This window comes from Amborella trichopoda, chromosome 5 (assembly GCF_054954075.1).
Source record: "Amborella trichopoda isolate Santa Cruz 75 chromosome 5, AtrichopodaSantaCruz75HAP2 v2.0, whole genome shotgun sequence".
Lineage (NCBI taxonomy): Eukaryota > Viridiplantae > Streptophyta > Magnoliopsida > Amborellales > Amborellaceae > Amborella > Amborella trichopoda.
In genome coordinates, this window is record NC_142340.1 from 43,362,289 (window position 1) to 43,434,377 (window position 72,089).

A 72,089-nucleotide genomic window follows, 5' to 3' on the forward strand; every position below is an offset into this window, starting at 1 on the left:
AAAGTTCAACTAAAAATTAAGATTTTGGAAATTATGAAATGTATACAATAACACCATTTACCTTTTGTATAAGGGAAAGATTTATATAGAGCCGAAGCTCTAAACAATCAAATTTGAGCTTACCTCAAAAGTTTCACTAGAAGAGGTTGTTTTGATGTCCAAATATATTCAAATTGACCATCTCGATATCAAGATGCATGGAAAAAAAATAGATTTCAAGTTTTGAAAATAGTGTATTTTGTAACCCATTTTTGAACTGTCAATGTTCAAGTTTTCATAGATCAGTCGATCTACACTATTTTTGAAGCTTTAAACTTTATAAATAAATATAAAAATATATTTTAAGGCTATCACAAAGATTTCCAATATTGAAACTACATTTCTTGATACTATTTGAAGGTAGGCTCAAATTTGATTGTTTAGAGCCTAGGCTCTATACAAACCGCACCCTTTGTATAAAGAGGTAAAAATCATTTCTGACTATTAGAATCAGAAGGGTGAGAGTATGTCATTGATCAAACTCAAAGTTTTAAAAAAAAAAATTTCTCGAACTTTGTAATACACTCTAAGCTATTTGATTTGACATTTGATAGCTAATTTAGTTGTTGCCTCCTTATTAAAAGATAAATAGTCTCATAGTATGCAATCCCTTAAAATAATATTAGATCTTATAATATTATGAAATATCAGGATATTAAGATGCTATCAAACATTTCCAAACCGTGAGGCATCTTCTATATTACATGTCTTGTTATATTATGGTTAGAACCACAAAATTAGTTTATAACTTTGACATTGATGTTCACTAGTGGGAAATTCAGCTCCAAAATTTGAGCCTTGCATGTGGTTTTTGCATCCTTTATTAGATCTATTAGCCAATTTTGAGATTGACCTACTTATTTTATGCAATCAAAAGATTTCAATCTTCATATTTTTTGTTCGAAACTTTCTTAACTAGTATTGGAAGAGATTTGAAGCTAGCCCAAAAAGTCTCTTGGGTTTTGATTTTTTTAGAGTGCCAAGGTCGATCTACAATAAGTATTTTCTTTTAGGTCATTTTGATTTTTATAAATTTGATTTTTTTTGTTGCTCATATTGATTTCTTTTCACTCTAAAAGTACTTCAAACACAATCTACATTTGCAACAAATTAGGACTCATTTCAGTTAGATCTAACTGTTATCTATTGATTAATAGCTAGATCATAGATTTTTCCTTCAACTTTGAGTATTTTTTGGGAAAAATATTTAGAAATCCTATATAAAACTAAGGAAAATGTCATTTTGTTAATTTAACATGGATTAATTTTGTAATTAAAATTTTTGTATCACAGTCACTTTCATGTTGTTTATTCTTGATCTATTGTGACTTATTTGTGATTTTTTATATTTTTATTTTGATTTTTCCAATTTCCCACATTACACTTAATTTTACTATTTTTCCATTTTCTAGTCAATGAAATTTTTTTGTGGCATTCTTTATATGCATTCAGGTGTTTGATGGTTTTTAGAACACATATCCAAACCTATATACATCGAATTTGGGTTGAAACAACATTCTTTTTTTAAAATTTTGGGTTTCCCCATTCTTTTATGCATGATAATGCTTTCTAATTAAATTTTGGTTCCCAATTCTTTCAGGCATGATAATGCTTTCTAAAATATTTCTTTCATGCCTTTGGCTGTTTGGTGCTTCTGAGGTTAGGTTGGCGTTCAATTTGGTTTCAAATAATCATAATTCAAACATAATTAGTTTGGGTTCAAACGATATTTTTTTATCAATAAAGTTGGGACCAGCTTTAGGCATTAACTGACTATGCTTTTTTATACTTCCTTATATAGCAAACAATGTATTGTTACCAAAAAAAAAGAAAAGAAGAATTGCTAGTTTTTTTAGCATTGGATTACTATTGGGGGTATGGGGTTACGTTGATATTATCTACAAAGAGACCATTTATCTTTTGTACAAGGAGGTCACAACTATTCCAACTCATTAGATGTTATTGGATGGCTTAGGGTGAGTCACAAAATCCGATTTTTTTTTTTTTAGTTTGTGTTTAATGAATGACACACTTACAACCACCCATTTTGAAATCTAAAAGATAAGAATGATTGTGACAATCTCAATTATATTACACCTAAATAAGAAAGATACTGTTAGATGCGTTTTTTATGAGAAGTAGTTGGGTTGCAATATCAATCAATTTAAACACCATCTTGTGCTGGTGTAGTTGAGTAGTGCCATGTCCATTAGTGTCATAGAAGGAGAAAAATTTGGCAAAAAGAAGAGGAGTAAAGAACCTTATAGCCAATTCCACCAAGCTAGTCAAGAGAGGTGGGGGGTAGGGGGAATGAGGATGAGGAGTTTGAAGGCTTGCTCGAACTTATGATGAGAGCAAGTTTAAAGGAAATATACTTCCAGGAGAGCAATATGGGGATATATAGAGAGAGGGAAGCACCTCAAAAGTTAGCATGAGTGGTACAACTAGGTCCTTAAGGGCTACCTTTGAGCCAAGTTCCTAATGACATAAGGGGTGAGTTCCTAATTTGGTCACGACTAGTAGTTTCATATAGAAGGGTGGTGGCCAAAAGGCATAGGTTAAGGGGTGAGAAGCATACAATAGACCTCCTTGGTCTACTCAACCCACTAGCCCCATGCAAATTACCTAAGGTCAAACTATCCCTTACCTTTCCATGACTTCATTAGAGTGAGTGATGCGTTGGGTGTGTTTTTGGAGCCATAATGCAAGGGCAAATATACTTGGAAGATCTATAAAACATACTTGGAAGATCCATACACATAGATAAAGGATAATCTCAAAAGATAAGAGCTGAGCGGTCGTCAAGTCTATATATGTTTCATAGATGACGATCATTATATAAGGTTAATGAACATAATTCTAGAATATATTTGCAAGATACATTTCAAATGTGATAACTAGGCATCGATATGCCTTAAAAGTCATGACAGTCGATCATCCTATACATCTTGACGACTGACTGATCGCATAGACTATCAAGCTATCTCAAGTTGAGACCACGAGCTATCTCAAGTTGAGACCAAACTTTGGGGTTTATATTCCCATGGCCACTATATGCCTAGCTACATGATATTTGAGGAGTTTGGATACTGCTTTGATATGTCTTTAGATTCGTTGTCTGTTAAAGAGACACTTGATGGCCACACCTTGTGAAACCTCATCAAATCATATCAAAATGAAGTGAAACTTCACAGACATTCAATGCCTGGTACAAGAATCATAGAAACCGACACTATTTGGTACGTCATCCAAATTCATCGGTTGCCATGATATGCCTTGACAGGCGATCCATTCATGATATTTGGGGATTGATCCAAAACTTTTGGAAAATCATATGTGATGTATAATAACCATCTCCTCTTAAGTTTCAAATCATTCGGAAATGATTTGACCTCTTTTTTATATATATAGGCAGTCAAGACTCATATTTATTGTCTGTCAGGCACATGCTTTGCTACCACGATGACCAAGTATAATAACTATCTCCCTCAAGCTTCAAACCATTTGGAAATGATTTGACCCCTCTTCTATACTTGTCGACAATCAAGACTCATATCGATCGTCTACAAGGCACATGTTTTGCAGATATGATGACATCCAGTCACAAAAATTGAGATCTCTCCCAATCTACAAGAGTTTTATCTTGTGACTGAAATAATTAGATTCCTGACTCGAAGCTCTATCAACTAGGGGAGGGCAGTATCCTATGCATCCTCCATGGGAAAGAGGCTAGCTTTGCAATCGAAATCATAGAACTATCCAAAAGCTTGAGCTCTAATCCTAAATATATCCTAATATATGGAGAATTTGTGTACTATTTTTTGTTGAGATGTGCATCATGAGGCCCTCTACAAGACTATCAAGTCCCTAGGGTCTATAATTCCCTCAGATGAAAGTTGTTGGGTTTGCAATGCAGCAAAAATGGGTCAATTTCGATGAGCCATATATCCCTCGTTACTTATCCATTTGAGGTGAGAATTAGGCCATTGGATTTGTTTTTTAGTCCTCCATCACCATGAAAATTTCAAGTCAAATGATTTACCATTAGGAAGCGGCATTAATTGGACTCGCACATGGCAAATTTGTGTACTAGTTTAACCAAGAACAAATGCAGATAACTTTTACTTGATTCCCTCATATGGGACCCAAGCAAATCTAGTTGCTTTTGAGTTTAAATTCAAATATCAGGATATTGTGGATTCGAATCAAATTAAAGCTTATCATTGCAACGTCATGGAGATACTTTGCATCCAAATTCAAAGGGAAGCTTATCTCATTCTACCACTCGGTGAGCGAGAGTTGGTTCCACCCATCTGATTTGGATAAGCATCATGGTCCTTCACGTTTATTATCTTAAAATCTATATTTAAACCCCATTAAGGCAGTAAGGATGGGAAATGATGAGATTAAACTGACTGAAAGCATATTGTATGCATGTGATAGAGAAAGTGACACTATTATAGTCCTTACACACAAACTGAGATGCAAACCCCTGATAGCTCCCTTCTTATGCATATAGAAATACTCATACAAAGATAAAATTATTGATCCAGACTCACTTGAAGCCCCAACCTTGAGAACGTGCAAGCTTGGGCAGTACACTTGCATGTATTTAAATATACATGCATGATATGCCTCTTGATATTGATACTTCCCATTGCCTTCATATATTTCCTTTCTTAGAGGTCTATAGATGCTTCAAGACCGAATCAAAGGTGTTTAGATCCTCATAGAAGTTTGATTTAAAATTTAACAAAGAATTTAGAGTTCATGCAACTTCTCATGAATCCCAATCTATGTAAATAATACCTTTATTTCCATTATATGAAATAAGCGCAGAATTGACACCTGAGTGTATTAGTTCTCCTATTCCTTATACATAGTTTGGAGTCATGATATCATAACTTGACCCACACATTTTTGGGCAAATAGAGCATCAAGACTTGTTTTAGCAAAACAATAAGAAAGCATGTGATGAATGCAATTACTAAATAGTACTATTTGCTACCATCCCTTTCAATGTAATCAATAATAACTACTACACTCTCCACTATAACTAATGGGAGGCCTCAAGTCAAGGCCTTCAACAGATGAGCTTAGTAGGCCTTACTTAGATGAGAAGGTGGGGCAGTTCATATATGAGCATAAGGAGATGTAAAAGAGAAAACTGGTCACAATTATGTCTGATTGCTAAAAGAATATGAAATAAAGAAATTCTTTATATTTTAGATGTATTATCCATGAAGATAGTGTTCCATACCAAGAGGTTGAATGGATAATAGCTAATATGATGCTCCAAAATAAGTATGTGTATATAATGTTGGTCATAACTGCAATAGTGGTCGTAATAACAATAGTTGATGACAAATGGAATATATTACTTTGTTAAGTAGCAGGTAAATAGTTTTCATATTTGAACATTTAATAGTTTAGTCATTTGGATCTTGCAATTTTGGTTATAGGTTATGATTTGAGGGTTCATGTAATTAAGCATAAGATATTCTCTTTAAAGTTTGTGCTATCTAGGTTTCTTATTTAAACCAACAGTTTACTGTGTGGGGATCATCATGAAGATGGTCAAATGTTGCACAATTTGGAAAGATGCAATTGATTCCTGTTGGGCCACCCAAGTGAGATAAGAGGGAAAAGGTCGGTTTACATCCCATAAGTTGGATTGACGAGTTGAGTATCGAGATAAGCGACTAGCGGCAATGAGAACGCAACGTTGTCAAGGCAGACGTGGATAAATATGGTGGAATGCCTACAAATGAATATATGGCCTAGTACAACATGTTCACCCCGATTATAGAAATACTCTCATGTGCCGCCCTCGCAATCACAATCCCATGTGCCCCCCCTTGCATTCACAATCCCATGTGATCCCCTCGCAGGCCATGATTACGAGAGGAAATTAGTATATTATCTAATTTATTTATTCTATTTTTAATTGACTTAATATGCATTTAAAGTAATTTTCTATTTTTTTTTTCATTTTGGACTTGCAGTGATTAACCTGTATAGGGATGCTACAAGCTGCACTTAGGGGTGAAATATTAGCAGGGGAATCAAGACATTATGTACATGCGACACATGATTTGCTATTACAGAACACTCATATGGAGACAAATGTCGAAGAGAGGGTGGAGGGAGATGGTGGAAGCGAGAGCAAGGAGAGAGATAGTAGAGATGATGAAAGTGAGAGCGAAGAGAGAGATGGCGGAGATAACGAAAGCGATTGCGAGGAGGCAGATAGTGGAGATGAAGAAAGCGAAACTAAGGAGGAAGATGGTGGAGATAATGAAAGAGAGAGCGAGACTAATGATGAAAATGAGAGAAGAACGAATAGCAGAAATGACAAGAACAAAGCAATCAGATTCAAGTTGTGCCGACCTTGCATGAAGAATCAAGGCGAAATTTGAAATTACGAAGAGAGGGAGATGTCTAGGTGGAAAGGACTAGGGAGGAACCCAATGTAAAGGGAAAGGGTATTGCAAGCTGGCCAAAAAAATGGTTGAAGAGAAAAAAGTGATTGGCATGCATTTTTTTACATGATACTTGAATATGTAATTTGAAAAGTGACTAATGCAAGTTGCAAAGGCTGTGAACTTGATTTTGAGTTGTATTTTTCAATTGATATGTATTTTTGAGTTTCTAAGAGTGAAATGTCCATTCCTTTTGTACAATTGAAGTTAATATATCATAGCAGCCAGCTAATGAAATGTCTCATTCTAATAGATTTTTGAACTTTGAAGTGGCATGTCTTCTTCTTACTATTGGAATTGTTGAATGCTAGTTGGGTAGCTGAGACACTTTCCCAAGGTTACTTTTGTTCTTTGAATTTTTTGTATTTCTCGTGGATGATACCATTCAAGGGGCACCTTGAGACTTTAAGAATGGATGTGGATTATATTTATGTGAACATGTGATTTTTCGTTTTTGTTTTTATTTTGACATAAAATAATATTCTTGATGATGATGTTGTAGCTGTGGCTATGTATACTTAGATTAATGTCCGATACAATGTTGATACCATTTTGCAAACATCAAGTACATGTTGTGCTTTATTAACTAAAACATGAAATATGAAACATGAAACATGAAACATGAAATATGAAACATAAAACATGAAACATGTTCTAAGAAACATAGTTTTGGGGCGATCCGGTGGTTTTGGGGGGCAGTCCGGTAATTTCGAGGGGCAGTTCGATGATTTTAGGGCGGTCAGGAGATTTTGGGGGGCAGTCCAGTGATTTTGGGGGGCGGTCCAACAATTTTGGGGGGCAGTCCGGTGATTTTGGGGGGTGGTCCGGCATTTTAAAGGGGCAGTTTGGCATTTAAGGTCACTGGAACTGCTCCGGTCCAACGTTCTGAGGGGTAGTCCAGCAATTAGGTACGACAATCCGGCGTTGGGAAGGGGCAGTCCGGCTTTTGGAAGGGGCAGTCCGGCATTCAATGTCACTGTAACTGCCTGGTCCAGCGTTCTAAGGACAGTCAGGCAGTTTGGAAGGGCAGTCCGGCGTTTTCGAGGGCACTTCGACGTTTAGTGTCACGAAACTAACCCCAATTCGAGGTTATGATGGGCAGTTTGGCGTTTAGTGTCACGAAAACTACCCCCAGTCCAGGGTTATGATGGGCAGTCCGGCAAAAAGGAACGCCAGTTCGGCGTTTTCAAGGGGCAGTTTGGCGTTTAGAATCACTGGAACTGTCCCAGTATGACATTACGAGGGGCAGTCCGGCAATAACGAAAGGCGGTCCGACTTTTTCAAGGGACAGTCCAGTGATTGATGTCACTGGAACTGCCCCGGTCCGACGTTCTGAGGGGCAGTCGGGCAATTACAAGGGGCAGTCTGGCGTTTGGGAGCGACAGTCGGGCATTTAGTGTCACTGAAACTGCCCTGGTTCGGCGTTATGAGAGCAATCCGGCAATGAGGAAGGGCAGTCCCGCATTCAGTGTCACTAGAATTGCCCCGGTTCGGCGTTCAGAGGGGCAGTTCGGCAGTTTGAGAGGTCAGTCCGGTATTTTGAAGGGACAATCCATCGTTCAGTGTCACTGAAACTACCTCGATATGGCGTTCGGAGGGGCAGTCCGGCGGTTAGAGAGGCTAGTTCGGCATTTGTATATGGCAGTTCGGGGATTTTTGTTGTTGACTGACGCTCCGGCATTTTACAAATGCGATCCGGTAATTATGGAATTATAAGAGGGCGATCCGGCATTCGTAACCTCGGTGAGGCATTTCTTTTTATTGGACTTGAAATGAGTTCTTAAATTAGGGGAAGGGTATCTTCATAAAAAAAAAGTGCACTTTTTGTATTGGGGGGGTATTTATTAGGAAACACAGTTTTGGAGAAAAAGTTCTTAGGAAAGCTAAGGTGGCGGGTAAGTTGAATGAATAGGTGATTTTGGGGGGTTTATGCAATTTTCCCTTAAATTTTTACTCAATATAATATTTGAAAGAGATTGTATACAATGAGACCATTAACCTTTAATGCAAGGGGGTCACAATTACTTTTAACCAATGTGAAATCTGCTAGCTTGGGTGTGTCACAAAGTTTGAATTTTTTTGGAAAAATTACCAAAAACCCCCCAAGACTACACTTTCTATGCAACTTACCCCCAACGTAACTTTTTTCTCTCACTTTTTTCCCCAAAACAAACTTTCTATGCAAATGCCCCCCAAGGGCCCTTCCCGTACACAAAAATCAATTTGGCCAAATTTGACATTGACTTTCGGACCCTAGTAGCACATTGCCGGAGCACACTTGTTGAATCGAAACTGAGTATTGCCGGACTGCCCTTTGCAAGTGTCGGAGCCCAGCGACTCAAAAGTTCTGTTGTCGGACTGCCCTTTGCAACTGTCGAAGTTGTGACTCCAGAGAATGTAATGTCGGACGGCACTTACACAGTGCTAGAGCCCTGTGACTCTAGAGTGTTCCACTATCGGACCGCACATATACAGTGTCGGAGCACTGTGATTCCAGAGTGTTCTACTACCGGATCATATTTACACAGTGCCAGAGCCCTGTGACTCCAGAGTGTTCCACTGTCGAACCGCACTTACACAGTGTCGAAACCCTATTTTGGTGGGATAGAGGAGAGAGAGGCGTGGGTAAGGTAAAAGTAAGGGAGGGTAGTTTAGGCATTTTTTTATTTATTTTTTGGTTGGGGGGTATTTGCATAGAAATTGTATTTTGGGGAAAAAAAGTAAGAGAAAAAGTTAGGTTGGGGGCAAGTTGCATAGAAAGTGTAGTCTTGGGTTTTTTTTGTAATTTTCCCATTATTTTTTTTGAAGTTTGAGCTTGGTCAAAAGATTAAGTGCAACCATCCAATTTCACATCTAATGGTCAAGATTAATTGTCCCATCTTGTACCAAAGGTAAATGGTCTCATTATATACTTTTTCTATTTGAAAATAAAACAATTGTTTCATGCGGGCTGGACCGCATTTATACAATATGTGGTCCCAAGCATAGTTAGCAATTCGGCGATTAATCGCCGAATTTTTCAAAAAATCGGCGTATGTTTTAAAAATGTTTTAAACACCGTTTTTTTGCAAAGTTCATCCAAAAAACGTGTATTTTTCATAGTACTGTTAAAAATGCGATTTTTTGTAAAACGAACAAAACGGCTCCAAATAAACGTGTGCAAAAATTTCTATTGAGAGATGGGGGAACTGCTATCAAACCTCTATGAAAAAGCCCTGCTCAAATCTGGGCACTTCCTCTCCCCCTTTGCAAATAACTCTATCAAATCTCTATGAAAAAATGGTTTGATGGAGCTTTGAAGTGGCTTTAATGGTGGCTTTGAGTCTTGAGGTTCCAAAAAGGGGAGTGGGTGATGAAGTTACAGAGAAGCTAGATCAAGCCCGAAAAGCACCATTTCGAGCTCTAATGGACTTGAATCTTTCTTACTCTTTCTTAGTTGGAACCTTAGAATCTTCTCTGCAAAATTCAAATTCAAAGCTTAATCCAAAGATAGATGAATTTAAAGCCTAGTGTCAAGAGATTAATTGGGGATTTTGAGAAATCTAACTCAACCAAAAGAAGAAAAATAAAAGAAATTGGTTTTTCTTCTTCAAAACCCTCCATAAACCGGAATTGGGTTTCTTCTTCCAAACCCAAGATAAAGTTGGATTTCTTATTGAAGTCCCTCTCTCTCTAAAAAAATTAGTCATCCTTTGCCTCTCATATTGGATCATGAATTATGGTATCTTTCCCATAATCAATCCCAGGAAGATAAAGTTGAGGTTTCCTAGTAGTGTTAATCATCTCTCTCTCTAAAAAAATGGTTTGATTTTTCACAGAGGTTTGATCCGAAAATTAGTGAATCCGAAAATTTCTAGAGAGAGAATGGGGAACTGCTATCAAACCATGTAATAGTTCGGCTTGATCTACCTTCTCTTTATATGGTGTATTTTTTTTATATGTATTTAAGTAGGTTTGATATGGTGTATTTTTTTATATGTATTTAAGTAGGTTTGATATGATGTATTTTTTTTATATGTATTTATCCAATTTTTTGACTCTTTCTTAAGCCTAGTCCGATATATTTACGATATCTTTACATGAAGTATTTTTGTCGATCTTTTTTTTTATCTGATTTTTTCATCTGACTTTTTAAAATAAAAAAGAATTTTTTCTGATTTTAAAGTAAGCCGATTTATTGAAAGTCCTTGACTTGCTAACTATGGTCCCAAGGTATAAAGCATCCATCTTAAAGATGGATGCAAATAGGTGGTCCATCTCAAAACAATTGAAACTAATTCTTAACAGAATTATTATTTTTAATTTTTAAAATTTATTTTATTTTTCATATTCATGATCTCCATGTTAGAGATTACGTGTCCTTAAAATTTAAATCCAAAAATCCATCTCAAAAATAGATTTTTAAGAGGTGACTCATTTCTACATCGACTCGTATAAACCGTGTCCTTGAAAATATCATGTTAGTTTTTATATTTTTATTTTATTTTCTCTTTTTCCTCTTGACCATGATTTTCCTTCACCCCACTACAAAACGATAACGGATCCTATCCCTTGATGATCGATTTTCAATTTTCTTAACCTTGCATGACAACCAAAGTTAGAAAAATTGGCCGATCTAACCGAAAACTGCCCGTTTAGATCCGAACTGGCTAATAGCCGTTTCCGGTTTCAGTTGGTTTTGGTAATTAAAAAAATTTATATAAAATCTGAAAAATAAGAATTTTTGTTTGTAATATATTTTTTGATATTTTTTATTATTATGGCAAATATTAGAAATTGTTTTGGTCACTAATACTTACTTTTTATATTTTTCCATCTTATTTATAAAATTTTAAAATACCCGTAAGTACAAATCGATTATTTAAAAATCTATTTTTTAAAATTAATTTTCAATTTCATTTGGATGTATTTTGTATAATCATTATTTAAATATACTTTGTATATTTTATTAGATTTTATTTTGCATTTTTTCTAATTTTTGCAACCTATTGTTTTGACTGCTAAGGACTTGCCTGAGAATTGGCCAATTTACCTACTAAGCAGGTTGAACTGCTTAATTGTTCCGGTTAGGTTTTGCGAACACACAAGTAAAAATCAAAAGGGTATTTTAGTCATCTCTCAAAAAACAACGGAGGTTAGCTAACTCACTCCCATGGTTATATTTCACCCCTCCGGTTAACTTAAGAGCAAGAAAACCTCTCTCTCTATGTACATTTCTCTCTCTCTCTCTAAGTGCATTTATTTATCTCTCTTTCTCTAAGTTCATTTCTCTCTCTCTCTAAGTTCATTCTCTCTCTCTCTAAGTTCATTTCTCTCTCTCTCTCTCTCTAAGTTCATTTCTCTCTCTCTCTCTCTAAGTTCATTTCTCTCTCTCTCTCTCTCTCTAAGTACATTTCTCTCTCTCTCTAAGTACATTTATTTCTCTCTCTCTAAGTACATTTATTTATTTCTTTCTCTCTAAGTTCATTTCTCTCTCTCTCTCTAAGTTCATTTCTCTCTCTCTCTCTCTCTCTCTAAGTTCATTTCTCTCTCTCTCTCTCTCTCTCTCTCTCTAAGTTCATTTCTCTCTCTCTCTCTCTCTCTCTCTCTCTCTAAGTTCATTTCTCTCTCTCTCTAAGTTCATTTCTCTCTCTCTCTAAGTACATTTATTTATCTCTCTCTCTCTAAGTACATTTCTGTCTCACTAAGGTTGTCTATCTCACTAAGTTTCAACTCTCTCTCTCTCTCTCTCCAATTTTCAAGACACGAGCGCGTTCGTGCCGTCTCTCCAAAGTTTTTAGCACTCCAAGCAACAACGCCTCTCTCTCTCTCTCATTCATTTTATTTTGTGAGGGAGTGATCTGAGGCTGGTTTTTATATACCCGGCTGATTTTTCAGATACTAAAGCGCGTCCTATGCGTATATGAGCTTCACTCTGCAATTTTAGGGTTTTTTGGACCGTGATCTACTCCTCTCTCTTTCGGACTTCTCTCTAATCAATTGCAGAGGCTCAGAATCAACCATGGTAAGTGCAATCTCATATCCGATATCAGTTTAACATTTCTCTGTAAGAAAGTTGTTTTCTCTAAGATGGGACTAGATCTCGCGCAAATGCTTCTGATTTGGCGAAAGGCTTCATTTTTGGAGTTTGATTTATTGGAATCCGTGGAAATTACACTCAATTATACTGAGAATGATCTTCATTGTTAAGGAATTATATGATGTTTAGGTGTAATTTGAATTGATCAGGTCTAAAAATGGTTGGATCTTCTTAATTTGATTATTGATTTGGATCTGGTTTTGCGATGGAAGACTAACGGATTGCTCCTCTTTTGTGTCTTCTTTCTTGATTTATTATCTGCAACAGCCTCTCAGACTCGAAATCAAGGTACCTTTTTTCTTAAATTTCTCTTCAAATTTTGCATAGGTTGTTTGTGCTTGAATTATTCAATCATGGACCATTTTTGGTTGAAGTGTTCATTTTCTGTTTTTTTTATTGATTTGTTCCTTTATGTTCAATTGGTTACTTATTGGATTTTGTGGGTTGAAATTTTTCTTTCCAGAAAAAACTTGCCCAAAGGTCTGAAAGGGTAAAATCTGTTGATCTGCATCCGACAGAACCATGGTAAATTTATTTTTATGTTACTCTAAATATTTTCAAATTGCATGCTTTATGGTATGAAATTAATGTGGTGTCTGGGTATCCATGTGGTTTTCTTATTCCGTCATAACTGCAACAGATATGTTCATAACTACTAATACATTTGGCATTGCAATATTTTTGGTGACTGCTTGTAAATTGCTTAATTTCCTGTCAATTATGAGCTTGTCCTCGTCATTTGATGTTGCATTGGAAACTAGTGCCTTATAGAGTCTCTCACACCTGATAGGGAATTGGAAAGCAATATTGCTTTCTATGGTTTCAGTCTCTTAGAATAACTTTGGATCCTGCTAGAATCATAATATAGAAGTTAGTCATGGCAATTAACTCAGTGATGCAATCCATACGCTTCAGCATATAAACAAGTCCTATCCTTAGAAATTATGTACTTTGTGATAGAAGATAGGAAAGAGAGCACAACATCCTTGGAATAAATTTTCAATTTGCAAAGTACTCTTGCACATGCGCATTTGTTCAAATGGGACCCTATCATTTATATTCTGGACCCACTCATGCCCTAAAAATTAAATTAAATCTAAATGTGAAATTACTACAAAGCTTTTTCTGATTTGTAGATATCTAATTCAACCTAAATAGAAATATTCTAAAGTGGAACTCGACGTTATCAAATGTGGGATACGGCTTGAGGCGCTAGGGGGTCTGATGCGCTGTGTAGCTGGATGAGGGTGCATCAGTTATTAAGTGGGTAACAAATATATATTTTTAAAATAAAATCCTGTAAGAGTACGAAGAAGAAACTAAATATGTAACCTACATGATAGTAGCCATTTTAGTTTAGTATTTTTCTCTTAGTATATACGTTGTCTCAGGCTCTGATAGAGTAATACAGATATTTTCTTTCTCTCATATAATTAGCATGTAAATAAAATGATCCAATACTACGTACTTGGTGAAAAACTAAAAAGTTTCAAGACCAAGAACAATGACATAAAAACAAAAGCAATAAAATCTGCCAAAAGAAAAACAAAATGAATTTCAATTTCTTGGTGCAATCGCCTTCAAAATCCTCGATGAGTTGATAACTTGATATTGTGTGCCTGTTTTTTTTTGTTTTCTTTAAGTAAATATTGTGCACCTGAAATTCTTCCAAGGAGATCTCGAAATCATTTCGAAGAGTTGCTGAAAAATGGTATGAGTTTGCTCATACTATCGAAATCAAAAAATTCAATTTTAAATGGATTGGATTTAATATTGTAATCCCCTTGGAATCAAATTATTTTGGTTCTAAGTGGGTTGGCTATAAACCACCAACCACTCCCCACCAGGCCACCCCCACCCCCAAAAATAAATAAATAAATAAATTGCTCATTTCTTGGGTTGGAAAAAGGACCAACATAAATCTGCTCGTAGGCTATATTATTACCCAGAAGCAGGGCGAAAGATGCAGCTGCAGGCCCACATGGGTTTGCCTTGATGCAGCTGCCTAGGTGGGCATATGACGTGTGCCCGCCAGCTTGGTTGAAGCGGAGTGGCCATGGGCCCCTCCATCTTAGTGTGGCTGCGTAATGCTCTGCAGCTGCATTTGATAAAACTGGTGTGACTATGAGTCAAAAACACTGAAACGAGGCATATCCAAACTTACCACATTAAAAAGTTCCAACTTACGAACGACCTAAAGCCCAACATTTGGAAACTATAGATCAATATCATTAGAGGAACCTAATTTCGCAATAATACCCTCTAGATGTGATATGACACAACTCCCGTTTGTTGATCTACCCATACTACCACTGCTATCTTTAGAACTAATTACCTTATCGGCCACCCAGGCACAATCTAGATTCTAGAATTTGTCTGCCACTCATGGAGCTTTCTTGTTAGGGAGAGATGATGCTATGCATGCCTTTCACATGCCTCGATAAAACCTGGTCACAATTGTAGGCATCTCATTTTCAAACATCGGACATGCTCATGACATCTCAGGACTGGTCCATTAGGTTAGACATTTTTGGAGGAACCGCAGAAGCATTTCACGGAACCATTTTTTCAGGTAACCATTTTGAATGGATTAAGTCCTGACAAGTTTTCCTTATGAAATCTATTTGAACAGATGCTATAGAACATAGTTCATGTGAGACCTACTTCCCACCTATGGTGTAATCTTTGATTGGGCACATGTGGCATGACATCAGCCCAAAAGCCAGTGTCTCTTGAAAGTCATAAACTCCGGGTGATCACAACCACAGGTTGACCATTTAATCATTTATTAAGTCTGACCCTTGTTTCATTGTCTAAAATTCTGGCCTTCCTTTCAAGAGCAGCAAAGCAAATATAAATATGATATTAACTTATTGCATTCTTGGTGCCAATGCCTTTTTCTTATCACTTCAGAACCATTATGAGGATATGTGTTTGTCAGCTCTATGATGTCATATCTTATTTTGGAATATATGTATTATTATTTTTTTGTTCTTTTGGGTGTCTGCATGTGGCACATATTTTCCTTTTCCTTTCTCATTGTACCCACCTTGTTGGATATAATTCATCCGGTGAGATGTATGACAGTGTCTTCTCTTGTTTAAGAATGTTATATTGTTCCTTGTATTTTGATTGTGCATATCCACTTTTTCCTTTGCTAAATTGCTGAGGTTCCTTTTTGCAGGATTCTTGCGAGTCTCTATTCTGGAAGCGTGTGCATCTGGAACTACCAGTCTCAGGCATGGGAATTATATTTTGTACTTTTTGTCAATTCTGTCCGTTTTGCTTTACAGAATGCATTTTTCAATTTTACTGCATGTGCTGCGTGATTATGACTTTTAGGCTTGTGGTTGTAATGAACCTATATCAAATCTTCAACGAGGTTTCCTGCCGAAATTTCCTTTTCATTTGGCTTTGTCTGTTTTTGTAAATTCATTTTTACTTGAACTAAAGTTTTTCCGTATGGGGTTCCTTCTTCTTCTTCTTCTTCTTACTCTCTCTCTCTCTCTATCTCTCTCTCTCCTACTTTGAAAGATATGATGCGTTCTAGATCATCTTGTTTTTCCCAAATAACAGATCATCATCAGTTCCATCTTGGAATTTGGAACATAGGATCAGGAAGATTATTGATGTGACCAGAAGCCAGAAATATATTCATGGATAACATTTAGACTTAACCTTTTATATTTTCATAGATCTTGACTCTCCTGTGACTCGAAAGAGTGGATGCAGCTTTCCTTTTGAAATCACCGTCCACATACACTAGAATGAATTTGTCCATTCCTTAAATCCATACCAAACAGTTGTGGTTATCAAAAGTCAACGCAACTGGTAAGTCGATGATTTTGAGCTTCATAATGTATCTTAAGAAATTGATCAAATTACAGAATACTGAAACGAAATATGAAAGCATAACATGTTATTCTTAGAAACTGGTTTTGAGACCTGAAACGAAATAAAATGCACCTTCTATACATCTTAACATAAAATCTGCACACTTTTTTTTCACAAGGAGCATGTCAACAAAATATAGAGATAAAAATATGGGCATCCGTAGAAACATAATGCAACGGGCAATGCATTTAGTGGCTTTGAACTTTATGTCATCCTCCAAGGCCAGGAAGATAGTTCTGTGTGCAGAAAGGTGAAGATGCAAGAGGGTGGTGCTGTTTCACGGGAAGGGAGATTCTGCTGGTAAAGCCAAGCTGGACAGAAGGGTAAGAAAGTTTCCAACATGTCCATAGTATCTTCGACTCAATGGAAGTGGGAGCGAAGAAATTTCTATGGATATATGCAGTAGGTTGGCTTGATAAAGAGCTGTGTGGTTGAAAAGACAGAAAGGTTTCTAACCCCACTTAATTTGAAGGTGCTTATTCTTGCAACCTTTAGGTAGTGGGTTCAAACCCACCTTACATATCAGATAAAAAAAAAAGGTTGAATAGATTGTGAAATAAATCCAAAAAAATAAAAGGGAAGCACAAAGAATAGGATGCTGCAGTTTTCTATAGATGGTTAAATAGAAGTAGAGGAACTTTGTCTGTTTGGATACCGTTTCTCAAAGTAGGTTTGCATAATTTGGATATCGTTTCTCAAAGTATTATTGATTAGGAAATTTGTACGGGAAAGCTCTAAGATATTCTTCGTCTATGCATTGGTGTCTAGAAATCGGAGCACAAATCTTCTGATGGGGATGGGCCATAGAGAACCATTGTTCATTTCTTGTCAAAGCATTTCGAATTTGGGGTTTTTCTCAAAATACTCTATGACTCAAGTGATAATAATGGGTCTAATTCATACTCCTCTCAAAGATCTCTTCCCCAACCTTGTCCTCATTGCTCGAGATGGCGAGGCATCTGTGGCCTCCCAGTTCATCCTCCTGGACTCTTCCAGAGTATGGAACCCCGACTCTCGGAGAGGCCTTCTTGAATAGTGACCATGAAATCGAGAACTTCCTAGCCCTGGCCTGCCTACTCCACTATGTCTTTCTTCCACACCAAGGGGAGGATAAGCTCATCCGGGCTTCTGCTTCCTCGGACCTGTTCTTGGTTTCCTCTTTCTATAATCAGCTCCTCCTTGCTTCTAACCCCCTGACCCCTATCCCTCCAGTTACCTCCAAAGCTTGGTCTTCCTTAGCCTCCCTTAAAATTCAGTTCTTTAGTTGGATCCTGATAGCCAAAAGAACCCTTACCGTGGACCAGCTCCAAAGAAGGGGCATGTCATTAGCGAGCTGTTGCTCAATGTGTAATGTGGCTGAAGAGACCAATGAACATCTGCTTATCCACTGCAGAGTGGCTGGGGACCTTTGGGAGGACCTCCTTCAGTTATTCAATTGGAATTGGGTTACTCCCAGGTCCATCCCTTGTTTCGTCACTTCCCTATTGCCTCTCCCTTGGGCCAAATCAGGGATCCGTATGTGGAAAGTGTCCGTTGTGGCCCTTCTTTGGGTCATCTGGACAAAGCGCATTTATCGTATTTTTAGGGGGGACGTCACCCACCCGAAGCCCTTAAGTCTCGAGTGAAAGGCCCGACCATTTTTTGGGCCAAAAACATTGCCCTATTCAAGCATTGTCCCATCATGGAGTTCCATTCAGAACTGGGAGAATTTGCTGATTTTCCAGCCTACCTGAATCCCTCGGGCCTCCCTTTGGTTGCCTCCGGTGCCTGGGCACATAAAACTGAATTTTGACGGTTGCTTGCTTGGCAACCGGGTCCAGCAAGGATAGGGGGAATCTACCAGGACCATAATGGACAGACCTTCTTCTCCTTCTCCAAATCTACTCGTGCTGCTAATTCCAACACAGCCGAGACTCTTGCCCTCCTAGAGGGTCTCAGGAACTTCAATTCCAGTTGCTGTTCTTCGCTCGTTGTCGAGGGAGACTCCAAAAGTGTCATTGCTTGGGCATCTGGGAAAACTCTCTACCCATGGATACTGGCCCAGTACTTCAATGAAATTGCTCATATCTGCAGGGACCTGCATGTCTTGTGGAAGCACACTTGGTTCGAAGCCAATGCTGTTGCCGATGCCCTAGCCAGGGAAGGAGTCTGTGAACATCCCCGCCGCAACCGATTTTTGAGCTAGGGGTTCCCTTTTCTGCTAGCTCCATTGTTGTATTGTACCACTTCTTTAATTCCTATGTACTTATCTGTGAACATCCGAACTTGAGAGGGTGTTCTGCCCCATTCAAGGGGGCTATTTTTGTACCTAACTTTGTATATCCCACTTATAGTGGGTGTCCTGCCCTGTTCGAGGGGGTATTTTTTGTACAATGCTTTTGAGTTTTTAATACAAAGTTAACCTGTTAAAAAAAAATAATGGGTCTAATTCTTCATTTGCTATTTTGTGTGGAAGTTACCGGACCTGGCCCCATAATATTGAAATTTTGAAATAATGGAAGACATGTTTTGAGCCTTGGGATGACACTCTCTTGGGTTGGGTGTTCAATGTTAGTAGTATTGTGATAGGTGGGACAGTTATGTGTTCTGGGAATTTAGTAGGAAATTGGCAAAGTTTTAGAGGTTGATACCTCATTGCTATACGAGGTATTACAGGCAGACAAGTAAAAACGTTTGTACATCTAGTTGCACCAACAAGTTGCTTACGTATCGAAAATCTATAATAGGGTCATACAGATATTGGAATAGAAAAAATGTATGTCTCCTTGCACAAATAGGAATTTTGGCCAATACCCCTCCTGGTAAGTGCATGAGCTTCTGAGTTGGTTATTCTGATGAGCTGCTGGAAGGATGCAGGCCGCTATCTGTTGATTTCTTAAATTTCCTATATCATAACCATTGTTAGGAAACATGGACTCACGTCAATTTCTCTAGGGTCCCGAGCCTGAGGCAGGTCTGATGGTACTGGGTTGAGTCTCCGAGTCTGTTGGAGACTCAGCCAAGTCCAACTAAAGAAACAATAAATAATGTGAAGCAGCCAGACTCGGCTGGTTCCCAGGTGTATCTTTCCGGCCTCAGCACGGGTGACTTTGGCAAATCTCGGTGGACTCGCCCAATTCTTCAACACCGATCGTAACTGCACAGATCCATAGGCAAGGTAATTTTTTTCCAAATTTGAATTACATTTGGAGAATCACCTTCCATATGAGAGGAGCATCAAGAGACTGGCTAATAATGTGAAGGCTGATGAGCAAGGGCTTAGTGCACCTGTCATTAGTGTTCACCGTCCCTAAAGATCTAGATAAGGCTCACTATGCCTCCCCAGCTGGTACTGAAGGCATCTGAAGGGGACCTGAAGCTGCCATCTAAGTGTAGCGTATAGAGAAATAAAAATTCTAGCTGTCATAGGATCTAGGCTCTTAGGACTTGGGCATCGGAAAGGCACTTAGATATCGTTGTGTTCCCCATCCCTAAAAGTCCTGAGAAGGCACCTCTGCTTGATGGATTCCTAAAAGAAGGCACTGAAAGGGACCTAGGCTCGTGAGAGCTGCCATCGAAGTTTAATTTTTAAGGAACCACTTAAGACAGGGTCTAAACTCATCATCTCTCAACTGCAGATCAGGTCCAGAGCACCCATACCACGGAACTGCTCAATAACCATTGCCATGAGGCACTCTCCAAATGTCTATTACTGTCCCAAACTGACTCTCTAAGTCTCCTCTATAGTGGCAACTCTCAAATTCCACTTGTTTGGATCTAATCAATTGACAAAAGCTTCAATGAGGTGAGGCATTTCGGATGAGAAGGGTGTGATTTCCAACTGTTTTAGGCTTTTAGGAGTTCATTATTTGTGAAGGAATCACACCTCATAACATGATAAGCTGGTTGAGGTTAAAGTTCCAAATGCCTTGTCAAATGAGCATAGAACCAGAAGACAATCAAGTGATTAGCTCATCTTCACATAAAAGCAACATTTAGAATTCGTATTCCCAATGCTGAAGGTAGTCCTCCTGGGAGAGCCTTGTATGAAGTTGGTAGCCACCTAAGTTGAAGCTGGCACCTTGTATGTTAGGGCAGTTTGAGGTTACATTCTTCAAATCACTTGTCAAATCATAGGATTGCTATATCCTTCCTATGCTTTGCATTTCTCTAGATCGTTTTTAAGAAAAAAGAAGTTTCTCTAGATTTCTCTAGACTATTCCATAGTGATCACGTGCTACTCAAGTGGCAGTAAATGTTCTCATGTATATGTAACGATAATGCTTCTGGGTTATCTAATATGATTTGTCTTTGTTCTTGTGTGATATTTCTTTGCTCTCTTTCTCTGTCAATGGTTAAAAAAGTTCTTTGGTCTTTTTAAAGTTCAAACCGGTACTGTCATCTTATAATAGTACAAAATTCTAATTGAATGATTAATTCATGATTATATTGCAGACAATGGCAAAGTCATTCGAGGTTACAGAATTACCAGGTATCCTCTATGCATTTTCCTGCCTTATTGTTGGACTTGGTCCTTTGAACAGATAGTACTTACCAAACCAAACTTTTTATTTTTTGTTTTGCAGTGCGATCGGCAAAATTCATAGCTCGCAAACAGTGGATCGTTGCTGGAGCTGATGACATGATTATTCGTGTGTACAACTATAACACTATGGATAAGGTTAAAGTGTTTGAAGCACACACAGACTACATCAGGTGTGTCGCTGTCCACCCAACACTACCGTATGTGTTATCATCATCAGATGATATGCTTATCAAGCTTTGGGACTGGGAAAAGGGTTGGATATGTACTCAGATCTTTGAAGGGCATTCACATTATGTGATGCAAGTCACCTTTAACCCAAAAGATACAAATACTTTTGCAAGTGCTTCACTGGATCGTAGTATAAAGGTTTGACTCCAGTTGCTTCTTAGCTTTTCGCAAGCCGTGGGCTCCTTTTTTAGTAATATGTTAAGTGCTCTTTTATTCTCATTTGTAAGCCACTCTTGATATACTCTTGTATGTTTTATATTCCAGATATGGAATCTGGGTTCGCCAGATCCAAATTTCACATTGGATGCACACTTGAAAGGGGTAAATTGTGTCGATTACTTCACAGGAGGTGATAGGCCATACCTAATCACAGGATCTGATGATCATACTGCTAAGGTGTGCTCCTAATCCTTGTCTTTTTGAAACTGGGCAGCATATTTTAATCCTGTGGACTACGGGAAAAAACCATAGTTCATTTGGTCATTGTGGCTCCTTGAAATGATCGATGGTGATGAAAAGAGTGAGATCGACCATTTGGGTTGTCGTTTTTCCGGTTCCAGAGCTCCACCATTTTCCCATCACGACAAACCCATTGAATTATGAATTTTTAAGCATATTTCCCTTTGAGAAAAAATGGTCTCTCAATTGGGGAACTTAGCAAGTGATTTTATATTTTCATGGGGGCAGGTGTGGGACTATCAAACGAAAAGTTGTGTTCAGACTCTGGAGGGACATACACACAATGTCTCTGCTGTTTGTTTTCATCCTGAGCTTCCCATAATCATTACAGGCTCTGAGGATGGGACTGTCCGCATTTGGCATTCAACCACTTACAGGTATTTCTGAATTTTTCCTTTAAAAAATCAATCATATGAAACGTATTAAAAAAATAAAAAAATTGAAGCAACATCTTCTTTGAGACGCACATTATCTCTTCTATATTTTATATCTTCACCACTGCTCTGATGTATTTAATGACTGGAATTGCCACAGGCTCGAGAACACATTGAATTATGGTCTAGAAAGAGTCTGGGCAGTTGGATATTTGAAAGGTTCCAATAGGTAGGCATCAGCTGGATTCTTCTTCTTGTGGTTCTACGTTTGAGTACAGATTCTTGTTTGTTACTCTTTCTGTAGGATTTGTATGCCTTGATTTCAACCATTCTTCATTGCATGGTTGCCTTCTTCTATTTTCCTTTACTATTAGGTGGATTTAGTATATGGCATTGCTTTCTTTTATTATTCATACTGTTCGCTGGATGAATAAATTGGAAAAGCAAATTGTTTATAGCGAAGTATTACCTTACCCTTTTCTCGATTCATTAACAAAGTATATTAAAAATTGTATTATTGGTTTCTTAACAGAGTCGTCATTGGATATGATGAAGGCACCATTATGATAAAAATTGGGAGAGAAGAGCCAGTTGCTAGCATGGATAGCAGTGGCAAAGTCATTTGGGCAAAGCATAATGAAATCCAAACTGTGAATATTAAGTCTGTGCCAGCTGATTTTGAGGTTTCTACTCTTCTTGGCTACAATATGACTTGTATATGTATGTAATGACTTATTGAAAGTGAAGTGCCCTTTTTCCAGAAAAAAAGTGAAAATGCATTCTCCCGATCATGTTGACCTATTAATTATTAATGGATTCCATGTCTCAGGTTACGGATGGTGAAAGACTACCTCTTGCTGTGAAGGAGTTGGGAAGCTGTGATCTCTATCCTCAAGTAGGTGTTCATCTCTTTGAGGCACTTCTGTATCTATTTGTCTGTATGTGCATGCATTTGTATGCTTGCCATTTATGCATAAATATTTGTGTGCATGATAATTTTTTCCCAATTTCCATCATAGGAAGATACTATCAGTTGCTTTTGATGAGGTATATGAGTTCTATCCCTTAGGGGATCATTGCTGCAGCTATTTCTTCAATTTACATTCTCTTATCCATCTGAAGTATGGCTGCTTTTTGGCTTGGGTTTTGTTGGTTATTAATTTTCGTTGAATTCTAATCACAGCACACTCTTTAACTGTGAGTGTTAATTCGCTTTTGGACTCTTATTTATTTGTTATGTTTCCAGAGTTTGAAGCACAACCCTAATGGGAGGTTTGTTGTTGTCTGCGGGGATGGAGAGTACATCATTTATACAGCTCTAGCATGGAGAAACAGATCTTTTGGATCTGCCTTGGAATTTGCATGGTCTTCAGATGGAGAATGTGCGGTTAGAGAAAGCACTTCAAGAGTAAAGATCTTCAGCAAGAACTTCCAGGTTGAGATTTCTCTCACCTGTACCTTTTAAATAGGACTTCCTCAAAAGAGGGGCTGTGTGCTGCATTCTTTCAGGTTTCATGTGGAGCAACTTAACATTCTCAAATATTTGGATCATAGCATGATCAACAAGTTCTGTATTTATCGTTATCTTTTAAATTCCATTTGGAATATTTTAGTAGTCAAATCCTTTAGGTCTTTGATAGTTTTCGAAGTATTATTTTTCGTCAATGTTTGGGCATATGAACCCCTTATTACCTGTTGGCATTTTTCTCATGAACAAGCTTGGTTCTACTCTAATATGATTCTCTCATCTGTTTGATGAACTAAATTGATTTGAGGCTCTCTTTTGGACTGCATTTATTTGGGGTTCTGTGTTTGCTGGAAATTTCTTTCCATTTTCCGATACGTTGAGTACCTTGGTTTCTTTTTCCTTTATGCTCGTCTTAAGTTGAGAAGTCTGCTTTCAGGTTAGATGCACAAAGGAAATTAATAACGCTTGAAATAATAAATTATGTACCATCCTGTTCGTTTTAGAACGTAGAAAAGAAGAACATCGAGTGCCATTCACGTATTATCTATTTGCTGTTGTTTTTTCCGACATCAAAAAGTAAGCCCCTCTAACAACTGGTCATTACCATTGTAAAAAGAAAATGGACCAGTCTTGATCCATTCTGTTATACCTATTTTTTGAGCCGTGCTTCAAGTTTAATTCAATTATATTCCAACAATATGAGGTTTTGAGTTCAAACCCACCTGATGCGAAAAGGATTTTTTTTTCTACTTTGATGACATAGTTGAGTGCAGGCTACCTTTCTGGCATGTTGTCTTCTCAGAACAAAATCTTTTCCCTGTTTCCATATCTCTAAATTGGTAGTTGCATCCTCTTTAGGCTTGCGTACAACCATTTTATGAATAATAAGTTTCAACTGGAATTCTGGATCTTGTCCATTGCTTCACTAGTAAAATGGCTATTTTTATGCAAACAATAATGCAGGGAAATATAAGTTGTATGCTGTTAAGGATGTTTTATTAATTATTATTTTTATTCAAACAATAATGCAGGAAAATATAAGCCATATGCTGTTAAGGATGTTTTGACTTTGTAAACTGTGAAGTGTTAACATTTCACAGTATATGATGTGTTGCAGGAGAAGAAAAGTATAAGACCTGCATTTTCTGCTGAGCGTATTTTTGGTGGAACCTTGCTGTCTATGTGTTCGAATGATTTCATCTGCTTTTATGATTGGGCTGAATGTAGGCTGATCAGACGTATTGATGTTAATGTAAAGGTGAATTATATAAATTCCTTCTTAGAAATTGTATGGTGTTTCTCTCTCTCTTGGCTGCTTATTGCTTCTTCAAATGGACTCTGGTAAAACCATGGTCCACTGGATCATCACCATCCAATAAAATGAATGGAAATGGATATGAAGTGGATTCTACGGCTGGGGTCATTTCCTGTATTGGTGGACCTCACTCTGTACATCACTGTCCCTCACAAAGTGGCTGATGATTACCTACTGGACTAGGGTTTTTCTGTAGTCCGCTGAGTATTACTTGATTTTTCTTTTTTATTAAGCCACAATTATGGTCTCTCTAATCCACGCTCTCGTTGTGATCCAGAATGTCTATTGGGCTGATAGTGGTGATCTTGTTTGCATTGCAAGTGATATTTCATTCTACATCCTGAAGTACAATGTAAGAATATGGACCCACACCAACTCCTCAAGACTTGTCTATAGCCTTTCAATTTATCATTCTTCACAATCTATGACTTACATTTTAAAACAACGAGGCATACATTTTTATCTCGAAAAATAAGAAAAAACAACCCAAAAAAATTAAGAAAAAACATTACGTGGGAATAGTTGATCTACTTAGAACTGAATGGAATGCTTTTGGCATTTACAGAGGGATGCTGTTTCATCACATTTAGATAGTGGACGACCAGTTGATGAGCAGGGTGTTCAGGATGCGTTTGAACTTCTTCATGAAACAAATGAGCGGGTCAGGACTGGGATTTGGGTCGGAGATTGTTTTATCTATAATAATTCATCTTGGCGGTTGAATTACTGTGTTGGTGGTGAGGTAATTTTGTGTTCTCATCTCCGTCTTACATTCATTTTTCTTTCTTGTTTTTAAATGGCATTGATGTCAAGAACTTCTAAAAAACAGTTAGTAGGATATATCTTCTAGGTGTCTTTGAATGATATGTGCTTGAATTTTTCTCTCTCTTTTTTATTTTTATTTTTAAAGTTATATCCTTAAAATTTTCTCACTGGAAACTGTATGGATCGAATAACTGATGTAGGTAACTACAATGTTTCACTTGGACCGGCCCATGTACTTATTAGGTTATCTTGCAAGTCAGAGCAGGGTGTATCTTATTGACAAAGAATTCAAGTGAGTGGGGTTTGAGTCTAGGTTATATATCTATTCTACTTTTTCAAGCTTGATTAATGATTCTGATTAATTTTGCATGAAGTGTTATGGGCTACACTTTGCTTCTGAGTCTTATTGAATATAAGACGCTTGTCATACGTGGAGACCTGGAACGGGCAAATGAGGTCCTGCCTTCGATTCCCAAGGAACATCTCAACAGGTATATTTCATATCTCATCATTCAACTGATATTTAATTTTCTAGACTTTACTGCACCAATAATATTTTATTTTGTGCAAGTGTCAATAAAGGAAAAACAAAATAAATTATTACTTTTGATAGTTATACATGTATCAGCATTATCTATACTACATTATCTATATATGTATCAGCATTATCTATACTACATTATCTATACATGTATCAGCATTATCTATACTACATTATCTATACATGTATCAGCATTATCTATACTACATTATCTATACATGTATCAGCATTATCTATACTACATTATATGCCGCAAGAAGAGACAGGGAACCTATCTTTAAAGAGGATATAGAGCATGAGACCTGTAAATAGAGAAGTTTAGGGCATGATTTATGGTGCCTTTCTATTTTTCAGAAAAAAGCAAATCCCATCCTTTTTGGATAGAGACATTCTAGGATAGGATAAAGAAAATCAATGTATTTTGAGAGATTTTAGAAATATTATAAAATGCATAATATTAATTCATAATAAATATTTATTTAAGTACATATTTTAAATGATCACTGTTTGAATAATAAATCATTATCACCATCCGAGCCTTATCCCAACTATTTGAGGTTGGCTCACAAATTATGTTGCGCCATTCATTCAGGATTCATGAAAAGATGTGGCAAAGTTTTATGCTGGATATCTACCCTACAACCCTCCTCCTTTCTCCAGGCTTGGGACCAGGATGACTAGTTTGGGACCGCCCATGTTGGAGTTTATTTCAATAATAAATATTTCAGAATGATAACAGCAACAATAATAATTGGTTTATGACTAATTACATTTATGACTAAATATTCTATTTAAATTTATTTTTATTTTTTTCAAAAAAATGACGCTATCATTTTATTAAATTTCATGTTTTGAAATTAGTTTATGTGAAATTTCTAGATTTTATAATAAATTATTAAATATTAAAAATAGGTATTATGCATCAAAATAGTTGATGACTAAAGCCTTTTAGTCAGAATAACAACAACAACAATAATAATAATAATTGGTTTATGACTAATTACATTTATGAATAAATAGTCTATTTAATTTTTTAAATTTTTTTTTAAATAAATGACGCTATCATTTTATTAAATTTCTTGTTTTGAAATTAGTTTATGTGAAATTTCTAGATTTTATAATAAATTATTAAATAATTAAAAATAGGTTTTATACATCAAAATAGTTGATGACTAAAGCCTTTTAGTAAGGGTGTGGTTTGTATAAGGTTGCAACCTTAAACAATCCAATTAAGGTGCACCTCCAAATTTTACCATAACATGTAATTTTGGACCTCGGTATAAATAATTCTTAGGATTATCTGAAAATCTATTTTTATATCTAATTATAAAATTTTGAACTCCAAAAATGGTTAAAATCCAATAGATCTATAAACATATGAAAATCTTAAAAATGGACGGTCTAGATAATGTATTTTTGAAGTGCATATGTAATTCTACATTTTAAGGTTGCAGCCTTATATAAACTTTTTCTTGTTAGTAATACTTCTCTTATATTCTAAAAATTGTGTTGAATTTGTAATAGCTATCTTTGTTTTTTCCCCTCATAAACCATGTTAACTTTTTTTAAAAAAAATAGGAAATATGAAACCATAGATTTCTTCCTTTTTTCAAGTACTTAAACAACTTTATATTTTCAGATGAATTTTTCATTTTGAAAATTTGTTTAGAATAAATTTTCAATTTTTTAGATACAGGAATTGTTTATTAAATCCTAAAGAATTTAACACATATTTAAAATAAAAATAATAATAATTTAAAATATTTTATTATCTTAGATTTTGGCGCCAATGGCTTTAAATTACATTTATGAACAGAATTCTTGTCATAGAATTTATTTATGAGCAATTTCTAGATTTTCTACCATTGTCATCATCATCCGAGCCTTATTCCAATTATTTGAGGTCGACTACACAAATCTTTTTCCGCCATTCCGCTCTATCAAGGGTCATATTTTCAGTCAAACCATAGATCATTATTTCTTTTCTTACTACTTCCATGTATGTCGTTTTCAACTTTTTCATTACTATTTTAAAGCCTTCCACTTGAACCAAATCACCCCTCCTAACCGGTGTTGTTCAAGGATTATGCATACATGGCCAGACTACCTAAGTCTATTCTTCCTCATTTGATCGCCTATTGGAGCTACCTTAAGTTCCTTTTTATGTATTCATTCTGGGTTCTATCATTTCTTGTCGTGCCATTCATCCATCTCAACATCCTCATTTCAGTCACACTCATTTTATAGATATGTTGTTTATTGACTGCCCAACATTTTTCCTTATGATGCATGGCTGGTCTTACCTTGTCCTATAGAACGTCTCCTTCAATTTCATTGGTATACGACGATCACATAAGACCCCAGAAGCACATCTACACTTCATCCACCTTGCTCTAATTCTATGTGCGACATCTTCCTCAATCTCTCTATTCTCATGGGTTATGACCAAAATCTCGAAAATAATCTCTTTTAGGTACTTCTTCGCATCAATCTTCTATTTTTACTAAACGTGCATTGCATATATTGTCTTAGTCCGGCTAATTTTAAAATCTTTAGATCCTAAAGCATCCCTCCAAAGTTTTACCTTTGCGTTGATGTTGTCTCTAGTCTCATCAATGAAAGCTATGTCATCCGCAAACAACATACCCCACAGTACGTCATCCTATAAATGCCTAGTTAACTCGTTTACAACCAAACCAAAGAGATATGAACTTAACACCGATCCCTGATGTAGGTCTATTGTCTCTAAAGACTCACTTGTCTCTCCACTAGTTAGCTCTCCGTCATACATATCCCGCACCATGTCAATGTCTTTAGACTATCCTCTAGAGACTTTTTCCTTTCTAACACCCGTAAAACTAACTCTCTTTGTTCCCAATTGTATGCTTTCTCTAAATCAACAAAGACCATTTAGAGGTTTTTTTTTTTTCTTCCTAAACTTCTCAATCAATTGTGTTTGTGAGTAGGAAAATGGCCTCAATGGTTGACCTCCTTGGCATAAAACCGAATTGATTTGCTTATATACTCATTTCATGTTGTAGTTGTTGTTCAATCACTCACTCCCACAGCTTCATAGTGTGGCTCATAAGTTTGATCCCTCGATATTTCATATAACTCTATGTCTCCTTTGTTATTGTACTACAATATTTTTTTCCATTCGTCAAACATTTTCGTTGCCCTCAAAATCTTGTTGAACAACTTCGTCAACCAGTACATGCCAATCTCTCCCATGCACTTACAAACTTATATAGGTATAACATCTAGTTCCGAAGCCTTTTCTATCTTCGTCTTTCTCAAAGCTTCTTTTACTTTGTAGTACCTACAATCTTATTTATGTTGAAGGTCCCTCCTAAAGCTGTACTTCCCGAGTTAACAAATTTTTAGAATAAATTTTCCATCTTTCATTGACCTTCTCATCCTTCTCTTAATATATTTAATATGATCTAAATCCCTACACTTCTCCTATCTCATTTTTGCGAGTTTGAAGACATTTTTTATCTTCTCTTGCCTTGAGTCTAGCCTTACTATTTTCTTAGTGTTCTTGGCTTTTTTATATTTTTCTAAGTTTTCTATTCCTTTGCCAAGGTTTGTGACATAATCATTTTTTGCAAATAACCCTTTGAACCTCATCACTCTACTACCAAGTTGTCGATCTTTCAATGGTTTTAAATTACATTTATGAACTGAGTTTTCATTATAAAATTTATTTATGACCAATTTCTAGATTTTCCACAATGAGTTATGAAATACTTAAAGAGACTCGTGATATTTTTTAGAAAATTAGGGAAATATATCCAGTGTTACTAAAAAAAGTAATTTAAATAAAAAGTAGATCTGAGCTATTATGTCGTATTTATAAATCATATTCCGTACATATTAGTATGTCATATTTCCCTATTATATATGTATTATTGAAGGTGACAAAGAACTATTCTTTATTGTTTTTTCAAATTGATGATTTTATAATTCTAATGTTGATTCTTTTAACTGTTCTTTTAATTTTGTATTTCTGTTATATTTTTCAGTTTCCTATTTAATTTTAGGATTAATATTTATTTGTTGCACATTACATTTCTACGTAGATTGCACATAAATCTACTACTTGTATTGATATTACATCTTTTAAGACTACAACCTAGAATGCCATGTGAGTTTATCTAGTTCCTTCAATAACGAAAAAGTAGTGTAGGACCAACTAATAGTACATGTTTCAAAGAACTCCTTTGCGCAATATCATATGCGAGTTTGGAACTCATGACATTGCGCACATCTAAACAAGTGAAAGTTTGTCTGTGAATAAATGTTGTGATCTATCCCCATTGAGATTTTTTTTTGTCTCAAACCCCATGTTCATGCTATTCCCTATTTTCTATCTAGTCTAATGTGTATTATTATTTTTCCAATAGATACACTTTTATTTACCAAAATAATAGAAATTGATTTCTTCCAGATGCTTATCTTTAGGATGCTACAGTCATTTAGAAAAGGAAGATCGGGTTGTTCTGGACATATGGGATATCAACCATAATTTATCAATTCCATGTTACAATGACATGTATCACTGATTGTACAATTGCTGTTCTATGCACTTTATTCTTATTTTCATTAATAATATTACTAGTGATTTTCCTATTTATGTTTGTGTACATTTAAGTAGGCATAAAAAGTATTTATTTAGGCTTTTATATTCGAGGACAGTCCAAATCGCTGTATTGGCCATTGAATCTGGTTTCCTCTCTGCTAAATTTTTCTTCTTCTGTGGTAGTGTGGCCCGCTTCTTGGAAACCCGAGGCATGCTGGAAGATGCTTTGGAAGTAGCCACTGATCCTAATTACAGATTTGATTTAGCAGTACAGCTTGGGAGGCTAGAGGTTGCAAAGGTTTGTTTGCTTCCTATCTTGCTCTTTATTTCACATGTGCAGGATGGTTCCTCTGAAGTTCTAAGGCTTAATGCAAGAAATCCTGTGATGTCTTTTCTTCCCTTCAAGAGATTGAAGTAGTAGTCTGAAATAATGTAGTTGCTAGACAATAACTTCCTTTGAGGAAATATCCTAGATGATAACCACTGCTCAGGATTGGTAAAACAGGCTATTGCTATAGAGGTACAGAGTGAATCAAAGTGGAAACAGTTGGGAGAACTGGCTATGTCTACTGGAAAGGTATTTGTTCCTACTTCCGGCCCAGTGCCTATTATCAGCTTACTTGTTTACGAAGTTTGGGGAGGTTTTTCTTATCTAGCTCTCCCCCTTGAGGGTATAATTCTGGAACAATTTGAATTTGGGTTTTGTAAACATCAGGAGGATCCCATGATTTATCATTGAGTTGCACTTATTTTCTGGGTGCAGTTAGAAATGGCAGAGGAATGTCTATCTCATGCAATGGACTTCAGTGGTTTGTTGCTTCTCTATTCTGCTCTGGGGGATGCTGAAGGAATGTCGAAACTTGCTTCACTTGCTAAAGAGCAAGGGAAGAACAACGTTGCCTTCCTTTGTCTATTCATGCTCGGTAAATTAGAAGACTGCCTTCAATTGTTGGTGGACAGGTTAGACCTCTCTCTCTCTCTCTCTCTCTCTCTCTCACACACACACACACACACACGCAGAGCCTATCAAGCATACTCATAAACAGTTGCGATTTACTCGTCCTGAAGTTATTTTCTACTGCCCTTTTCTTCTTTTCCAGCAATAGGATCCCCGAGGCTGCTTTGATGGCAAGATCCTATTTACCTAGCAAGGTGTCTGAGATAGTCTCTATTTGGAAAAATGACCTAAATAAGGTGGGATTTACATTCCATGACTGTGGCTTTGTTTCCAGTACAAACGTTGCTTTTGTGTTTTTTAATTTGGAGGACCTGAGTTGCGTGGCTTTTACTTTCATGTGCCCTATGTCGGTTTAAGTCAATTCATTGTTGTGCTTTTCTTTGGACTTCGGAAAGCGTATAATAGACAATGGACCACGACATTCTATGTTTGTATATATATATATATATATATATATATATATATATATATATATATATATATATATATATGGGAGTCACTGCTGTACGCGAATGGCCCAGATTGAATATGGGCCATTTTCTGGCCAATCTGACGCTCACGGATGTCTTATAGTGTTTGAATTTTAATTTTTTTTCTACAAATCTAAATCACTTGAAATTTTAGGAGTGTGTTCTTCTCATCAAGGCGCATCTAATAAAAATATAAAAAACATAATTCGTGAAAAAACAATTGACCAAAATACCCCCCAACTTTTTGAGGGTATTTTGATCAATTTATGTCAAGTAAAATTGTTTTTTGATATTTTTGTAGATTCACCTATTTTTGAATAACACACGCCTAAAATATCAAGTAATTTGGATTTGTAAAAATAAAAAATAAAATTCAAACATTATCGAACATCCGTAATCGTCAGATCGGCCTAGATTCATTCTGGGCCGTGGGAATTTCCTGTAGCAGTACGCACCCTATTTTTGAAGAACACACGTCTAAAATTTCAAGTGATTTGGATTTGTAAAAATAAAAAATAAAATTCAAACATTATCAAACATCCGTAATCGTCAGATCGGCCTAGATTCATTCTGGGCCATGGGAATTTACTGTAGCAATACGCACCTGGGCGCACAACATCTTTTTCCTATATATATATATATATATATATATATATATATATATATATATATATATATATATATATATATATATATATATATATATATGCATTTTTGGGCTTTTTTTTCTAGATTAAAAAAAAGAAAAGTTTCGTACAGAACCCTAATTCCCCATCTTATTTCATGGTAGACCCTCCTTCCATTTTTCTTTCAAGCAGTATAAAAAAATCCCTAAAGGATTTCACCGTACTGCCTCATCTCTTATCTCTTTTATTTATTAACTTTTGACCATAAAAATTAGCCCCAACAAACTTTTTTATACCATTTCAACCCAATATGAGAGAGAGAGAGAGAGAGAGAGAGAGAGAGAGAGAGAGAGAGAGAGAGAGAGAGGGAGCCCTCAACGTGGCATTGAGGAGCTAAAAAGGCAAAAAATATAACAAAAAAATATTTTGAAACATTTTTGGGTTAAAAGATATAATGGGATGGGTTAAAAAAGTTTTTGGGTTAAAAAAGTTTTTGAAACGTTTTTCGATTGAAATGGTATAAAAAGGTTTGTTGGGGCTAATTTTTATTGTCAAAAGTGAATAAATGAGGGAGATAAGAGATGAGGGGGTACTATGAAATCCTTAGGGATTTTTTTATGCCGCTTGAAAGAAAAATGGAAGGAGGGTCTACTATGAACTAAGATGGGGAATTAGGGTTTTGTACAAAATTTTCCCTTAAAAAATGTATGAATATGCATTTTTAATATAAAATCTGTACCTAAAATAGGATGACTGGGCACCCCTTGTCCCCTTTTGAACCTATGCCGCCCAGGTTCTAGGTGGCCGCCTAGGCGCCGCCTGACATTTTTTGGAACACTGAAAGTTGTCTTGATTTTTTGTTTTTTAAAACGTTAACTATCAGTAGTGGGTTAGCAATTTTTTTTAACCGTTAGTAGTTTTTTGAAAGGGTTTAGCATTGATAGAACTAGAAACTGAGATCGGTAGCCGAGGCACGGGTGGCGCCACCACTCTGAGCTCAACCTCATTCCTAATTGTCTTAAATTGTTAATAGATTAAGTCGACGAAATTACTAGTACTGGTAGAGCTCAAAAGTTACTTATAATTTTAAAACTTGCTACTTTTAAGCTATAAGTTAATATGAAGTTATTTAATTCGGTAAAAAACTTATAAATACACTTGTTGACCAATGCTCTAATACTAATCTAGTATTTACAAAATGCAACTTGCAAAACAGAAAATGCTAACTTACCCTCTCAAAGGACCTTCAATTGTGCTTACAACCAGATGAGCTGCATGTTAAGCTCAACATCCTTATGGCACCCTTTCTAAGTTTGTAGCACGAGGCTGCAAATTCAAATTGCATACAAAATAGAATAACTGTCTACAATATGATTGAATTTAATATCTATATTCTACACTGTTTTATCAAAGTATGAAACTATGCAAACTGTATGAATCTTAAAAAAATTATTCCAATTAAATAGATTACCTAGACTTGATTTGGTCCTTTGTCACTTTGCCATTTCCTTCCCAAATGATATCAACAGACACTAATTAAAGATCAATTCATCAGCAGATATCTTGGTATTACTCTTTTCTTTTCTTTTTTGATATTATATCTTGGTATTACTCTTGAGAACTAATCCCTCAAGACACTCATTCAAACCCTCTATAATACATCCTTCCTCTCAATGTCCAACTCAGCATAAAAAAAAGTTTGGGTTCAAACAGTAAGCTGCATGCTATCGTTGATGAAGCCACATATCCGATATTCTATCCACAATATCCTATATTGGCCATAGTCGTTCTCATCATTGCCCAAAGATTTAGCTCTCTGTCAGCTCCATCTAATGCATCATATATAAAGTGCATGGAAAACTGCACCTCACTATCGACCATGTGCAGTACTTTGATTAAGAGTAGAATGCTCTAAGTGAGTATTTTACACCTCCCTGAAACAGCTCAGACAAAACAATATCACATGCCCTCTTCCCTTTTGGAGCCCTAGCCCACTTGTCAATTCTATGAAGCGAATATCATTCTCAATTGGTTTCTCTTTTCAAATATGCTATATGGCTGAACCTAATAAGAGAGCAATAGAAATGTTGGCCTACTTCCACACTGGATAGATCGTATATCCCTTGTAGACTTAGGAAAGAAGTGGCAAATCTCGTTACCCAGGACCTCACTAAATCCCTCTTCCTAGTGAACTTTCGCATCATGCTAAAGTGTGTCACTATAAATGAAATACGGTCACAGGTTAGTTCTAGTTATTGTACCATTTACCCTAGGAATTTCACCAGTAGCCTAAAGCATGAGTTCTATGTAGTGTCCTGTGCATGGTGTCCAAGAGACATGAGTCCACTTTTGGCTCAACAAAATCACAGCAGCAGATTGGCTGCAGCATTATTGGTTACCACTTGAATAATATGTTCATCCTTTACCTCCTCAACCCCCTTGTCAATTACAGAGAAATGAATTGTGTGTCATGTATATATTAGATGCATCAATTGACCTCAATAATATTGTCCCTAAAGGAAAATTCACCATTAGGTGTATTACACTTCTGCTTCTCCTATCGCTCTATGTATTTGTCATAATTGTCACCCCATATTGGACCTACACATCCTTATGGATCTTGAGGTACTCCTTGGTAAGTTGTAACTCCTTCTGGAGCAATGGCTCCTTAAGCTCATATGAGGTCGAGCGCTTCAGCCTTTGCCCAAATTGGCTTGTTGCTTTCAACTTTGTATGGAAGTTGCATAAGCAAGCCATACGAAAAGCTATACCTGCCTGTTAAGAAAATCGAGTAATATAGTGATTTTCTCTGGCTCATTCTTCCTCTTGAATCTATTTTCTAGTAGTTGCTTGCTTTTTCCCTTTCTCCATTGTTTTCTCAGGAATGAGGGGAAAAGACATCCGTTGGCCTCTCCATACGAGGCTTCTTTACCTGCTTCTTAGAGAGGAACCCACTTCTATTTCCCCTCCATCATCATCATCATCCTATTATCACCAAAAACATTTACCTTCTTTTTGAATAATGGTTGACTCTAAAATATTTACCTTTACCCTCAACTCTGCCATACTTGCCTCTTTTGGCGCCTTCTTCCTCTTTTCAACATACACACAGTCAAAACTCTCCTTCCGAACTTTTCTTGGTACTTTGTTACATGGGGTAACATCCCTCATATCGGTGAGGTGTTTTTTAAATCTATTGATCCTTGCATTTGTAGCTTTGCCACAAAAATTGCACCTGATTTTGCTCCTTGTCAATTTTATCTGTGCAAAACCCATATTTCTATCGTGGATCCCTGCTGCTATCAGAACCCATGGACAACATTTGGTAAAAAGGAAGAAATGTCAAGTACGAAGATAAAAAAACTAACATTTGTTGCCTGATCTTTGATCTTCGAGGTTTTGGATGTCTATGAACCTCTAAATCACCATGAAGTTTTCTATGTAACTTCTATTTGTGCTCCACAATGAGTCCAATAACAAAGTAAAGTGGAGTTTGAGATGATTTCTCAAACTTGTAAAGTATTTTGATCTAAAAATATATGAGATCTCTTTTCTTTAGGTTTTAGGGTTTGAAAGCCTAAAAAATACCCCCCATATGCCAGCACCTTCCTTTTTTACCCCTTAAAAGGGGGAAATGTCCAAAAAAACCCCTTGCCTTTTGCCATTCCCAACCTTGGGCAAGGTACTGACCTGGGCACCTGCCCAGGTGGGCACCCAGGGCTATGCTGCCTGTGTCTCGGGAGGGTGTCATAACCCCAATGCTCAGACCTAATTTTGTGGCTTTTACTTTCACATGCCTAGGACTGTTAGTAGGTTCAGGTTCGGGCAGGGCCATCCCTGGCCTGAGCTTGGTACAGCATGGTAGATCCAGACCCAAAATTTTAGTTTCAGAGCTTGGGCCGGCATGGTAGATCCAGACCCAAAAATTTAGTTTCAGAGCTTGGTCCGGCATGGTAGATCCAGACCCAAAAATTTAGTTTCAAGCCCAGCCCAGGTTCGGCCAGAATTCATCATAACTAGGCTTGACCGAAAAAACTGGCTGGCCCCTATATAAATATGGGAAAATTTGTTTGTTATTTAATATATATGCTTCAAAATTTTGGGCAAGGCCAGTGCCAACCTGCCCGAGCCTGGCCTGGGCGAGGCCCGAAAATATTTCAAACTTTCCAAGCTTGCCTAGCCCCACCAGCAGGCCTTGACATGTAGCACGAATCAGTCCTGGCTCAAACACCGCGGACCGGCCTGGGCCCATTCACAGCCCTACATGTGCCCTTCGTTTCTGTTTTAAGTCAATTCATTGTTGTGCTTTTCTTTGACCCCAAGACTGTGTCATACCCTACTGTTCATTTTGTCAGACTGTGATGACACCCAACGGACTATGATTTTCCGTGCTCTGGATTACTATTATTTTCCCTTTCATGTTTATGTGGATGCATTAATTTGGTTCAGATGTAGTTTGTGGTTCCTGACTTGCATTTTGATGTTTGAAGGTGAACCAGAAAGCCGCTGAATCTTTGGCAGATCCAGAGGAGTACCCCAATTTGTTTGAGGACTGGCAGGTTGCTCTGGCTGTTGAATCCAGTGTAGCTCAAAAAAGGTTAGCTTTGCCATTGTTTCATTCCATCTCTCCCCTATTTGGTTTTGTACACTGTACATACAATGTGTGTGCTTTATGGTGCATAGCCTTGGCATTCATCATTTATTGTTAACAACATAGAAATTAACTGAGTTCCTATGAGTAGCAGTCCCCCATGTATGGGTAATCTCCACCGACCATCGTCGAGAAAGTATGGTGCATTCTTGCCTTGTACCTTATGCCTCATGAAGCTGCATTGAGTAGTGTTCTATGATTTTAATCCCTTTTCGAGTATTCCTTTTCCAAGTAGCTGTTCAATGTAGAAATAATGCTCTGGCCTGCTTAAAATTCTCACTGTATTGACCATCCAATCTGTCCGGCAACATATGCTGGTCCAGAGGTTCTTAAGTTGTGTACTTAATTATGGTTTGCTCCTAGGCTATGGCTCACCATCTTTCACTATAGTGCATATGGTCTTGCTCTTGCTGGTATTCTTTGACCAATGGAGAAGTATACAATACCCCCAATGGTGTATGGTATACAGGACACAAACAAGGGTATCAGATGCTATTCAAAATGACATGATGGAGATTAAATGTATTTCCTAATGACACAAATTCGCCTGGGTGGGGTCAATCAGGCAATAAATACGTCTTGCATTGTGTAGAATCCGCAACATCCTGCGTATGCATTGTCCTGTGTATTTTACTGTATGGTTTTTGAAGATTAATAAATCTTAAAAGTAAAATTATATTGGTGATTCATCAAGTTTTCTTCTTCATTTTGTTTTTTTTTGCCATAGTTTGAAACTTGTTTCCTTAATTGATTATACAGGGAAACTTACCTTCTGGCAGAAGAATATTTGAGGTATGCAGAAAGGAGAAGTTTCAATCTCGTGGAAGAATTTAAAAACATGCACATTGAAGGTGAAGGAGAAGAAGTAGAAGAAATGCCTCTTGAAAATGGGACTTTGGCTCATGAGGTGCATATATGTTTCCTCTTTTTTTCTTTTTTTCCACCCTCTCTGTCCTGGATCAATGCGCTTCATTTGTCTAGTTTCTAAAATTTATATGATCTATAATTTATATCATTAACTTATCATTTGTGTGATCAGGAGGAAGAAGGTGTCGATGGAGAAGTCGAAGACACGAAAGATGCAGATGCTGATGATTCGACAGATGGGGCAGTCATAGTTAATGGGAGCGAGGCTGACGAAGAGTGGGGTATGAATAACGAAGGAACTGTTCCATCATCAGCCTAAGCTCCCAATTCATTGGTTGGCACTGTAAAATCCAAATTTTGTCTCCGGTGATTAATTATTTTTCTGCAAAATTCCTTACCTCATATTTTACCTCCCATTTACCCAAGTTTTTCTCTTTCCTTGACACACACCACAATGTTCACACGCACAACTTATTTTTGTGTTTCATCTAAATTGTTAATTTCCCATGCTTTTCATTGTGATCTGGTTGGGTCCAATCAAATACTGATTAGATATTATTTTTGCTGTTCTTGTTGAGTTGGCAGTGTTAGAGCCACATCACTGAGGTTGATTCCAGCAGCTGTTCGTGCAATTCAGAGAGGTACAAATACTTTTTTGGGCAATGATTTCATGCAACCGTTGTATAGTTATATGATGCAACAACCTATAAAAACCATCTTATGGCCATTTGTTTGATCCAAATTTTGAAATATACACTCTTTTCATTCTGATGAACAATCACAAGAAAATAAAAAAAATTGAAAACACAAGCTAGAAAGTATTTTTTTAGCCCAATTAACATAGGCCGTTCATTTTGGTGAGATGCTTAGATCTAGGCCTTAGAAAGATTTTTTTCATTTCCAATTTTTTTGGATGGCTTTATTATCATTAGATGAACAATGTTAAAAAAGAAAAAAATGATTTTGAGTTTATAAAGGCTGCGATCTTGAAATTCACAAAATGAATGGTTTAGATTCGTTTTTGGAGAAGACTCATTTTGACCATATTTGGGTTCAAATTGAACTTTTTTTTGTTTGAGGATTGATTGTTGAGATGAAGAGATTGAAAAATTTGGAGTCATACAAATACCACAAACATGGTTTTCTAGAAGTGTCGTTGCATTATACTATGATACAACCGTTGCATTTGGATCATTGCTCTACTTTTTTACTGAAATCTATTTATATAATGAGTTGAGTTTTCACCATTATTTAGTGCATGTAGGTTTCAATTTAAATGTTTCATAAAACTTCGCTTATCGCAACAACTTGTGATAAAAAGAACATGCAGACTTAAAATGTGATCAGAATCATCTCGACTTTCTAGGTTATCAGAGTTGAACTTCTCACCATGAACTCTGTTATTTTGGTTGACATTGTGAAGCAAATAATTGTAATAAAAGAAAGGAACCTTAAATGGATAAGTCTGAATCGATTTTATGGCTATGTGATTTGATCCAGACCATTCATTTGTACCCACAGTATAATGGCAAATATATATATTTTGTTTTGAGAACGTTGACATTGTATTACTACAAATTGTTATTACAAACTGTGGCTCCTGAGAATATATTTTATAATAGCAAATATACTTTGCATTAATTCTAATGGACGATTCAGATTTCCAGAATTAAGCATATATCTCTCAATCTGTTATGGTTTACAGATGATAGTGAATAAGAACCGTCAGTTTAAAAAATAGATCCATTTACATGAGCTGGGGTCTGGACCCTGCATTTGACATCTTCCTTTAACACTATGCCCTTTCAAAACTTCATTTAAGTTAAGCCCTTGCATTCTGCAAGCCCATATATCCCCAACCAAAAAGACACGAGTACTTCATGTTCATTGTTCTTTCAACTTTAATTTCATAATGATTTGGGCAAATTCCAATCTCTTTGGTTAATTTTTGTTTGGCAAATTCCGATCTCCTCAATGTGCGTTTCTTTCAAGACATTATCTTTTTTTTATTTTGTGGTTTCGTACATTTTTTATACATATTAAGCCTTTTCTTTTCCTTTCTTGGCAGGATATTCAGTATGTTACGGAGGCGGTGATTATTTTCGAGTCACTCTCCCTGTAGCCCGCCGCATAGATTTTGTTGGGATCTTAATCTTCATTTTCTGCTATTTTTTGACATGGAATTATTAGATGTTCTACTCGTGTGATCTGTAGGCACTTAGAGATGACCGGCTCGGCCGGAGGTAAATTGGTGCTCGTTGAAGGAAAAAGGAAATTGTTTGGCTGTTTTCAGTTACTATTTGTATTTTTGTTAAATTCAGAAAATGTGGAAAAAAGGGACCCATCCGCATGTTGTACGAAGAGGAGCTTGGAGGGCATTTGGGGAAATTAGTTGGGGCCTCAGAGGTAATACCCATGCCCTTGTTAACACAAATCATTTTTACATAGACGGGTTTTTTGTGCTTTGGAGGATGGGACTTTCTGAAGGGCAATTATGTCATGAAAGTTAATCATAGAACCTCTCGAGGAATAATCACAAGGGTCATTTCGTTGACTAATTTTTCATTCTTCAAACAAGTGTGCATTTTGTAGCGTTTTGGTGTTCACAACAAAAAACGAAAGCTGAAAAGCGAAAGAGGCCAAACATCAAGGGCCTTCCCGCTATTTGCTGGCTTGATTTTGGTTTTTCCACCTTTCGTTTGAGAAAGTGAAGCCAAAAATGCAATTGAATTGAAATTAGGGCAGGCAAAAACAAATTGGCTTGTGTTTTTTAATGTATATCATGCCTTTGTTTACATATCTTTGGTGAGAAATAAAGTGAGTAGGTCGGAGGGAGATGGTTGTAGTAATGATAGGGTGGTGTACAACTGGCTTATTTGGCGTGTCGGCAAGCGTTTCCATTTCGTGCTTACATCATGTATCAGATTCCATGAGCGTGGGTCCAAGTCCAACACCCCCCCCCCCCCCCAATTAAAAGTAATAAACTAGCATAAATTAAAGTACGAAACTTTTTTTAAGGAAAAGAGGTTTGTATACAAAGGCGCATCCTGAATTGATGTTAAAAGATGTGTGGGAAATTGCTATCGTGCTCTTCAAACTTGTTTCCATATCCAATTATGTAATTTAAAGTTTTAAAAATAGTCTTAAAAATTGATGGTCCAAATAGTACATCTGAAGATGCAGTTTTTTAGGACTTAAAATTGATGGTCCAAATAGTACACCTGAAGATGCAGTTTTTAGGACTTAAAATTGATGGTCCAAATAGTACATGTGCGCACCTTTGTAGTATGACGATGACATGTTATAAAAACTTTATATATATATATATAATGAGGCCCTTTACTCTTGATAGAAGATTCGAAACATTATTGACCTATTAGATGTGAATACAAAATAATTTTTTTGAATATTTTGACACTTCAATCTATTGGGTTTCCCTAAAAATGAGTGAGTGTGATCTCCTTGTATTAAAAACAAATGGTTTCATAGTATTCAATCTCTATATATAAAATTGAAAGCAATGTAAATAGGCATTGTGCTTTATGCTTAGCGAGAGTGGAATGCTAGAGAGAGGAAAACCTTGGTATGTAACATGGAATATTAGTTTTGGATGATTGACGGCCAAAGTTCATGTAAAGTAAAATGCTGCAATTCAACACTCTTAAATTACATGAGTATTAGAAAACAACAAATATCAACAATTATGTATTTGAATCATCTATTTTATTTTCATGTGCCTGTAGTTTTTTTAGATCTGCATTACTTTTGGGGTGTTGAGGGGGGCGGATTTCATTATCATGGTCAAAATAGATTATCATGCCATCTTAGGGTTTCTGGGTTCCAACGGGTGTTGACAGTGCCGAGTTGCCGATATCTTGTACTAATAGAAGTATAACCCTAATAAGGTCAGAATTATTTATTTATTAATAAAGTTACACATGAATGGTTCTTGATACGTAGCACTATAAAACCCAGCTTATCTTATTAAAAAATAGAAATAGGCTAAGTTTAAGCTTCTCTCTCTAAAAGATCCCACATTGTTTAGTGAGATGTTTGATGATCCCAAGTTATGTTCTCTGGTACTCTTGGGGTTAGTCTGATCCTCTTGGGGTTAGTCGTCCTCTCTCTGTCTCTCATGGGACTCGGCCATGATTTTTTTTTTTTTTTTTGAGAGAAAACTCAGCCATAATTTTTCTTTATCAAAATCCCAATAATGTGGTAGGCACGAGATTGAGAGCCTTTCTCTCTCTATATGTACAAAGAGGGATATGTAACCCGTTCCCTTCTCTCTGTATGTATTGTAGAGAGAGTTATGCCTCAATATAATGTCCCACCTAGAGGTGGTAACAGGTGGGGTCTTGGTCAGGCCCCCTTGGACTTTGACCCAAACCTGAATAGCATTCGGGTCAAAATTTGAATCCACATCCCGACCCAATAGGTCCTGGGTTTAGTCAGATCCATTGCCACCATCTGACTATGAGCTTTCACTTTGTTTTTTGTTTTGTTTTTTTGACAAGATAACTTTTTTTTTTGCTCTTTTTTTTTTTTTTTACCGTCCCTATGACTATGACTACGGGTACGGGTCTGGCTAGACCCAAACCCAAATAATAGTTGGGTCCAAAATTTGGACACTATTCGAGTCTAAAATTTGGACTCGTACACAAACCCAAAGCCGGTATACCTGTCGGTCCAGGTATAGTTGGGTCCATTGCCACCCTTAGTCCCACTCTTCATTCCAACCAACATGAGAGAGAGGGAGAGACATTGGTGTTGCTTGGTAGCCATAACAACTTTGAGTGGACCATTCATTTGGCTTGACTCAAAAAGTGGCCATAACAACTTCGAGTGAAGCATTCATTTGGCTCGACTCTAAATTTGTCCAAATTCTCAAACCGAGCGTTTGTATTTCGGATAGGCAATTGAAAGTTTCAACAAAAAGGGATTAACCAATTGGGTGGATGTGTCAATGGTGGACATGGACATCATGGGTGTGTATGGGATCATCATATGCATGGTCGAATGAGTATATGGCATGTGCATGCAAGTGATTTAGGACACGGATAAAGAGTCATCATATTAATCATGAGTAATTATATATGCATGCATTGTATAAAATCGATCAAGAAAATACAAAATTTGTATTTAAAACCTTTGGAAAAAAATAGTAAATGCAAAATTTGTATTTAAAGATGAGCGATAGGAATCAGTCACGACCGAATTCGTTCTTGAGGGGACATGGATCCCCAACCTGGTTCTCCTTTAAAAAAAAAAACCTCATAAATTTTTATTTTATTATATTTTTAATCTGTCTAATATTTTTTCACGTCTTTTAAAATCCTGTTTTATAAGAAATTTTTTTTTTTTTTCAATACGTTTTTTTTACCACCGATTCAAATCAATTTGTTGATCTAATGATTTGACACATATTTATTTATCATCATGCCCAACCGATCCAGATTTTAAAACGCATTCAAACGCTCAGAGGATAAGTGGCATCACCATATGAACGACACCCATCATTCTCTTCGCCGAAAGAATGACGAAATTTCGTCGAAAACAAATCCAAGGGTTTCATTGACGCTGATGAATGTGCATGGCCATGATGCATGTGCATATGGAAATGGCAACCCCGTGGGCCCCATGACGGCAAGCTTCACCTTGGGACGCGTGGGACCTGGTGGCCAAACCGACAATGGGCGGTGGGGCCCAGGCAGGCGGAGCCCTCGAGGCTGCTATTTTAGCGGTGATGGCGACATAAAAGTAAGAGTCCACAACACCTTTTTTTTGCCGTTATCCAAGCGCCTTTAATTTGTACTTTGCTTTTCTATTTTATCCACAATATTTTTGAGTAATTTACTGTTTATATCCTCCTAAAAAAATCTGTCCCATAACTATAAAATTTTCTTGTTATCACGTATATACCTATTTTATTTATATTTTTAAAAATAATAATATTATCCCTTTGCTTTAAATTTTAACGGCATCAAGCTTAATATTTATAATATAAGGATGCTTAATAATACTTCAAATTTTAAATATTTTAAGTATTCAGTTGAGCAGATACTTTTAGAAGTTAAAATTTTGGAGTACTTCAGTTAAACAGATACTTTAGAATTTGTTGAGGTTGATAAAGAAAACTTCGGAATTTTAAGTTCCGAAGTGTTTGCTCAATTTTTTTGATACTGAAGTATTCTTACTCCCCCTTACAAGCCTCACTTATTGGGTTGGGTTTATATAAATGTTAAATTTTGGATTCTCAAAATTCGAAACAAAGGCAATATTATTATTTTAAAAAAATTACAAATAAATTTAAGTACTGATGTTATAATATTTATAATATTTTAAATAGCAAAATTTTAGGAGGATATATACCTAGATTATTCTAATATTTTCTCTCTTTGAAAATTGGGTTGGGGTCGTGGTAGTAGCATCACTTGTGCCCCAATTAAAATTTAGGATTATATTCTCACTTAACGCATTAAAAAACTATTAATGGTTTGAAAAATAATTAGTACTTGTCGTCGCCACTTAATCACCTAAAAAAAAATTTTCCTCTAACTTGTAAGATATCATCATTTTCTCTCTCTGAAGTAATATAGATCCACGTATCTCACTCCAAAAGCCCCAATAAACTTACTCCTGCACTAGTTCCATTGAAGTCCTGTGATAAGATTTTCCTACCAGGAGAGAAGTAAAGTATAATCCATAGGAGCTTGAATATGCAATGGTCATGGGTTTCTTGACCTACCAACCAATAAATAGACGGTGATGGACAGTCAGATAGAGAGTGGACCGATTGTAATGTGATGTTGTCCGGCGGTGGCAAGTCCTCTCTCCTTCCACTGTAGGTCGATTGATTTGATTGTGAAAAGACACTTTTAGGAGAAAAAAATATATACCAAAGGACCATTTATTAAAGGAAAAAGTTTATATATGGTTGCAACCTTAAAATATAGAATCAAAAGTACATCTCAATAATTTATGTTAAGGGTTGTTTGGAAGTTGGAAAACCCTCTAAATGATCATCTTGATATTGAGCTGTATGATTATGAAAAAAAAAAACGATTTCAAGGCAATAAAAATATGTATCTTTGAACATATTATTTCGACCGTTTATTTTTAAGAATTTTCATGTGTTTATAGATCTACTTGATTTGAGATATTTTTAAAATTTAAAATTTTATAATTAGAAATAAAAATAGATTATCAAGCCATCTTAATAATTTTTATATCAGAATTACATTTATGATAAACTTTATAGGTGCGCCTTAATTAGATGGTTTAAGGTTGCAATTTCATGCAAACCACACATTTTAGTAAGAGATTAAACAAATTCTACGGACCTTGGCTCATAGCAATCATTTCTCAAAGGAAAATTATTTCATGCGGGCTGGATCGCATTTCTACAATATGCGGTCGAGAGGTTATAAAGCATCCATCTTAAAGATTGATGCAAATAAGTGGTCCATTTAAAGTGTAACTAACGGTCCAAATGTTTTTTTAATATAATTATTATTTCTACTTTTCAATCTTTTTTTTTCATATTCACGATCTCCATGTTAAAATATATATTATCTAAAAAATAGGATCAACTTATATTCAAAAAATATATTTATTGCCAAGCCTGCATTTCTACAATATGCTGGCTGGCCATGTAGAAACCATGTCCTTTCTCAAATATCATTTCTCAAAGAATAACTCCGGTTATCAAATGATTTAACAACTAGGATCAATTCATGTAGGATACTTTCTTGACATTCAAATTGTCTAGTGAATTATTTCAATAGATCTTGTTTAGTAGAAAGATGGATATTTCTTGCTCATTATCAGATAATCACTTATTCACATTCACTATTATGTGTCAGACTTCAAATTGGTGGTTGTAAGACTGTCATTTATTGGACCCAAAGTTCAAAAATATAAATTCTCGAATTTTGTGACAATCAAGCCATCCAATTTGAAATCTTATGACTAGAATTAATTATGATATCTTTGTAACAAAGATAAATGGTATCATAGTATACATTCCAAATGTTTTATAGTTAAATTTAAAAAATGGATCGGTGACCCGGACCAAACAATGCAAAAGCTGGTCTGGATTGGTAAATCGGCAGTTTGGATCACCGTTTTACTGTATAGAAAAAATAGTGAACCGTAAAAAAATACGTGTAAAAACAATGAACAGGCCAAAAACTAGTCCGGATTAGTTAATCAACATTTTAACCATGGCAAAATGGCATTTTTACTGTAGCAAATCGTTAGTTCTCTTCTAGATCTAGATGATTTCCTTTATATTGACAGAATCAGCACGGGATGATCGATTTGATAGAATCTCATAATATCTGTAGAAAACTCTTTATATATTGATGTATCAAATAATATACAAGACTAATATAAATATACAGCCAGTAACAGTTATGGATAGATACCTATCATTTTATTATAATTAAAAGATGCATATCTTTATAAAGAAATCTAATCTTATCAAGATATACATATCCATACGATAGCACAATTCTCGGGTTGGACCGGGAGATTCCGTGCTGACCCGACTTTTTTTATATCAATGGGTCAAACGGATCATTGCACGCTTTCCCTATTTTTAGTAAAGTGGGAAAGTATACCACATAAAAGCGGTGCACAATAAATGGTACGCCACAGGTATGTTTAAGAACATTCGTTTTGTGAAGTGCGGTGGCGTTAAATTGTAGTTTCAAATGATTTAATATATAACAAATTGGTGAATTATCGGGATAGGACTAGCCACGGAACTGGTAAAAGGATATGGTCTAGTTAGAAACTCCTATGATCATCAATTGAATAGGTTTGACCAGAATTTAAAAATATAAAAAAAAGAAAATTAAATAATAATTTTAAAATATAAAATATATTAAAAAAATATGTCAAAATTTTATGTAATCAATCGAAATTGTAAAAACCGACTAATCAGACCGTCTAAAACCTATTTTTTTTACCTAATTTGACCAAATTGGTCATTGTATTGATTGTCAGACTGCCAGTCTGATCCGATCTTGATAACTCATCATCATCTTTTTCCAACTATTTGGGATTGGCTATATGAAGTCTAGTTGGTTATTGCCCGCTATCAAAGGTTATACCCTCAATGAGTTATAATTACTTCTAACCACATCTTTTTGAGCGTACCTCTTGTCTTCTTTGATCCACTTGAACCAACTCGCACCTCTTAACAAGTGCGGCACTTGGTCTATGCTGCACATTGCACATGACCAACCCAACTAAGTCTACTTTCTCCCTTATTATCGCCTATTGGGGCCACACTTAAGTTCTCTTGGATGTATAACGAAAGTGTGTTCGTTTTGGCATTTCTTGACTATCAATCTTAACTACTTCCTTATCACTGCTCTTTACTAAATTTGTATTCTATACACTCTATCTTAGTCCAGTTAATTTTAAAAATTTTAGATTCTAGAGCATCCTTCCAAAATTCTAACTTTATGTTGACGTCACTTCGGATTTCATCGATCAAAATATATCGTCCACGAACAACACACACCACAGTACCTCGTTTTGAACGTGTCCAACTAAATCCATAATTAAGACAAAGAGATATGAGCTTAATGCGATCTTGATAACTGTAGTGTATAATGTATATAACACCTCCGGATTGTTTGAAGAACATTCCCCGTGCAGTTTTGAATGATGAAGATCATGTGGATGTAGTGAATCACCACCATCTATGGCATTTACCTTAATAATCAAGCTAGGATGATAATCAAATGGTACATTACCACCACAAATTAATACAAATGTTGTTCATTCTCAGGGTTATTGGGAAATGGAACACAGTGGATGTACTCACGGTGTACATATACTACATCTACGTTCATACTTTCATGGGTAAAAGGAGTTACTTTTAAATTTTATTTATTTTTATTTAAGGGTAGGCATGGCAACCGGTCTAGGCCTGCCCGGATCCCTAGAGGCACGGTCTAGCCTAGGCTGTAGGAACCCTAGCCTTACTTAGGTGGCATGGCCCCTTTTACCCGAGCAGTGACGGGGCCAGTTCAATGGAAATTAAAAAATAAATGGGAAAATAAAAACCTGGGTAGAACCTAGACAGACTGTCCATGGCCTTTGGCTCAAGCTCGTATGACGCCAAATTTTGTGGCCCAGGACTTGGTTTTGGGATTTAGAAAAAATAATATGGATTTTGAGTTCCCCATCACTTAGATAGGGGTGGTAATGGGTCAGGTCAAGACGGGTCCGGATCCAGGTATGGTTTTGGCTAGACCCAGACCCGACCCAAAAATTAAAATATCTATGTATTTAATGTATTAAAATATACTTCATATATTAAGACCCAAAAAATATTACCGGACCTAGACCCGGATATGGACCCAGGCCTGACACATCAGGTCCAATTTTTAAACCCACAGCTGGATCCGGATCGGATCTACCCCTTGGGTCCCTGGTCGGGTCTTGGGTCCATTGCCAACCCCACACTTAGATTTAACCATTTGGAAATGGGACAGTCTATGTTCTATCTTGGGACATTATTCTATGCAACAACATATGGAATATATATGACTTTTCTCTTGAGGTACATCGCCATTTTGAGAAGTTTATGTCCCCAAAATCTGTGGTCCTAAAATGTTCCTTGTCAGAGGGAGTAAATGTTGCTATACTCTTGCGAGCATAAAATCTTTTGGGCGGTTTATTCTTTCTTGGTCTTTGCCTACATATATATTTTTTTCTCCTTTTTTTCTTTTCAGTTTTTTCAAATGCAACAAATCTACCTGTTCACATGTATTCTTCTAAGATTCAAACTCATCTTTTTCTTAAAAGAAGAAGAAATTATTTTCGCAGAAGAAGCCTTGAAATCAACTCTATCATCATAGTCAAAGACAACTATTGGTAGCACTTTCTAGGTAAGGCTTTTCCAATGAGAAAAGGTTGAAATCCACCATATTTTGAACTGAGCATTTTCTTGACACCTTTTGGAAAACAAAGGAGAAAATGAGAGGAAGTGGCAAAAGAATGTAATGCTCATCTCCACTGTAAAATACAAATTGTACAAGAGAATTTTTTGCTTTTCAAAAAGTAGTGGACAAATCCATGGAAGGACTATAAAGTTGCTGCCAATTTTATAACACCCTTATTTCTCCTCCCTTTTGATGTAAATTTTTTTCAACAAAAATAAATAAATAAATAAATGTTTTTCATAACAAGACCAGCCTTCTTGATTTTCTTACTTGGAAATTTCATAAAACGAGTTCAAAACTAAGGCAAATACTAACAAAGTGGGGGACTAAAGATGTTTTCTAATTATTATTATTATTTTATTTTAATTCAAAAGAAGAGGAGAGAGAAAAAAAACAACAACCAAAGTGGGGATTTAGAATTCGAAACGTAGACCTTAAGGGTGATGCCCTATTTTGAGTCGATAGGTTTATATATGGAAAAAAATAAAAATGTCCAGGAAAAAAGAGGCTTTGCCATCGGAAATATGAAAAATGCGAATTTGATTTTTTCCATAAGTTTTTTTTTATAATTTTTCAGTTACTCCTCCATATGCAAGAGTAATTAACTAGTGTTATTTGCTGGTCAAATTAAGATTTGACTAACATTAGTGGTAACCCTTGCACCTAATCACCACGCACGAGGCCAAATTTTCGACAACTAACTATAGTTATTTTCATATAATACCTATATATGTTTTTGCAATCGAAAAAGTTTATATAAGTGCGAGGCTCTAAACAATCAAATTAGAGTGCACTTCAAAAATTTCACTAGAAGAGGTTGTTTTGATGCCCAAATATTCTCAAATTGATCTTCTCAGCATCACGATCCATAAACATGAGAAAAAAAATGAATTTCAAGTTTTGGAAATGGTGCATCTTGTTATGCATTTTTGGACCGTCAATATTCAAGACTGTCAAGTTTTCATAGATCTGCTCAATCTACACTATTTTTTAATCCTGAAATTTTATAATTGGAGATGAAAATATATTTAAGGCTATCACAAAGATTTTGAGTAGTAAAACCATATTTCTCGTTGCCATTTGAAGGTGTGTTATACTTTGATTGTTTAGAGCCTCGGTTCTATACAAATCGCACCCCTTTGTTATGTATACATTCACTTTTGTTTTCTCTCTTTCTTTTCATTTTTTATTTATTTTTCATTGAAGTGATTCTTTATTTTGTGGTCCAAGTTAGAACTGCATTACAAGACAACCAGTGGAACCCTGCTGAGCCAAATGTAAAACTATACTTGAATTGGTAGTAGATACAAGCCATTCCTAAAACTGACATATTCTTCACAAATTTTTAATGCATGGAATATTGTGAAAGAAATAAAAAATTATACTAAAAGTAATGGGAAGGAATTTTGGACACAAGTGCCATACTTTCAAGAATAAAAATCCCACATGCATTTCATTGATATTCGAAATGATACTAGCAAATGAGATCTAGTACTTTGGTTTTTCTATTTTTATTTTATTTTATTGCATTAGAATATCTTTCTGTCTTCAAGAAAGATAGGGAGAAAGATCGAAGTCTCCACAAACACCCTCAAGAGATAAGGAAGAAAGAGAATATTTAATGCCAATAGATCATATGGTCCTGCAGGACCATATCCATCTTTTATTCCCTATTGTTGGGAATGTAACCTAAACTTAGTCTTCAACCTCCAAAAATAATAATAAATAACAAACAAAAGAAGAAAAATACACTCTCCATGGGCATAATAGAAATAATGTCCTAAAACTTTCCTTGCATGGTCAAATCTAAGTGTTTGGGAATTCAAAATTTAATTATTATTTTTTAAAAAATAGTACCATTTAGTAATTTTAAACTGGATCCCATAATTTTTGGTTAAAAAAACAAAAAAAATTTCCCAAAAAGTTCTTTTTGCATGATGCAATTAAGTGTACATTGTGCTCCTGCGGGAACACACTATTCACCATTATATTTTATTTAAAATTTTAAATTAAATTCAGTTAAAGGGTTATTCCCTACTTTAGAAAGGATATGAAGAGAAACAATAAATAGAATTCTACAATAGTATGAAAAGGGAATGTAAGAAATTTAAGTAATTTTGCAAACAATTCTACAAGGTGAAAGGTTGGGAGGCAGACAATATTTAATATCACTAGAAGGTTCTTCCTGGTTGGGAAATGATCAATAAATGAACAATGCAAAGGAATAATGTAGCTAATAGTTATATGATATGAATACTTTGAGAAAACAAAGAGTTTCAAGGGGAAGGAGAGGATCTAACAAATTAATAGAGGCTTCTTCCCATAGAGAAAAAGAAGTGGATAACATCCAAAGGTAGATAGACATTTTAAACAATTAGATAGCCCATATTTTTCAAAAATAACTCATGGAATGCTACCTAAAAAGGATGCTAAGTGAGAATTGCTACAAAAAGAATAAAAAATAGAAACCCCTAAAACCCAAACTCACTCTCTATTTATGTTATTTAAAAATAGTGGGTTGTATAGTATAAGTCCATTTATTTTTTATACAAAAAGGTCGCAACTTTTCTTAAACATTGGATATGAAATCTAATATATTAAAATGTGTCACAACTTTCACGAAAATTTGTTTCCGATTTTGTGCCCAATTAGTGATACATCACCACCGTTTGATTTCATATCCAATGGTTGATAATAATTATGGCCTTCTTGTATCAAAATTAAATAGCATCATCATATACATTTATTAAAAATAACATGCACTTCTTTCTATGTAAATCTCAATCTTATTGTTCTTAATGCAAAAATCAAGAAGAAAATGGATACAGTAAGACTGATTTACTTGAAGGTGAATTATCATTAGATGCCATATTGTGGGCTGAGAGTTGTTATTAACACAATCAAATTTTAAGAACAATGTTTTCAAACAGTGTCATGCATCCCTAACAGCCCCAGCTTTACATGTTAGGAATCTTCGTGGCCTCCTTGCACCAAAATAAATGTATTTTGGTTTTATAATATATAGTGAGTTTTACAAATACATTTTCATGAAATAGAAAATATTTAAATGATATAACTTTTGTATAGCCTAAGCTTTATGAAGACAAAGTAAAGCCTCACACTGAATTCTTGTTTGAACACACTTTCAGATCTAGTACAGCCATGTCAACAAGTGTAGCAACGGGTCAGGTACGGGTTGGTTCGACTGGACCCAGACCCAAACCCAACCTGTCGGGTTCCAAAAGTTGGACCCCTACCCATAGTTGTCAGGCCTCGTATCTATGATAAGGTCAATTGCCATCCTCACTATGAGTTTTTTTTATTTTTATTTTGTTTTTTTTTTACTATCATATACCTATATTATTGGTAACAAGGTCACAATCATCTGCCATTAGATTTCAAACCGTCTGATTTATCGTTTAATAACCAAAGACTAATAAAAGTTCTTTTTGTATATGATCTTTAGTACACCAAAACAAATAGGGCTTGAAGTAATTTATCTCCAATAGTTTACAGGTATGGGTCGGTTCCAATCGGACCCAGACCCAGACCTGAATAGAGTTCGAGTCCAAATTTTGGACCCTACCTGTCGGGTCCAAATATTGTACACATACTCAGACCTGTATCGGGTATATGGGTTGGGTTCAGATCCATTCCCACCCCTCGTATCAAAATGTTTTCCATATGTGAAAGGGATAATATTTTTATCGATAATTTTTTTTGTCTATTTGCTTTCTTTTTTAATAGATTTTAAAAAGGTGCTCTGGAATTTCATTTTTTAAAAGTAATTTTTTAAATTTCCAGTTTTTGACGGTTTCGAAGTTAGGGACTTTTGGTGGAAGTATTGCACCTTTCGAAACGCAAGCACATGGGCAAAGGCCAGTGATAGTGGCGGCCGGCCCACTCATAGATCGCCACGTGTCGGTTTCCACCGGTCCCTCCCTAATCCTACGACGCGCCATTTTCGCGATCATGGGACCCACGCTAGCTAAATGCGCGACTCACACCATAGTGACCGGCACGTGGCAGGGCACCAATTCTTTGGGTCCCACGCGTGTTTTGTTCTAACTGACGTGGCGCGGCCCCTCCATGGTGATGCCACGTCATTAATTCAATGCGCCGTTCCGTTTTTTGACCAAATGGTGCTGTTTTTATAAGGTTGCAACCGGTGTTTAAAAAAACGTCGAGGTTCGACTCGAGAATCGTCATAGACGGATCGAATCAGGCAAAAAAACAGGAATTGTTCGGTTCTAGAGAGAACCAGACGATTCTGTACAGTGACTCGCCGATTCACTGTACGGAGTCGGCGAGTCAGTACAGTGAATCGGCAAGTCCTATACGGATTTTTTTTTTTTTTTTTTTGTAATCCATGCTCGAATTGTTTTTTTTTTTTGGTAATCCATGATCAAATTTTTTTTTTTTTTTTGTAACCCATGATAGAATTTTTTGTAATCCATGATCGAATTTTTTGTAATCCATGATCGAAATGTTTGTTTTTTTTTCTTGTAATCCATGATCGAATTTTTTGTTTTTTTTTTTTTTTTGTAACCCATGATAGAATTTTTTGTAATCCATGATCGAATGTTTTGTAATACATGATCGAAATGTTTGTTTTTTTTTTGTAATCCATGATCGAAATGTTTGTTTTTTTTTGTAATCCATGATCGAATTTTTTGTTTTTTGCTTTTTTTGTAACCCATGATAGAGTTTTTTGTAATCCATGATCGAATTTTTTGTAATCCATGATCGAATTGTTTTTTTCTTTTTTTGTAATCCACGATTGAATTTTTTGTTTTTTTTTGTTTGTTTTTTTTTGTAATCCATGATCGAATTTTATGTAATCCATGATCGAATTTTATGTAATCCATGATCGAATTTTTTGTAATCCATGATTGAATTTTTTGAAAATTTGTGATTTTTTTTTTTTAATCCATGATCGAATTTTTTTTTGTAATCCATGATAGAATTTTTTGAAAATTTGTGATTTTTTTTTTTAATCCATGATCGATTTTTTTGAAAATTTGTTATTTTTTTTTTAATCCATATTATTCAAAGAGAAAATGAGAGAGATGATGAATCTGAGGCCACCCTATCCTAGCCATATTATTCACATATCGAGTCCCAACAGCAACAGTGTAGGGATGAGCACGACAGTGCAGGTGAACATGAAGGATGGACAATCTTCGGGGATTTTAGATTGAGAACACAACAAAACACTAACACTCAGGGATTCGGGAATACTCAGACGCTTGCTAATATCGATGATTCTTTTTTAGATCGAATCAATGAATTGTTAAACGAATTCAATCAATGGCACCAGCGTGACCAAGAAGAACAATAATATCGTCTATCATTTTATTTTTAGATCATATGTTACTAATTTTATGCTTTATTGTAGTCCATGTATGTTGATATACTTATTCCATGATAATTATATGTTTATCCTTTTGTGTGATGTAAATTAAATGCTGCATGGTGGTTCATGCAGGGAAAGAACATATCAATATTCGCATATTCATTCAAAAACATGAAAATTCTTAATGGAGTACCCTCGTTTCTTATTGAGTTCCTAAAAAACAATATTTATAATGAATTTTAATAATTTTTTCGAATTTTTTTTAAGCTTTATTCTGACCGATTCACCCGATTCCCGATCTGGATCGCCGATTCGCCGATCCGATCGATTTTTTGGAAGCCCGATCCGGGTCACCGATCTGTTTTTTAAACCATTGGTTGCAACCTTCAACGATCCAATTAAGATGCATCTCAAAATTTTATTATAACATGTAATGTTGTTGCAAAAAATTATTAGGACTATCTTAAAATCTATTTTCATATCTAATTATAAAATTTTAAATTTTGAAAATAGTTAAAATCAAGTAGATCTGTAAATATATGAAAAACTTGAAAATATACGGTCTAGATAATGTGTTGCAAGATGTATTATTTATGGGACTCAAAAACTTTTTTTTTTTTATATTCATACATCTCGATACCAAGATGATCGATTAGAGGGTTTTCGACATTAAAACAACATTTCCGATAGATTTTTGAGGTGCATATGTAATTCTACATTTCAATGTTGCAACCTTATATAACTTTTTCCTTTTGGAAAAAACTAATATCATTTTTCAAAAAAAATTAAAAATATCTAAAATTTTTAGACAATATCTAAATTTTTTATATATTAGGCTTGTAAACATTTTTTTCTCCTCAGTCTTTTATAACTAAAACCCCTTGATTACGGATCTGTGAGGTCTACAGTGTTAGAAAGCAAGGCAGATCAAACAAAATTGTGGGCTTGTTACCACTACACCTTGCAAATCAACAATGTGAGAACTACATGTCAATCAAGTTACAGCCACCCTGTGTAGGTAAGAGCTAATTGATTTAGTGCCCAAATATATTAATCATCATCATTATCTAATTGATTTAGTGCCCAAATATATTAATCATCATCATTATCTGAACTTTATCCCAGCTATTTAGAATAAAAATTTATTTTTAAAAATATATTAAAAAATTATGTTTAATATATATAAAAAAAATTTATATATAGAACCGAGGCTCTAAACAATCAAATTGGAACCTACCACAAATTGATCATCTCGACATCAAGATATATAGACATGAGAAAAAAATAGATTTCAAGTTTTAAAAATAATGTATTTTATAAAACATTTTTTTGACCGTCAATTTCAAATTTTCGTAGAGCTGTCGATCAACATTATTTTTGAAGCTTTGAACTTTACAAACAAATATGAAAATATATTTTAAAGTTATCACAAAGATTTTCAATATTGAAACCATATGTCTCGATACTATTTGAAGGTAGGCTCTAATTTGATTATTTAGAGCCTAAGCTCTATACAAACCGCACCCATATATAAAAGTTTTAAATATAATTATTTTTCAGTATTTATCAGCTCGTTATTGTTTTTGGCTTCCTTTTTTTGCCAAAATCTATTTGTATTTATTCAAGTAATTATGGTAATGAGGTGGCGAGTGGGTTTATGTATTAAAGGGGCTTACGTGTCTGCTGGGTCACGGGAGACGCGGTGACACAGTGTGCGCGCCGACGGTCCAGCCGTGCTCAACGTGACGCGTGGGCCCACTCACATGCACCCACGCTCCACGTCCCTTTCCTTCCCTTTAGAGAGAGAAAACTTGCGCTTTTTAGAGTGAGAAACAGAGCCCGACAAAAAAGGGAAGAGTAGGGCGAGCCGTGAACGTTTTTAACAGATCCTACAGTTGAGAGAGAGAGAGAGAGAGTTGTTTCTCTCTAAGTTTTACATTGAAAAAGAACAAGACGTCACAATCGGGTCGGGTCGACTTGTACTGGTTCAAGTCCAAATCTTGGATCTGACCTTAATCGGTCTAGGTTGGTCTTGAACTCCTCTTAGGTCGAATATAAAAATATTATATAATACAAAAATTAAAGAGTTCAAGATAGATCCTGACTCGTTTATAAGCTGAAATTACAAAGAAAGTCGGTTAACTTATCATTTTTTATTTTTTTTTCAAATTTGCCTTTCGATAATTTTGAACTGTGATTATTATTATTTTTATAATTTATTTTTAGCAACTTGGTTGAATAACATACTTTATGCATAGGGCCGTGCCTTTTTTTTATATTTTTTGTAGCAAGTTGGTTGACGAACATAGTTTGTGTATGTGGCCATGCCCCAAGCTTTAAGGCACTGCCCTACTAACGAAATAACTAAAAAAAATCAAATTCGGGTTGAATGAAAGGTAACTTTAAAAAAAAAAAAAAAAAAAAAATGACTGGTTGACTTTTATTTTTTATAATTTTTAAGTAGAGCATTTTGTATTTTACCTAAAATTTTAAAATTCTTTTATTTATTAAAATTTTTAGACGTGAGTGAGTCTTGGTCGGGTTAAAAAATGACTTGAACCCAGGTCAGGTTTAAATCCATTTTATACCTCGCAAGGCCATTTGGAACCCGACCGATTGACCCGGGTAGAATTTATTGGATCCTTCTCTCTGAGCTCTTGAGAGAGAAAGAGTAGGATTAAGTGAATGCCACGCATGTAAGTATGAATGGATGTATGAAAGCCATGTACATATCTATGTATCCCATGTAAGCGTGCAATGCGTGCTTTCTCTTTCACAGACGGACTTCCTTTCATTTTCTGCGGTCACCGAAATACCACCCATCTTTATCCATTTATTGCTTGATCTAAGTATGTTGATGCAAAATGTAATATATATTGAATAAAAATAACCTCTCCCATTTCACTGTAACAAACGATAGGTAGAGTTATTATCAGTATAGATTGTTTTCAACTATTTGGAATCGACCACACAAACGCTAATCTATTGCTCTGCTCTACACAAACGCTAATCTACCGCTCTGCTCTATCAAGGGTTACTGTTTTAATGGGATCATAAGTTGTCATATATTTGTGTTACTACTTCCAACTATGGGATCTTTTTTGGGCATGCACTTTACCCTTTTCAGGCATTCAACTTAAGACAATTTGTAACTTATAAGAGGTTTTGTAATGTGTTCGCTTCATGTGACCAACCTATTTTAGTCTACTTTAACTCATCTTATCACTTATTGGAGCCATAATTAACTTCTTTCAAATATATTCATTTTGAATTCTATCCTTTCTTATTTTTTCTTTCATCCATCTCAACATCTCCACACAGCTACACACATCATATAGCTATGTTGTTTCTTTACTGCCCAACATTCTACCCCATAAAACAAAGCTAGCCTCACAATTGTCTTATAGAACTTCCCTTCGTGCTTCATTAGTATGTGATGATCACATAAAACTTCAATAGCTTATCTCCACATCGTCCAACCAGCTATAATTACATGTGTGACATCATACTCAATCTCTTAATTTTCTTGGATCATCGATCCAAGAAATCGAAAAATATCGATGGGGATGTTGTTAAATAATTTATTCATCCTTGGCAAAAAATTTGGACCAATTCTAAATTTGTGCATATCATCCTTTCGCAAGGGCCGTGTTAAATTATTACGTACCATTTTCAGCTTTTATTGAGTGTTATGGAAGAGATATTTCTTATATCACTCGGTTCATTAGAAATGTTAGAGTTTACTATCAAATAGTTAGAAAAATGTTTTGATGATGATAATGATTAGATGTCGTTTTGATTTATGAGGCAAGTTATTTTCGAAATGTAGTAAAAAAAATGAGATAGAATTCGATAAGATGAAGGAGAATAGACTTAGGTGGACTGGTTATGTATAGTGCCGACTCCATAAAATATATATTAAGAGATGCGTGTTAGTTCAAATAAAAAGATTTAAAAAAAAAAATATGGTTGAAAGTAATTCGGTAAGATATAAAAGTTTATTCCTGATGATACGACAGCGGAACGACCGATTAGGATTTGCCTAACCGAACCAATTTATTCATAAACTGTTGTGATAATGACGAGTGTAATAATGATGAGTGAAAGAACATGGGTTGTTTCGCCATTTTCCAAATTTTAAGAGAAAAGCCGCGTGCATTTTGGTCTCACAAAACCGGATGTTGTTTTGAAAAGCGGTTTCCGGACTATCCAAAAACACGCGCTAATTTCGGCGAAGCCGAAATTTCGGTCTCCTTTTCTTTAATGTCTTGTAGCGGGTTCGGTGGTGAGAAGGGGGATCTATTCAAAGGGGAATAAAGGAAACAACAAAAATAAAATGAAATAAAATCATTAAATAAGTTTTAAAAAATTACAATGAAAAATAAATAAATTATTAAGCCGTTATATTAAATAAAAAACAAAGAAATAAAAAACGAAAAAGTGGAGTTCAGGTATAACCACACGGCCTTTCTAGCTGTGTTATAGCTGGCCTCTCTGGTCTCTTCTCCACCTTCAAAACCCTAGAAATCCAAACCCTAACCCAAGAGTTCTCATCGCCATTGCCCCTTCTCCCCAAAAACCCTAGAAATATTTCAGAGCGTTTTTCATCTCTGCAAACCCTAGAACCCACATTGCTCTGTTCCTTTGGGAGCCATTGAAGAGGTCTCTCACTCTCTGCAACCCTCACAATGCCATAGAAATGGTTCCAAGCATTAGAGAACCCATTTGCTCGGCCATTATTTGGTGGTTGCTACTGGTTCTTACCGGGGGTTTTTGTGGGATAAGCGGCCATGGCTTCTCTCGCTCTGAAGCTTCATCCATAGAGCTCAGTCATGGCCATGGCCATGGCTTCTCTGCAAGTTTACACGAAGCTCTTGTTGATGGACCGGAGCTCGAACCAGGCTTTGGATTCAGAAGCCATGGCTTGACCTTTGCCGAGGCTTCATCCATCAAGCACAGGCAGCTCCTTTACTACATCGATAGGTATGGAGACAGAGGAGAGAGTGTATTCGTAGATCCGAGCTTCGAGTTCGAGAATTCGAGGCTCCGAGAAGCTTACATTGCTCTTCAGGCATGGAAAATGGCCATTATTTCAGATCCCATGAACATCACAGGTAACTGGATTGGCCCTATTGTCTGCAACTACACTGGAGTCTTCTGCTCAAAGAGCTTAGATGGCTTGAACCTCACTGTAGTGGCCGGAATCGACTTGAACCACTCTGATATCGCCGGTTATTTGCCTGACGAGCTCGGAAAACTCACCGATCTAGCTCTTCTTCACCTGAACTCAAATCGATTTTGCGGCACCATTCCGCACACTTTCAAGAGATTGAAGCTCCTCTACGAGCTTGATCTCAGCAATAATCGATTTGCTGGTCGATTCCCCACTGTAGTTCTCAAACTACCTACCCTGAAATACTTAGATCTCAGGTACAATGAGTTCGAAGGCCCCGTTCCTTCGTCTCTCTTCAATCGGCCATTAGATGCCATTTTCCTCAACCACAATCGATTCCATTTTGAAATTCCAGAGAACTTTGGGAACTCTCCTGTCTCTGTGGTGGTTCTGGCAAACAACAGATTCAGGGGCTGCATTCCTTCGAGCTTGGCAAAAATGGCTCCCACATTGAATGAAATCATTATTATGAATAATGGATTATCTGGTTGTGTACCAGAGGAGTTTGGAGCTCTGAAAAATCTAACTGTTTTGGATGTGAGCTTCAACAAATTGGTGGGGAATTTGCCTCTAAATTTAGGTGGACTTGTCTCTTTGGAACAGTTGAATGTTGCTCACAACATGCTTTCAGGTCAGATTCCTCCTCAAATTTGCAGTCTTCCAAATTTAGACAACTTTACTTTCTCTTATAACTTCTTTGAGGGAGAGCCCCCTGTGTGCTTGAGGCTCCCAAGCTTTGATGATAGGAGGAATTGCATTAATGGAAGGCCAAAACAGAGGCCAAGGAAACAATGTAAATCTTTTCTCTCTCATAGAGTGGATTGTGGTAGTGTCAAGTGTGGTCGAGTTTCGCCATCTCCTCCACCGGTATTTTCGCCCCCGCCACCTCTGGTTTTATCACCCCCATCGCCACCAGTTTCATTGCCCCCTCCGGTGCCAATTTCTTCGCCCCCACCTCCGCCAATTTCATTGCCACCACCACAGCCAATTTTGTCGCCACCGCCGCCACCAATTTTGTCGCCACCACCGGCTCCGCTATATTCACCACCTCCGCCATCTCTGCCACCTCCTCTATATTCACCACCACCACCTTCGCCTCCCTCGCCATCTCCACCACCATCTCCTCTATACTCGCCGCCTCCGCCTCCGCCTCCGCCTCCGCCACCTTCCCCTCCGCCACCTCCCCCTCCCCCTCCACCTCCACCTCCACCTCCACCATCCCCCCCACCACCTTCGCCACCCCCGCCATCCCCACCACCACCTTCACCATCTCCCCCACCCCCTTCGCCACCCCCACCATCTCCCGCACCACCTTCGCCACCCCCACCATCTCCCCCACCACCATCGCCACCCCCGCCATCCCCCCCACCACCATCGCCACCACCGCCAATTTTGTCCCCACCACCTCCGGTATATTCGCCACCACCTCCTCCGCTAAATTCACCGCCACCTCCAATTTCACCACCTTATTGTATAAGGTCTCCCCCACCACCTCCGCCAAATTCACCACCACCACCACCGCCTCACTATCCACCTCCCCCTTCTCACCATCCACCACCGCCTCCTCACTATCCACCACCGCATCACTATCCACCACCTCCTTCTCACCATCCACCACCGCCTCCTCACTATCCACCACCCCCACCACATGTGCATTCTCCACCACCACCGTCACCAGTGTATAGCCCACCGCCGCCCATTCACCTTTCACCACCACCACCGTATTACTATGAGTCCCCACCACCACCTCAACCTGTGTATTCTCCTCCTCCACCTTGCATAGAACCACCACCTCCTCCTCAACCTTGCATTGAACCACCGCCACCACCTACTCCTAGCTATTTGCCAACCCCATCTCCATCACCACCACCGCCACCAATCCATTATAACTCCCCTCCTCCACCTTCACCACCGCCACCAATCTATTATAGCCCACCTCCACCACCACATTACAGTTCACCCCCACCTCCAATTCATCATAGTCCACCACCTCCAATTCACTATAGTTCACCCCCACCACCTCCACCAGTTCCTTGCAATTCTCCACCCCCACCACCACCGATGAGCGAATTGCCACCTCCTTATATGGGGCCATTGCCACCAGTTACAGCGATTTCTTATAGCTCGCCACCTCCACCGCCTTATTATTGATTCTTTTTATAAAGGATGTATTGATACTCGTTAGGCATGGCAAATTTAAACCATTGTTTCTGGCCACAAGGATTCATGGCCATGGCTTTTTTCTGAGGATTCTTGATTGTTTAAGATCACTTCCAGGTGATTATATGAGAAATTGCTCAGAGGAAAAGAAAAAGGAAACAGATCGGTGTGTCTTCATTTGTCTGGTTCATGTAACTGGGTTCTTCTGAACCTTGGAGTTTAAGATCAGATGTAGGAGTTGGGTTGTGTTTAGGTTTTGGGTATAAGGAAGAGGGGGAGTGATATTTATTTGAGAGAGTTTATTCGGTTGTGAATAAAAGGTTCCAGGGAAGAGAGAGAGAGAGGATACTTCACGGTGGGTGAAGCTGAATCAGTTGTAGAGAGAGAGAGGAATGGAGAGGGAAGAAATGTGAAGCATATGAGAGGGGTATTAGTTGCAGGGAATGTATAGAAAATTAGATTTATGCAGTCAGATGCTGCTGGTTTCCTATCATCCTGTTCTTAGATTTCTTTCTTTTTTTGTCGATTTATAATATCATCACTTATGGATCTTCAGGAGTTTGAGTGTTCTTACTCTTCTTTTCGATCTTCTCATCTTCACGTTGAATTGTTTATGAGATTATTACATTGCTTATGTGATCTGGCTTTAGCCTGCTCAAACTTGTTTGTAAATGGTTGTTGTCTGCAATAAAGAGAGCATGCTCCTCTCTCTCTCTCTCTCTCTCTCTCTCTCTCAGTGGAATGTTATTTGTAGTTGTTACTAGATGGTACTGTGTTTTCAGCTTTATGTTCCTTCTCTCCCTTTCTCTAGTTTTTGTACTTTGTGGTGGTGGGCTTTCAGCTCTCTGTTCTCTCTCTCTCTCTCAAATGGGGGGTGGGTTGTTTTTTCTCATAGATAAGTGGGTTTTCAGCCATTGTTGCAGATCTCTCTCTAGATTGACGTTGATAAGCCTTTGTGGATCGATTTCTCTCTCTAGATTGACGTTGATAAGCCTTGGTAGATCGATTTCTCTCTCTCTAGATTGACGTTGATTAGGTGCCTGACAGAGCCTACACAATTTTGCCACTTCTTAAATCCGTGGGCCTTAATGGATCCCTCTCCTCTGCACATCAGAATGACATGGGGGGCTCATCTTTTCATTTTAGGAAAATTATTGATACCCCTTCACTCTACGATCCTCATCTTTTCTTAAAAAAATTATTGCTACCCCCTTCATCTATTTATTTATTTATTTATTTATTTCTTGCCACTTTCCCCCTCTCCCCCTTCAACCAGCTTCAGCAGTGTTTTGTGCCTGATCGGCACTATGAAATCAATGTGTCGGACATGACTCGTTTTTCGGTCCAGCATAACCAAGAAAAAGAGCATGAATTAAACATTGGGAATCATGGGTGCTTTTTTTTTTAATTACTGGGAAACGTTTTTATACTTCCTCTATTGTGTAGAAGTTCAATGATTCTTCCTCTAATCATTCAATTTAAGTCAAATAAGTATTGTTTAATCTAGATCCCATGACCCGTAGTATTTCATTTTTAGTTTTTATTCTACAAATTATATAAATATAAAATTTGGTATGTTTGTCCCATCATTCCAAATTTGGTATGTCCCATCATTTCAATGGGCCACCTAAAAAATGTGAAAATAATGTTTTCAATAAAATAAAATATCTAAAATACCTTTGAAACTATTTTTTTTGGATATTTTGATCATTTTATTTTATCAGTATTATTTTTTTATATATTTTGCAATTGCTAGTTTAAAAGAAGATTAGATGTCCGAAATTTAGTGTCAAAATGTCATGTACAAAAAAACATTAAAAATAAAACAGTGTAGAGGCGGGATATTATAATTGAATCCATTTCTACCGGTCATTCAGAAGTGTATCCATTTCTACCGGTCATTCAAAAGTGTAGAGGCATGACATTGTAATTAGATCCATCTTGGTTGTTCATTCAGTTATGAGATAAGCAAAAGTATATAATTACTATATATTAGTTGAAGTATTGAAAGCTTTCCCTTATGAGATGGGATAGTAGCAAGAACAAACAATATTGAAGTTTATAGAATAGTATCAAAAATATTAGAGGAAGGATGCCCAAAAACTTAAAATTGTTTGATGCGGGCTGGATATTTCTACATATGCGGTCCATCTTAAAGATGGATGTAAGTAAGTGTTTTATCTAAAAACAATAGAAATTAACGGTCAAAATGTTTTTTTACTCGAATTATTATTTCTAATTTTAAATTTTTTTTATCGTTTTATATTCATGATCTTCAGGTTAGAGATTACGTATCTTTGAAAATCAAATCTTAAAATCCATCTCAAAAATAGATATATTAAAAGGCCCACATTTCTACATACGTGGAATTGGCCGCATACAAACCGGATCCTTTTATAAGTTTCCCTCTCTCTCTTTCTTCGTGAATACATTTTTACTTATTTGCTTTTTCCACCTTTTACTTTTTTCCCTCTAAGTGTTTAAGATGGTTTATTTAAGGCCTGCTGACCTGGGCTCTTGTGACAAAAAGTAAAGACTCATTTCAAAATGCAGTTATAGCATGGAAAGGATTTTGAACATCTATTTCTGTCTTGATTAATAACTTTGAAAGCCCTAACAATGGTCCAAATTTGATGCTCAGTGGATATATAAACATTCAAAATTGCATAGTCCAAAATAATTTGGTATATGATACATTATTTTTGGGATGCAAATTTAATTTTTTATTTGATTATGGAATTTGAAGCTTTAAAAATCATGTTGATTTAAAGCATGTGCATGAAGCATGACAGATTCATAAACACTTAGAAATATAAATTCCAAATAATTTGTGATAAGTTTTTTTTTTTTTCATATCCATAATTGTCAAATTCGTGATAATTTGACCTGAAACAACATTTTTTTTGTGAAACCTTTTCCCTTAGGGTATGTTTGCTATGCGTGAAAATATTTTTGTAAAAGTATTTTCATTATGAAAAAACTATATGTTTAGGTGTGGGAGTTTTTTTTTTTTTTTTGCCGATTAATGTGAAAAAAATATGATGGACCAATTGATGTAAAAAAATTCTCACAACTAATCACATAACGGAGTTCTTTTGTGTGAAAATACTTTCACAAAAATATTTTTACACATACTAAACGTGCCCTTTTTCGAAAGAAGAGAGACGGATATGCATTTTCCCCTTCTCTCTTCTTCCTTTGGTTTGGTACTAATCAGCCAGGAAAAGAGAACTTAATTTATGCTAGAGTTAGAAAGGCATGTATATTTCCTTTTTCTCGCTTCCTTTTGTTTTATCTCGATTTCCATGCTTGTCATTTGGAGAGAGAGATTGTGTTTAGATGTTGACAATTGGAACATTATTTTTCAAAGTTCAATTAATCATCATTGTCATCAAAGCTTTATTTTAATTATTTGGGATTGTTTATGAACTTTGTTCTACTGTTGTGCTATATTAGAGGTTATTAGAGGTCATATCCTAATAAAACCGTAAATCTACATGTTTTTTTGCTACTACTTTCATCCGTATCCATTTTAACCTTTCTTTTGCCTTTTTATAGCCTTCCACTTGAACCAAATTTCACCTCTTATTAGGTCACAAGCACACATAAGTCTATTTTATTTCCTCTTATCACCTATTGAAACCACATCTAAGTCCTAGTACATATTCGTTTAATAAGTTTTATCTTTTCTTGTCTTACCACTCATCTACCTTAATAGCCGCATTTCCGCAACGCTCATCCTATAAATATGTTATTTTTTAATGGCCTAACACTTTATTCCTGTGGATCCAAGTTCAATGCATTGCATACCACGCGTTTGAAAATTATAATTTCAATGAAACTCAATATTTTAGGATAGCGTAATTTTAGGAAACCACTAATTTCGCTCAACAAATAATATCCACGTTAATATCCCCGAATTTCCGGCGAAATTTAGTGAAATTTTCATTAGGTCAAACTCTTTGTTTCTTTAAGGAATATTAGTTAATATTATAATATAATATATATATATATATATATTTGTCTAGAGCAAGAATATGTTGAAGGCCGGTTTGGTGTTTTCTAAATAGGACCAAAATACCGTCATATATTAATGGCAATGAATTTTTAATTCTAAGAAGACACCTCAAAAGTCAAAAGCAAGGAGAATCCTTAAGGGGGAAAGAATTCATATTAAATACTAAGTTAGTCATTTGTCATTTGCCCAATGCTATATTCCACTCAAAAATACCATTTGTAGATTCTGGCCCTTGCGCTGCTGGAAGGCAGACTTAGGCTATGGCAGATGTGGCCTTATAGAGAGACCTATACGTAGATTATCCTATATGGAAAAGTCTTAAAAATGCCATGGGTCAAAAATGAATAGTGTTTTATCCCGTAATGATTTTTGTGGAGCCGTAGCAGTTCTTGATAAAACAATGATAGAGCCGTTGCAGTTTTTTGTGTTTTGTGTGAAAAATTGATTGTATCAGACATTTTATGTTCGTTGCATATAAGGATTGCATAGTGGGTTTCATGTAATATACATGTACACATACACACACACCTATATATGCGTGCACGCACACACACACACGATAAGTACACAATAAAGATATTATATTTAGTATGTGGAGGTCACATTAAATCTTGACTATTAGATGTAAAATTGGGCAGCTAAATTTATTCCATTGACTAAGCCCAAAGTCTAAAATTTTTTTTTTCGAATTTTTGTGACTAACCCAACCTGTTAAATTTCACATCAATAGGTTATAGCTAATTGTGATCTCCTTGTACCAAAGGTATAGATATAAATATATGTAAAGTTTATATAAGGTGACAACCGTATGCTTAGAATTGAGCTATACCTTAAATATGTACCTGATAAGGTTCTTTCGATGTCAAAAAGTCTTGTAATCGATTATCTCAACCTTGAGATGTATAAATATGAAAGATCATCTCAACTTCGAGATACATGGATATGAAAAGAAAAAAAAAAGATTTCAAATCCTAAAATATACTTGATAAGGTTCTTTCAATGTCGAAAAACTTTGTAATTGATCATCTCAACCTTGAGATATATGGATATAAAAAAAAGAAATGGATTTCAAGTCCTAATAGATCCACAAGACCAATTAATAAAAACATTATTGGTTGTCATTGGGTTTATAAGACTAAATTAAAGTTTGATGGTAGCCTAGAGAGACTTAAGGCCAAACTAGTTAATAAAAGATCCAATCAGGTTGCTGGAATTTATTTCTCTAAACATTTAGTCCTGTTATTAATCCTACTAGTATTCGCATTGTGCTTACCATAGCTATTGTGCGCCACTGGTCTATCAAACAACTTGGTGTAAAAAAGGCTTTCCTGCATGACTTTCTTAAGGAACTTGTATTTATTAAACAACCTTCTGGATTTATGAGCTTAAAATATCCAAATAATATCTATAAATTAAAAAGAGCTTCATATAGTATCAAGTAAGCACCTCAGGCATGGTTTGATTGATTTAATGCTTATTTATTATTATTGGGGTTTTATTGCTGCATAGCTGGTTTATCTCTATTTGTTTCTCGCATTACTCAATGCACTATTATCATTCTTTTTTATGTTGATGATATTATTGTTACTGATAGTAATTCAGATCTTCTAGAATAATTTATTTATCAACTTGGAAGAGAATTTACAATAAAAGATCTTGGACCTCTTCACTACTTTCTTGGCATAGAAGTATCTTATTTTTGGGTGGGGATCTTTCTCTCACAATGCAAATAGCTTGGGATCTTCTTGATCGTGCTCAGATGCTCGATGCTAAACCTGTTTCAACACCAATGACAATGAAAAACAATATTAATGGGAATTTTTATCTTTTCTTAATTCGTCTCTTTATCGGAGCCTTGTTGGTACCCTCCAATACCTTATCATCACACGGCCAAACCTTTTCATGTTGTTAATACAGTGCGTCAATTTATGCATGCTCTTATAATTGCACATTTCAGGTACTTAAGCGGATTCTTCGTTATCTCAGTGGTACACAATCATGTGGTATAATAATCTTATCTGCTAGTTCCCTTAATTTAGATACCTTCTCTAATGCAGACTGGATTGGGTGTCTAACCACTTGTCATTCAACCATTAGTTTCTACACTTATCTTGGTTCCAACTGTAAATCTTGAAGTGCTAAAAAATAGTTGATTGTCGCTCGTTCCAATGCTGAAGCAAAATAACGATTTATAGCATCTGCTGCTGCAAAATTGACATGACTTTCTTTTATTCTTCAATATATTGGGTTGTCTCTTCAGCATCGACCAACAATTTTTGTGACAATATTAATGCCCTTTACATGACAGTTAACCCTGTTGTTCATGCACGGACAAAGCACATTGAGTTAGATTATCATTTTGAGCATGAAAAAGTTGTTTTTGGATTACTTATCACTCGTTTTGTTTTCTCTCTTAATCAAATAGCTGATATCTTCCCTAAGCCTTTGCCACGAGATGCTTTTCGAGAATTTTTGTTTCAAACTCGGGCTTCAAATGCCTCCCCAACTGAGTTTGAGGGGGAGTAATAGAAATAAAATCCAAAACATATGGGAAAGTGATATTGTTCTTTTCTTTTGAGAGAAGAATGTAATAAAATAAGAAAATATATATTGCATGTAAAAAGATATGAAATTGTATATTACCTTATTGTATTACCGTCATATATACAATGAAAAAACAACCATAAGATTAGTGAGAGGCATAATTATTTCATCAAAAAGTTCTTCTCTCTCTAAAATTTATTCACCAACCCCCTCAATCAATGGCCGACGGCCTAGGCCATTTGGCCCACCTTTGAGTGAATAAACACAGCACACTTCGAAAATGAAATGTAAGAATTTAAGTATAAGAAGAATTTAAGGTGTATATATGCTATGACCAAATTCCATATTCCGTATAATCTCAATTCTATATTCTAACCTTTTTCAAAGTAAAAATGATTGAAATAATACCCTCCCATGCCAAATAGAAAATGAAGTAAAAAGACTTGAACTATAAGAAATCCTCAAAAGGGAAAAAACTCAGCACCACAAACTCAATTAGTATTTTCTAATCCTCAAATAGGAAGCATGCGATTCCTCAAACTATCCTTTTTCTGATATTGTGCCACGTGGCAGAAATGGCAGCTTCTTCATGCCTGGCAACCAATAGGCCGAGTCTGACTCATGGAATTGTCCTTTCCCATTTGTGTTTCTTTCTTGAAGTCTTGGTCCCACCCGACCTTTTTATTTTATTTTTCCAAGTTTTTAAAAATTAATCATTAATTAAAAGATGAAAAAAGTATATATAAATGCGAGGCCCTAAACAATCAAATTAAGGTGACTTAAAAATTCACACGAATAGATACAGTCGATGCTGAAAAATCCTCAATTCGATCATCTCAACCTCAATATTTATAGATATGAGAAAAAATAGATTTGAAATCTCGAAAATAGTGCATCTTGTAATGTATTATCTAGACCGTCTTCAAGTTTTTCAAATGTTCATAGATCAGCTAATTCTACACTATTTTTTAATATTTAAAATTTATAATTAGATATGAAAATTAATTTTCAGGTGATTTCTGATATTAAAACAGTATATTTCGGTATTATTTGAAGGTGCACCTAACTCTGATTATTTAGAGCGTCAACCTTATACAAACCACACATTTAAAAAATTTAATGTACGTAAATAACATATTTTACATAACTATTTCAATTGAAATTAGTGTCTCATTAGTATGGTACAGAGTTTGAAAACTTGGAACTGGGACCTGAATCGGTGGCTTAGTTGATCGATATGGATCGCCAATTCTGATCTGAATCATTTGACTAGGCAGGGTTGGATATAAAAGAAGAATTTAAAATATAATAATAAAAAGAAAACATTGAAATTTGGCCTTTTTGGGTTCTAAAGAATCAGATTGTCTACCCAATGATCTTGATCTGAATAAATGATTATTGACCTAATAAAATAGGAGTGCAAATAAAATGCATCTGCAGAAGCATACTCGGGAGGATATTCTTAATATGAAGTTCTATAATCTTTTCAAAATCATCAGATGAGTATTTCTAAAAATAAATAAATAAATAAAAAATTTTAAGTTTTAAACAATTAGATCTGACAATCCAAAAATTATAATCTTTATCCAGTCTTAAGATATTAATTTTTTTGACACTAGGTCTATGAATTTTCCTTTTTCTCTATTTTTTTTTTTTTTTTCAAGTTGATGTCTAGATTGAGAAGATTATATCCCTAAAATTTTAATCTTAAAAATACTCCTAACAAAGATATAAAGGAGCAAAATTTAAAAGTTGACTTAATGCTCATTGTTTACGAAGGCAAATGAAATGGGGCCTTTTTTTTTTTTTTTTTTTGCTTAAACCAAAGACTTTAGACATGGGAAGCATGATTTTGGCATGAGATTAGTGAGAGAGAGAGAATGAGTAAGTTACACGTGGTTATTGAAGTTAAAAGTTTGAAGATATAAAATTAGATAATAATAAATAAAAGAAAGGTTGTGGATTTTTGGGACCTACGAAGGTCAAAGAGAAGCATGTGTTGTTGGCCACTTGACCATTTTGGAAGGAATGATAATGTGAATGGACTCGATCCCATCTCATACTCTTTTGAAAACGAAGGTGTTTTTTAGAGAGAGAGAGAGAGTCACACTCTTTTGAAAATGAAGCTGGTTTTTAGAGAGAGAGAGAGAGTCACACTCTTTTGAAAATGAAGCTGGTTTTTAGAGAGAGAGATATGGTGGCTGACATGGACCATCATGCCAATATGGTGGTCCAGTGATAGCAATTACACATAATAATCCCTTTTTTTAAAGGCATCCGATAAAATTGGAACGATACAGAGAGAAACCAACACAAAATAATGATGAGATATCTCACTATGAAAAAGCAATGTTGATAAGACAAGGGTTGGCAATCGGCCAGACGGCCCCTCCCAACCCTGAAAAAACTAGGGTGATACAAAATTTGGTCTGAGGACCGAGTACAGGGTGGGCCTAGGCCATATGGCCACGGTCTACTCGGCATGGCCATGCTTTTCAATAAATTTGTTTTCTTTCCACTAGGACCGGGCAAGCCAAGTAGATCCTAGCTTGGATCCGGCCTCCTAGGCCAAGCCCTAGGGGTATGCTTGTGGCAAGCCCAGCCCGTTGCCACTGCTATAAGACAAATACATTGGAGTGAGTATAGAGAGAAAGAGAGGGCACTAAAATAAGAGTGCAGTCTGTATAAGGCTAAGGCCCTAAACAAATAAAGCACACCTTCAAATAGCATCAACAAATGTTGTTTCAGCTCCAAAAATTATTCTCATGGCCTAATAATTTATTTTGATATCTAATTATGAAATTTAAAGCTTCGAAAACAGCTTATATTAATTAGATCTTTGAATACTTGAAAATTGATGACTAGCTAATGCATTACAAAATGCACTCTTGAAGTTCATTTTTTTATGTCTATATATCTTAATGTCGAGATGGCCAGATTTGTGGGGTTTTCAGCATCGAAACAACTTGAATTTTCGAGGTGCACCGCACGTTAATTTGATTGTTCAGGGTCCCCACCTTATGCAAATTCCTCCCCCTAAGGTGGAAAAGGAATATCTCATTTCAAAAACCATGTAGAGAGAGAAAGTGAGAGTCACTTGAAATAATGAGGTGGGAGGAAACACCTCAAAATAATAGAGAAAATAAGGCAGGTAGAGAGAGAATGAGGAGAGATCACTTCAAAATAATGATGAGAGAGAAGATCTTAAAACCAATGTCGACCATGCACATGGGCTTGCCCCACACCCTCACATATATACACTCCTATCTCTTTCTCTCTCTCTCTCTCTCTCTCTCTCTCAACAATTTGTGGTGAGAGAAACACACTTTCTCTTTCTCTCTCTACAATTTCTAGTGCGAGAAACACACTTTTCCGTGACTTTCGCCGCAGTGTATTTAATCACCACCGAAATTTCACCAACCCCTAAACCCTTTTCTTTAACTTAATGAATTCACAACCACACAACCCACCATCCCTTCTTCTACACCTTTCAATAGAGCTTAGGAGGACCCCATTTGTTTCCCTACCTGTCTATCAATTTCCTTTTTTAA

At 36.0% G+C, this 72,089-nt stretch overlaps 2 protein-coding genes across 5 annotated transcripts; both read left to right on the forward strand.

The window, feature by feature from the left end:
* Window positions 1-12,260: 12,260 nt before the first annotated feature.
* Window positions 12,261-40,684, forward strand: LOC18434208 (coatomer subunit beta'-1). 4 transcript variants are annotated; one of them, XR_016056388.1, is made up of 26 exons: window positions 12,261-12,525; window positions 12,868-12,888; window positions 13,064-13,125; window positions 15,785-15,839; window positions 20,929-20,965; window positions 21,060-21,385; window positions 21,512-21,643; window positions 21,935-22,083; window positions 22,241-22,309; window positions 22,613-22,763; window positions 22,910-22,975; window positions 23,327-23,515; window positions 24,666-24,806; window positions 25,141-25,215; window positions 25,429-25,605; window positions 25,829-25,920; window positions 26,003-26,119; window positions 30,935-31,049; window positions 31,257-31,328; window positions 31,515-31,711; window positions 31,852-31,945; window positions 37,296-37,402; window positions 38,216-38,363; window positions 38,496-38,689; window positions 38,909-38,964; window positions 40,392-40,684. XR_016056388.1 is itself a non-coding variant. In XM_088868096.1 (26 exons), exons 1-25 carry the CDS (start codon window positions 12,523-12,525, stop codon window positions 38,926-38,928), a joined length of 2,724 nt encoding a protein of 907 aa, XP_088724222.1. In that variant the 5' UTR covers window positions 12,261-12,522; the 3' UTR covers window positions 38,929-38,964; window positions 40,392-40,684. The 4 variants fall into 4 exon arrangements, 1 of the variants encoding a protein (XP_088724222.1); XR_016056389.1 differs by having other exon boundaries at window positions 38,496-38,666; XR_016056390.1 differs by having other exon boundaries at window positions 38,496-38,657.
* An 18,293-nt stretch (window positions 40,685-58,977) lies between these two features.
* On the forward strand, window positions 58,978-62,691 carry LRX3 (Leucine-rich repeat (LRR) family protein). Its single transcript, XM_088868097.1, has one exon. It carries the CDS (start codon window positions 59,343-59,345, stop codon window positions 61,965-61,967), a length of 2,625 nt encoding a protein of 874 aa, XP_088724223.1. The 5' UTR covers window positions 58,978-59,342; the 3' UTR covers window positions 61,968-62,691.
* The last annotated feature ends 9,398 nt before the right edge of the window (window positions 62,692-72,089 follow it).

Coding starts and splice junctions, on each gene's coding strand:
- LOC18434208 (XM_088868096.1), top strand. Junction 12,889..13,063: donor CTCTCAGACTCGAAATCAAG/GTACCTTTTTTC, acceptor TTTTCTTTCCAG/AAAAAACTTGCCCAAAGGTC. Junction 31,946..37,295: donor GGAAAAATGACCTAAATAAG/GTGGGATTTACA, acceptor TGATGTTTGAAG/GTGAACCAGAAAGCCGCTGA.
- LRX3 (XM_088868097.1), top strand. CDS start 59,343: ATGGTTCCAAGCATTAGAGAACCCATTTGCTCGGCCATTATTTGGTGG.